This window comes from Buteo buteo, chromosome Z (assembly GCF_964188355.1).
Source record: "Buteo buteo chromosome Z, bButBut1.hap1.1, whole genome shotgun sequence".
Lineage (NCBI taxonomy): Eukaryota > Metazoa > Chordata > Aves > Accipitriformes > Accipitridae > Buteo > Buteo buteo.
The window spans coordinates 28,909,539-28,966,170 of record NC_134204.1 but is presented as its reverse complement, the minus strand read 5'-3'; the positions used below and the strand labels follow the sequence as shown (position 1 = coordinate 28,966,170).

General features: G+C 39.4%; 1 protein-coding gene across 2 annotated transcripts; it reads right to left on the bottom strand.

Moving 5' to 3' along the window:
* Nucleotides 1–2,165: 2,165 nt before the first annotated feature.
* On the bottom strand, nucleotides 2,166–40,090 carry ZNF366 (zinc finger protein 366). 2 transcript variants are annotated; one of them, XM_075020067.1, is made up of 6 exons: nucleotides 39,957–40,090; nucleotides 23,528–23,597; nucleotides 18,024–19,351; nucleotides 15,670–15,861; nucleotides 9,805–9,979; nucleotides 2,166–7,313 (listed from the first exon to the last, which is right to left on the bottom strand). In XM_075020067.1, exons 3-6 carry the CDS (start codon nucleotides 19,320–19,322, stop codon nucleotides 6,778–6,780), a joined length of 2,202 nt encoding a protein of 733 aa, XP_074876168.1. In that variant the 5' UTR covers nucleotides 19,323–19,351; nucleotides 23,528–23,597; nucleotides 39,957–40,090; the 3' UTR covers nucleotides 2,166–6,777. The 2 variants fall into 2 exon arrangements, with proteins under 2 accessions (XP_074876168.1, XP_074876167.1); XM_075020066.1 differs by lacking the exon at nucleotides 39,957–40,090 and adding an exon at nucleotides 38,685–38,963.
* Between the last annotated feature and the right edge of the window lie 16,542 nt (nucleotides 40,091–56,632).

Here is a 56,632-nt window from a genome sequence, read left to right as displayed (position 1 = left end):
GGCAAGATATCACTCTGTATTGATAGATATTTTTCTGGGTTTATATCTGCCACTTATCTTGCTAAACTGTAATTCTTTTAGAGACATTTCTGTGACATCTTGTCTGTCATCTTTATACTGTTCCCATCTCCGTTAATTTTATAATAGCTCTTGATAGGGTAGAAATAAATTTCTTGTTTTCACACAGCTCCATCATTCTCGTTTTACTGCACCCCATCTTTTAGTCGGCAAATTAGTGTCTTAGTCATAATTTACTCTTTAACAATTTTCCATTCAGAACTGTAAGGGTACTTAAGTACTGAAAAATGTACAGTACAAATAGATAATCCCAGCTCCAAAAGCATAAACCAGGATTCTCCGCTGACATAAATTGACAGAGATCTGTTGAACAAAAATGCTCACACTGCAAGGGATTTTTCAATTCAGGAAGTAATTCACTGAAAGGGAATGGTGTCTGGCTCCATCCAAATTAAATCATTTATACAACTGGACTGGATATACAGTATTTTTTCAGACAGGGTAAACAGAATGATAGGACACCAGAAGGCTTATTCACAAAGTGGCTGTTCTCTGTTCAGCTGTACTTTCACTGCAGGCTGATCACTAGGGAAATTTATGCTGCATGATCTAACACACCATCATATCATATCTGGGAAAAGCATTAGTAGTGATCCCTATTTAGTGTTTCATCATTTACAAGTGCTGTAATGACTGACACCCTGCATGTGTTTTTAGATCAGATTTTTTGCATCATGAACCAGTGGGCAAACACAGTTAGCTGTATCACACTACACAAGCCATAGAGTGTACTATTGGGACAAATTTGGCAAGAGGTTGTGTATTCCACCTTGTTACTTGAAGTAAGATTTTAATTTGTTGAAAGTCTAACACACTGCAACTTGAGACTAACTTGCTTTTCTCAGAGATATCCCATATCATTTGTATCTAACTAGGGTTGGTTTTCCTTTTAATGATTCACCACTTTTTGTTATATCATCGATACTAATTTGGCTCTCTCCATGAAAATACTTTAGATATACTGGGCCTTTCACCATTTCACTACAGGCACAGAAAAGGCCCCCCAGAACATCTGAGAGGCCCTCTTTCTCTTCTACTTCATTTCTGCTTGTTTGAAGACATTAGTGAGCATAGCTCAGTTTTCAACAAAAATGAAAAGGAAATTTGTGAAAGGACTAAACATGTTTTTCTAAATTATATTTTTGTGACTGGCAAAGGGGAAACTTTGAGATTCACTGATACTGAATCACATGGGAATAAACTAAAAGTCACTGCCCAACATATCCTCCTCCTCCTCCTGTAGAAGTAGCTTATAATCTTGATAGTGGTTGTTACCTGCAATCAAAACAGAAGGGAAAAGAAAGACAATAAGAAAACAGGAAAGCAAAAAAGGCTTAGTTCTGTTTCATTTAGCCTCTTACATATATTTCTAGTGTTTGTATAAGCCTTCTTGCACTTTTTAAGGTATACACCTCTGAGAATTAGAAACTGAATCTCTATTTTCTTTATCACCTGAGTTATTTTATAGCTAGCATTCCAGTAGCTTTCTCTCTGTGCTCAAAAACAGCTTAAAATGTTCTCTGTGAAGTCTGGTGATATCAATTCCATCAGGATCTCATTAAAACAAACAAATCCAAGAGTTTACTCATGACTTAAAAGTTATGTTTTTCATTAGAAAAAGAAACTCTGAGCCTCTGCGTTCAGAGTCTTCTGCTTATTCCTTAAGTTATAAAGGTATTCCTACTTTCTTAATTTCAATCTTATAACATGTCTGGTTGGGTTTTCCTCTCTTTTTACATGATGCAGATCTTTGAAACTTCTTTAAGATAAGGATTACATCTTTCTTTTTAACTTGTCTGAGGCCAAGTTAACAAATACCATAATCATTCCAGGGCATTCTTTATGTCGTCCTTGCAGTCTGTGATAATAAAGTGATCTCTCTACCTCAGAGGACCTGGAAACTCTTCTGCCCTTGCCTTCTAACTAGTCCTTCATCACTGATTTAGCCTTCCCTTTACAAGGACCACTCTTCAGTGCTGCTGAGTGAAGTATGACCTTGTCAGACCAGCCCCATGCATTTACTATATAAAATAGCTAGCATGCCAAGAACTCCAGATCCATTTCAATACAAAGTACAGCAGCTTCTGCAGTACATATTTATTTGCTTAAATTAATACAATACATCATACATGCTTTTACTATTGAGATAGAAAGCCAGAAATTAAACATTCACAGATAGTTGGTCCATTTTTTGAATTGGGGTTTTAAATAGGAACCCAGTGTTCTATGTGAAATAAATATACACCACATTATTTGCAAAATCTGTTAGGAGTACAAAATGTTAGCTCTGTTACATCTTGTTCAGCTAAGCAGACATGACTTGTTTTCAAAACTGTTAATAATTATTAAAAACTTCTTGGAATAGTAAGTATAGCACTTATATTCTTTAACTGCACACTCGTAACAGCAGAGTCCAGCAGCAGCATATGAAGAGAGAAATCAGAGAATAGCCAGTAGACCAACACAGAGTTGTAAAAAGGTAGGTGCAGTAGCATTACTTGGTCTTTCCGCTAACTTGTTTTATAGGACACAGCACAGGATAAACTCCTATTATAATATTATCATACAGTGTTTTACCCTTTGATCTACTGAACACAGAGCACTTGTCTTTGCCTTCATAGACTGGAGGCTGCCCAGCAGCCAGGAGAACTCAGGTTCACAAGGAGATGGCTGAGTCCTCGTGCCCAGAGTCAAAACCGCTTGTTCCAGGGTTACTTACAACTTCACTTTCTCAGTAAATATGTTGTATTTCTTTACCCTCAAATTTTACTAACCCAACTTTTGACTTTTCATCCACCCACTCTGTTCTGTACAGTCTTGCAGAATTCTCCCTGCTGCCCTTAATAGCAGAAAAGCCTCTAATTTAACAAACCACATGCCTTCACTTGCCCAGGCTCATAATGTTGTGGCCAATTTACCTTTCCTCAGCATGGCTTCTTCAAGCATCTCGATTTGTATGAATTTGGAAAGCATGTCAGTTATATGAGTTTGTGGCCACTCTTATTGCTCTGATGCTCTCCAAGAGGATGAAGTTTGGCTTCATATAATAATGCAGGGAAATGGTATGGATGTAATTTAATATAGAGGTGGTGGAGACTGGGCTTTAACTTCATGTGTTACCACAAGCTGAAAACCCAAATAGCAGAGAAGTGTCAGATAAATACTTTTTTTCCCACACCATAGCAAGAAGAAGGTAGATAGACTCAGATTAGGAAGGAGGAAAAAAAGAAAATGTGTCCACCAAGGTCCAGGACACAGGCAATGTCTCTACAGGACTTCTGAACCTCTATTCAAAGCAAAACAAGGAAGCTAATCCCTTGAAAATTAGAAATGGGAAATAACTTTATTATGAGACCAAATTTCTATAAAGCATTTTCAAAGCTATTAAAAAGCAAAGGCAGTTACTGTCTGTTCCCAAAACGGTGCCAATGTAAATAGCATGAAAATAACTTATGTTTGAAAAGCAAGGTGCTTCACAATGAAGGTTGTTATTTCACTTTTTATTTGTCCCTTGGGGCCTCTTTGTAACAAGTATCTCAGACCCAGCTGCATTATGTTCTGCAGTAGGGAGGACTATCATCTCCTAATCTCTCTGCTTGGGTCACTTGGCACTGTCTCCTTATCTCAGTCATAGTTCTGTTTGCAATTCCTCTGACTGGTGACTTACAGTTTTAGATGAGTTCTTTACTATTCTAACATGAATTAGCCTTGGGTATTTGTGAATTAGCTTGGTGTCACTATGTGACTGGGCACCGTCTCAAGGCCTCATTGTAATGGAATATTCTCCGCTTTCTAGGAAGAATGCAAGAAAAGGGATTCACATTATGAATTATTCCCAAATAGCATTGCTATTCTGGGGACTTCTACTCCCTTCCACCTGGCTGTATGTGGTTGGCAGTTGCCTTTGCTCCAATGAGAAGGGGGACTGTAGAAGTGGATAAATTACAGTGACAGTGTGCTTGAAAGTGTTTGGGTTAATGATCCAGAACTGTTTGCAGTGATTTCTTTTCCCAAGGACATGTCTGTCACTTTCCCTTATAAGGCCTGTAAGGGAACTCTGGACTGCATTCTTCCAGTAGACATCTTTTTTGTGGTTATGATTTTATCTACTGGGAGATGAGCTCTGCTGAAAATGTCTCCTTTGCTCCATTTGCCTGGAGTGCTGTTGATATGTAATCATTTGTCTCTTTCTTGATAAGTGTTGTCTAGCTGTTCCATAACAGTCTCCAATGCACAGACAACAGGGCTGTGCAATGGAAAGGCTGCATGCCTTCTGCTTTACCCACCACAGAAGTGAAGGGACTTGCTAAGTTCAACTCATCTGCATGATCACCATTTTAGGAATTGCAACCAGGTTCCTGATTCGTTGCTCATTCCTCTTACCATAGGAACTAATATGGCTGCGAAGGTGGAGTGGACAGATCATGAATCATGCACAGCTGGAAAATATACCACCTTGAGGGAGACATTTCTAAGAGTCAGTAGCTTGCAGCTGTTGGCTGTATATGTTCTTTCAGAAACATTTTGCCTGGCAGAGACAAGATATTGCCAAGACAGTAACCAAAGGACTTGTTCCCCAAGAGACTATATCCTAGCCCATGCTGAATTTCTACCTGATCATTTCCCCTCTCATCTAAGAAAGAATGCAGTTACACACATTACTCTGAAAATTTTCTGATTCTTCTTCTTGGCCACAATGTCTTCCTTGAAAGAAAGATGGCTCCTTTTTCAACAGGATTTATCTTGCAGTAGAAGCAAGGAAGTTGAGTATATGATAAAACAGTTCACCACTGAAAAAACATGGCTATGTACCTCTGAAATATACCTCATTTTGAAAGACATCATTAATTCTAGGCCTAAAATGACCTACATTCCACTTCAATTTGGTATACTCTTTTTATTTTAAAAAAATTATGTACATCAGCTATAGAGTTAAGTACATTTAGAAGAGTCACCCGTATGTTACAGCTTCTTTTATCAACAGCTATTTCTGATCTTCATTAAGAATCTTTATTATGCTGTGTTTGAGCCCTGAAAAATGAAACCACCATCTGCAACCTTGGACTACACAAACCCAGTTTTATATGATGAATAAGGGCTGCTGCCCTGTGAATGCTGATTAACTAGTAGGTGTGAGAATCATCAGTTCTGTAAGGTGAGTGGTTTCTTATTATGGCAGAGAGCTGAAGCTGCATGACTCTAGCCTTAGCAAGCCACAAGTATATGACTATATTTAATTATAACTTGCTATATATTGAGCATGATAGCAAGGTATTTCAAATCAAGAACTTGGCAGGTAAGTGAAGAAGGTAGTAATATTTGGAAAAGATGTACCATGTATATGGATTTTAACCTTTTGAGCTGGGATGTCAGAATGACATAGGACTAATTAAATGACTTATTAAATCTTTATTTCCTTATAAGCAATAGGATGGTGTGGGGCTGTTTGTCATCTATCTATCTTGAAGATGTAGGAAACAAGCACTGGTCAAAATATTCATGCAATTAATGGAATGTGCTTAATGGAATGTGCTTTTAGCATCTTTGTTATGAACATACAATTGTATGGGAATCAGAGGATGAAACGTTGGGAATGACTCACTAAAAACAGTGTGAGTGGAATTGTTCTGAAAGGCCTGGAGCTTACTGTTCAAGCCAAGTTGATAAGGGAAAATTTCTGATTCCGATAAGAGGAAATCCAAAACCAGTTTTCCTCTGTGAGTTACTGCTCACTCTGCAAGGGCTCTTTTTTGGTATACTTTCTCAAATAAAATCTGATGAGAGCTGTGCATTTCAAAATCATCCTTGCTAGATAAACTGAAGAGATAAACAGCAAAATTGCATCATTTTCTTAATTAAATTACTCATATTGCTTCATGTGTAATTACAGCAAGACTTGCAAATACTACACGATGCTGCTGCTTATTAGATGTATTGGTCTGAGCAGACAGTAGAACAAAATGTCAACATAGTCCATGCTATTTCACTTGAAGAATTGCCAAATACTCCCATACTGACTGAAACATAGCAAAGCATGAACATCCCTTATGCCAGAGGAAAAGCTTCTGTGACTGTAATAAATTCCAGTCCTTCCAAAGCCTTACAGAGCTGCCCTTCACTATCTCACAAGACATTAGTATTTCTTCTTAACTTCTTTCCCATTTCTCATTGTAAATGGTTGAACTAACAGTCAATTCAGTAAATGAAAGTATTTGGACTGTGTTAGTTCTGAGAGTGACAACACTTTCATGCACACCATATCTAATAGCACTCTTGCTTATACTCTGAAATACTTAGTATTTTCAGATTCTTTTATGAGATGTATAGTTAGAAGTGTTCATATATATTTATTCAGATAATAAATCAAACACTAAAGTATGTTGCTTTTTGATAACTAGAAAATTGCATATAAGACTCTACCACCCCAGATAAAGGAAAATAAACGCCTGTACCCACCCGATTGCCTGCTTATACATCAAATGAATAAGTATAAAATTGTTATTGTTCAACATCTATGGCGTTTCTTGGTGACCTTCAACTGCTTTATTCTTTCAATGTACATGTTTTACCTTAAATTATTTTTATTAATTTGGCTTGTTTATTTCTAAAGGCTACTACAAACTCCCAGGCTTTAGTAAATTACGGTTCATGTTAAAAGCTATCTGGTTCCCATTTTTCAGCTGTTTTAAAATGTCCATTTTAAATGCCTATAAGCATTGTTTGTTTTTCCATTTTTCTTTCCAGCAATTCTTTCAAACTCTTGTTCCTGTGCTTGAAATACAGGTAATCAGAGAGAGTGTGGCCAAGTCTGGCTTTTTCAAAAGATCTAAAGCCGAGGTGTTCTTTGTTGTTTGCAAGGTCTCTCTCTCCTTGGCTCTCCTGTTTGTCTGAATTTCCTATCCTCTTCTCCAGTCCTGCCTCACTTAGCACTTCTTCCTTCTCATTGCAGTAGGACTCTCTGAAGTCCTTTATCATGCACTCAGGTTTGCCAGACAGATCTTGAGCCACGTACAGCTTGTTGTCATCATAGTGGTACATGGCAGGGCTGTACCGCTCTGCCTCATAGCAATTGTCTTCCTCTTCTTCCTGGCATGAGCTTCCCTTGGCACTCTCACCATCCGAATGAAATGAGATTCCCTTCCCTTGGCTTTTCTGGGAAAGATCAAAGGGCTCTTCCTGTTCCAGGCTTCTCAAGACATTTGTTTGGGACAGAGCAATTCTTCCTCTTCCAAAACCTTGTAGTGGTTTGAGGGGAGGAGAAAAGGAACAATTTATATATAGGAAATTTTACTACATGATACATGGTTTAAAAACAAAATATGAGGTGGCCTTCTATTTCATACTTTACCTTTGTCTTCCACCCAGCTATCTCGAAGTACTTTACTGTTTATATCACATGGCATCTCCTTTGAGATGCTGTTAAAAGAAGTGCTATTGTATACACTTCACAGCCAGGTCAGGACACACAAAACATTGTGATGTTTTGATGAGGGAGCTAGGAATAAAAGTGAAGTGGCCTGGTGTCTTGTAAACTATTTTTGCTAGTGAATCTACCCACTTCCTCCTTCCTTTTTTTTTTTTTTTAATGAAAACTTTGATCTAAACTGTTACAGGCCATAATCAATGTCCCAGGTTTTGTACTTTTTTTTTCCAGAGGAGTGGAAGAGATTAAAAACATGTTAATGTGTTTGTCCTATGGATACTCTGGTTCAAAGTTACTACTTTAAAAATGAAAAGACAATCAAGTCTCAGCGGTCTACAACCTCCACTCTCCTTAATTTTTCCACTTTCACCCACTGAGAAGTCACTCATGCCACTGAAAAGTTCTATGCACTGGATAGTGCTTCAGCTTGATGAAATCATTATAAACAAATTATGGTTTTGAGTGATGCAATATAAGTTTGAGTTTAGTCCTGGATCTGGTTTGTCTTAACATATGTCAGAGTGTCTCCTCTGTTGCTGGAAATCCAGACGTTACCCGGGAGGCATCTGTGGACTCAAATATGCTCTAAGCATTTGGATGCACAGAAGATTCAGACGCTGCAGGCATAGTCCATCTTAAATAAAAGAATAGTGACAGTACTGCAGTGAGGATTTCACCCAATAGCAAATATCTACAAAAGCCACTATTTTACTTGCTTTGTTTTGTTTTTTTCCCCTCAGTAACTGAATCCAGTTTCTACAGGATCTAGACTGCCTCACTAGATAGAGCTGCTACTTTGTAACAGGTTACATTTGTTAAAATGGTTCATGACCAGGTGGCAGCCCTTATGAATTGTGGTGTGTTTGATAAGCCTCAAGGGCTGAAGAATCTCTGTACACTGAAAAGCTTTTAGGCTGTCTTCAATTACAGGTAATTGTGTAACTAGCATGGAGATTTACAGGAAAAAAGAGCCATTTATTTCATTACCTTTTAGGATATTTGTAAATTTTATGCTAAATATCATTAGCGCATGTGTCTTACATAAGTGCTAAGCTGTCCTAAAGCTTGAATTTGAGGAACACTAAGAAATCTTACCCATGAAATAATTATTTATCCAGAAAGTCTTAACAAACAAAATATCTTGGATACCCAAACTCTCAAAACAATCCTCCCTAATTTCTCCACTTCTTTAGACAGCATTGGGATGTGTGCACACATAAGTCTGCCTTTAGGAAGTGTATGTGCTAGGTGGGTGATAGGAAATGCTTTACAGGACACCCTGGGTAGTAAAAAATCCATATACTTTGAGATGGAGGAGGAATGTCTCCTCCTTTTCACATGCTTCGTTGTAAACCGTGTCCTGAGCCTATGGCCTTCACGTAACATGTCAATGTGGTACAGAATAACCAAGGCTCCTGGACATGGAGCCATTCAGGCTTCCATTCCCATTCCAGATATGAATCCAATAAGCAGTGAGCAAGACCCATGAAATCCTCTAGATTTTTTGCTTCTGTCAGCTTTGAATGAATTTATGATTCATGATGTACCTCAAACATGAGACAAAAACTATGGACTCCTAACCAAATGCGTCCAGGGAAAAATCCCTGCTTGCCCATGGTGGCTAGGCTGTGGTCTGTCAGCCTCTGCAAATCAAGCCCCTTGAAACTGTAACATTTATTCAAAAATAATGGAACTACACCTTCAGTCGGGGAGATCATGTCATGCAATCATTCCCCTGGCCAGCTACATGTGCAACAGCCTCACTACAGCTTAGCCTCCACCAGCTCACTCCCATCTGTGTCTTGTGGTACCCACTTACTGGGAGAAGCTCTGTGGTGCTGTGGATATTGCATCTTCTTACAGTGATGGATGGGGAGCCCTGGGCTTAAGTACTAGAATGTTTGGTACGGCTTGATAAATCCCCTGCTCTCACGCTACTGTCCATATTCTCCCTAACACTTGATGACAGCAACTTCGTGTGCTAAAATTATTTCCTTCATGCTCATAAATACTGTCTCATTTTGTCTCTATCTACTCCTCCATCTCAGTCTGTACCTCTGTGTCATCAGATACTAATCTGACAGGTCTCTGAGACAAGGGTGACTACCTTGGGGATCACTGATCTGTAGTGCTGGAGTGATACAGATAGTTACAAACAACCTCCCAGGCTTATGGGATTCAATCTCTTCCAATAGTATTGAATCTATGGTACAAGATCATGGATCTGTGGTATAAAGCACATTTGGGTTTACTGATATGCATCTTCAAATCTCTCAGAGAATAACCTTGCTGAAAAATATTACCTTGAGAATGAAATCCTCTTTCCATGACCCCATGTTTGACTTTCATGTGCCTGGTTAGGTTCCCCTTCAAGGTGAATTTGCTGGGACAGTAGAGGCACTTGAAAGGCTTACTGTCCGAGTGCAAGTGCATGTGTCCCATTAAATTGTGCATTCTGTTAAATTCCTTTCCACACAGCTGTAAAAACAGTAAAAATGAAAATTATTAGTTCAAAGAGGTAATTCCAAGGAGAACATCTTAAAAGGAGATAGAGCCTACTCTTCTCAACTTGAACCCTGGTAGCTTCTGGCTGCAATTTGTTTTTCAAATATACAGGCAAAAATCCTACAGACAAGACTACGTGGTTGAGTCTGATCTCTCTAGAGCCTTCTGCACTGCTGCAATTTTTTAAATTTGGTGACTAGGACACACAGTCAAGGATCCCCCAAAAGCAGGGAAAGTTGTTGTAAGGAGGGGAGAGGCTTAAGCGTGTAACCTGGAAGGCTCTTAACTTGAATGAAATTAAAAGTATAACTTTCTGCCCTAGTGAACCATTTCACCTGTAGTTTATAAATCTAGGCTTTAATCAAGAACAACACCAGGCAGAGATGGAGATACAAAATAAAACCATTGAAGGGTTTCTGTGAAACCGTCAAGCAGAATATCACTTCTCCTTAAGTGGAAATGAAATGGCTGCATATTTTGCTTAAAGCTAGAAAAAGCAATTCCTTTATTTCTTTGTTTCTTCCTCCCCCATTTTTCTCTGATCCTCTTATCTTCTGTTTACCAACTTCTGTGTTTCAGTGTTTCTGGTGAGTAAGCTGGAATTTAAACAGTCATGGGGCTGTAAGAATGACTCAGCTTTCCCTGAAGCCTGTTCCTGCCAGCTGAAGCCATTGATCGTGCAAGTTTCCCTTTGATGAAACAATAAGGGTTTTTTTCGTTGTTGTTTGTCTAGATGGGTCCTTTTGTAGTCTGGTCCTTATAAATCAAATGTATTCTCAACACATGAGAGTTTGACATTACTATTACAAGCTTCTTGTTTTATTGTCTTCTGATCTTTCATTATCACATTTATAATTTTATTCACATTCAAGTGGCTGTTTCCATCCTCTGCAAACTTCTGTGTTTGCTTTCTACCTCAGCTATTTTTTAATGGTTTTAGACAAATTTTTTTTTATGATCTTTATTACTATATGAGCTAGAATCACGATTACTGAGTAACTGAAAATTCCATCAAGCAGTGTACTGATCTGGGAGAAAATTACTAAAAAGCAGTTACTGAGTTTTCACCAAATTTTTGGTCTAATCTGACTTCTGATTTAATTTACCTTTTTTACAGAAAGTCTGCTACAGTACTTTTTGATTCGAATTCACAAAGCCATGACCTGGAATATCTGGATGAAATGTAGATAATGGAATGATCCTTGGTGAAATAGTACTGTATCCTTTGCATTTTAAACCATCTCTTGAGGGAAAATTGAAGTAGTTCATTAACATAAAAATTTGCAGGGATATTGTTTTTAAACAAAAACTAGAGCTGAGTCAATGCTGCAAAAAGAAAGAGTCTGGAAATATTCACTCACTTTTAAAAAATTACTTGTTTCAGCTGCATAAGTTCTATTCTGTGATTTGCTCTCTGTGGTTTTGCTAAAATGAACATTCTAGCAAATACATTTATCAGCAAAACATTCACCAAGACTGTGTGTGTGTGAGGGGGAGCAACTGAAAATGAGCTATTAATTTGTAAGAGTAAGATATCTGATTCCAAGGGTCATCCATCCACTTAGGAAAGAGGACTGTCTTTTCTTTGTATTCAAAGAAAGCTAATATGCTGGATGACTTATATTCAGGGAAATGAATGCACCAGAAAACCACTCTGAAAGTGTTGAGAAGAAGCAAGGAGGAGAAGAAGCACCGATGAGCACAGAAAATTTGCAAGGAAGAACAGAAGCTGATTTTATCTTGACAGCTGCTGGAACAACCTATGACATGTCAATATTTCTCTGGCTACAAGAATGCCAATAATAATACCTCTCGAATACCTCTTAGCAGAAGGCTTCTGGTTATCTGCTTGTATTGTGACTGACCTGTGTTCTCACCAGCTTTTTGTGACCTGTGTTCTCACCAGCTTTTGCTTTCTGATAACTAGGTCTTTAATTCCCTATCTAACCTGGTAATCAAGGAAAATCAGGTTGAACAGGTGAATGGCTAGAGTACTTCATACAAATCTATATCTTTATAGGATCTTGAGTATTAAAATGGGTCTAGTAGGAACATTTATTTTGTTTCTGTCAAGGCAATATTTATTTCTCTTTCTTCATAATGAAAAGACAGGGGACTTCATAAAGAATAGTTCCTTACAGCATAAAAGTTTTGTGTCTCTGAATAAAAGGGGTAGGTTTTCCATTTCCCAAAGTCATGCACAGTCTTAAAGATGTGTAATGTGTTCCTCTCCTGAAATCTCCTCTGGGGATGTGAGGAAATGGTACTAGAGTAGAGAGGTGCGGCAGGAAAATGAAAGAAATTCAGATATGAAAATTGTTTTTTCGGAGCGATGGCATTGTTTGGCATAGTCTCTGGGTAACCTATCCTTTTCAAAAGGCACAAGTCAACTTTCAGATTAATGTCCATGATCCAGAGGGTGAAGGGAGGAGGTTTGGGTCTCAAGTGCTGGAAGACAGCAACTCAGAGCTCGCTGGAGTTCTCAGCTACTGCTTAAAGAACAGCTTGAGTCTGCAGACCAAACTAGGAAGGTGTACAAGATTTTCTTTCTCTGTGAGAGGGCAAGTGTGTAAGCACTGATGAACTGAGTGTGAAAGATGACCTGGAGCCAGTTGCTTGGGATGGAGCTCCATCAGAACTCACCACAGAGGACCTTAGCATATGAGGAGATGTAAAGCTCATGCAAGAGATCTTGGGATAGCAGAAACAACATGGTTTATTTGTGGACCTTTGTTAGGTTCAAGCCCTGAAGAGAAAACCTCAGCTGCAAGTCTGCTGAACACACTTTGTTGCACTGGCTGGTGAAATGGACTTCAGTGCAGTTTGCTAGAAAAGTTGAATTAGTTCAACACTAGATTTTGTCTTCCTAAGCCACCACATGAAGTATCACCTTTCTAGATTGTCAAGTCTGTTTTGTTTCTTCCCAAAGGACTTTCCTCTCACATTTTCTTTGGTTTTGACTCCTGATCTAAACCCATGATTTTAGATGGGAAAAAAGTGGAGTTCAGAACGTCTGCTGCAAAGTGTATTTGGCTGGGCTGGAGAAAACTTCATTGCATTCTTTATTGGAGGTCTGAAACATTGCTTACTTCAGCACTAAAAGCAACTGTAAGTTTCATAGAAGCTTCCTCTACAAATCAGAATTAGCAATATTGCACTATTTGGCGCAACTACTTCAGAACTCTTCAGTAGTGGGTTTTTTTTAAACAGAAATAAACAAGGCAGCACGTGCTCAGGCCTTTAAACACTACAGAGAAGTTCACTCTTCAGAGAAAAATCAAACACAGATCCAGACTGCAGCTGGATGAGGAAGCAGAAGGGACAACTATTTGCTACTCAGTCACTTCAGATAGTCTATGCTTAGCTGTGATTAGACATATAGGAAAGCCTCATGTTTTCTTTTGCTGTGAGAAAAAGGTAAAGAAAACCATTGCATGTGGTGAAGTAGAAAGGCTACTGCTGTGCTCTCTTTCCCTTGCATTCTTCTTCTTCTTTTTTTTTTTTCTTCATAAGAAGGGTGTTCCTTTCCTCAAAGAGAGAGGGAGAGGGAGAAAGACTGTAAACTGTCCAAAAGGACCGTGAGAAAACAGGAAGCTTTGAAAAGTACAAGAGAAAGCAAGATGAAATCTATTTGCAGGCGGTTCCCTGGGGACATGTGAGCCATTGTTAAGCAGGCTGTTCATACAGCTATATCCTTCCTTCTGCTGAGGAGGAGCTTGGTGCCAAAAGGCTGCTATCTGGTCATTGCCTTAACCCTCTGAATACCAGCCAGAAATACTTGCTCAAGTCTTTCAAGGGCTCTGCCAGAGAGGCAAGGGATATTCCTAACACCAAAGAGCAATTCCTGATTCTCCCTTTGCATATTGTTACAATCTCTGCTCCTTTTAGGGGCACTGATGTTGATTCATGCCCCGTCAGACATAGGAGAAACTGGTTCACTGTGCTTACTTGTTTCTCTCCTCCTAGGAACATTGGGTGGGGACAGAGAAGTAAAAAAAAATAAGAAAAACAGGTGTTCCTGTAGAGCTTTTGTTACTGACTGGAAAACGTACTGGTGGTACTCCAGTTCCCAGTTCGAACTATTGCCACCTCCAAGTTTTAATAGGCTGTCATCATCAAACCCTAACCTGAACACAAACTTCCAGCTAATCTGCACATACCTAAAAAATATTGTGGGTCCAGATACTGCATCCAGAGCAGCTGATTAAACAATTGAGTTTCTTTTCTGAAATTTGAGCAGTCAGGGGAGGACTTTAGCCAAATGGGAACAAAAAGACCTGTTTGCAGATGTTCTCAAAGAATTAAAGTCTCCAGCAGACTTGACATGGAACTACCCAAGCATTTCAGTCACAGAAATTATTTTATCAATATAGAATAACATAAATCCTAGTATACAAAATAACATTTTAATAGGACATAAATTAAAATGAAACAAAACACTACAGTTGAAAGACTTTGCTGTTATTTTTTCAAAGTGAAATGCTTCAAAGTTATCAAAGCAAAATGAGGATGTAAAAAAGATTAATTTTGACATTTTCAAATTAAAATTTTCACTGAATGCCATATTTTCCTATGACATTTTGAAGTTCTACTTTTTTCAAGAGAAAATAATTCCATTTAAAATTTTTCATCTAGTTCTGCTTCTCAATGAAATGTTCCTTTTAAGAAAATATTTAATTCCATAAAGATGTTGGATGAAAGAGTTCTAGAAATTGCTTCCAGATCAATCTGCAGTTACTTAGGCATAAACTTGGTAATATGCTCCACTTTGTATTTATAGCCCTTTTAGAGGATATCAAAGTGGGAATAAAACCTACAGCCTTTGACTTCACAAGGTATGACTACAGTAATGAACCAGATAGGCAGCAAAAGAAACAGATGTAGTGTCCAATACTGAGTAAGAACATAAACATGAATAATTCATAAGGAAGATATGAGATGAGCATGGTCAAGAAAGCCAAAGCCTCAAAGGTTTACAGAGAGGGAGGAGAAGAGAGGGTGGAAATGGAATGTCATCCTCCAACGTGCTGGATGGAGGCAGCAAACTGGAATTCGCACAGGATCCTAAAAAGGCCAGATGGTCTCAGAGGCTGTTTTGTTAGGATACTGATGTCCTGCCCTGAATTTCAATCTGGTAATTGTACTTGGCCTATTCAAATCCCTTCTGCAGTTGTATTTTGCTGTGACTTTCTTTGAGTCTTTCCCTGAACTGTCACATAGCATCACTGTGTGAAGTCATGGCTGCTGCTTTTCCATGGTCCTCTGCGGGGTGCACAACTTGATCTATGGTTTTAGTCAGTGTTTTAAGCTATTAAACACTTAGACTTCTGTTTGGATGGCTGTACTAAGCAATTGTCAGGTATGTTTATTGTCCTCAAGCTGCCATGGCACTTAAATGCTCATGAAGAAGAAAAAAATATCTGAGGATGAAAGTTACTGATATTGAAGGGGAAGGGAGTAAACCACAGATATTTACCTCCATTATTTTGTGCTATGTAAGCAGAACCTGGACAAAGAAAGAAAACCAGGCTGGTTTATGCTAATTTAAATGCAACTGCAGTACGTGTTAACAAATCTTCTTTTCCTAATTCTACCATATCACAAGATGATGATATTACAGAAATATCCAGCAGGTTAATGCCTCTGTCACCAAATGCACTTACCTTGCATTTAAAGGGTTTGACATCAGAGTGAACAATCATGTGGGCCTTGAGAGTCTGCTTTTGCACAAAGCTCTTGAAGCACAAATGGCATTGATAGGCTCTGATGTTGGTGTGGATCAGGACATGTCGCTTCATGTTGGCCAGCAGAGTAAATTCCCGGCCACAAATTCCACATTTGTGCTCTTTCACACCCTGTAAGAAAAGAAAAAAAATCAGAAAATTCTGTAGATGGAAAATTTTCTAGATCATTTGATCTTCAGTACAGCAATATATGAATTATTCATTCTTCATTAGCAAAGCAGGTAATACATTATTTCACTTTTAACATCATTTGCTCAAGTAATAGATACATATGTATTTTTTTCCTGACAAATTCTTACAAGAATCTGAGAAGCAGGGAAGGAAAACGAAATAAAAGCTTAATGAAATAATGAGTTTTGTTTCCAGCAGTAGGTTTACAAATCAATAAGACATAGTCAGCAGCAGAGCTTCTCTGTCCTACTCTGCTGTTTAAGTAAAGTATTGGTCAAATGTGTAGACTTATCAAACCAAGAATAAAAGCTAACCAGGTAAGACAGTAAAGTAGTGCTTGCTTTTGATAAATTAATTTCATTGGTTTCTAAAAAAGGCATAGCCCTGTTTTGGAGAAAGCTATATAAAATAATCTGAAGTAACTGAGATCTAGTCAAGCAATGTCACCAAATAAGGATATACATGTTACATTCAATGTAGAGAAAAAACCGTTCACTCTTAGTGGGACTTGCACTAACCCTAATGGATTGATCTCATTTTATCTGGTGTTTACAGAGCATTTCTAGCACCTTTTATGCCATCCAGTGAATTTACTAATGCATAATTCAATATGCTTGCTCACACCCATGTGGTCTATCTGCCAGCTCCTCAAAAAGTCATTTAGATGCTGTGAACATCAATGAATTTACCACTAAACCCTTTAAGAGTTTGAGTATAACTTGCTGAAGGTAATGAGGATTTACTAGTGAAGTGCCGAGAGCAATTACTCCTCCTGCAGGCCCCCATTACAAAGAAGACTTGAAACAATCTCTACTTTCGTGCCAGCCAGTGGTTTTCACAGTTAATTGCAAAACTAGAACTGTGAACACCAACAGCGGCTTTAAGTGTCTGCCTATCTGATGTGAGACTGCATTTGGTCAGCTAACTACTGTTAATTATGTTCACAGCTGAATCCACCTGCAGCTGTGGACAAAGAAGCAGAAGCTCTTTAAAGGCTTGGGGGCATTGCGTTTCCGGTGACAAAAAACTTCCAAGCCTTAAGTTAGTAGAATTTCGCATGGTAAATCCAAAGACCAGGGAATCTCCAAAAAGAGCAGAAATTACAATCATGTAGTAGGGAAGAAAAAGCAAATGTGGAAGTAGAGGTTGTTGGTTTTTAAAAGACAATGTGTCTGTAAGACTGAAAGGCTGCAGCTATCTGTATTTTTAATGTTTTTCATAGAAAAGCCAAAATTGAGGTGTTAGAGCAAAAATATGCAAAGCTGGAAGCAAATTTTTATAAAATATGTGGGGTTTTGACATGTCTTAACAACATTTTTGTAAAGGTGGATAAGCCAATTTTAGACATTCTTGAAAGGAACAGTTACATTTTTCCTATTTTTGAAAGCGATCTTTCTGAATGTGTTCCAAAGCCCGCACCTAGCCTAAACTGACCCTGCTGTCATTGCTGTCAGCAGTGGCAAGACTGCTACTTCGTAAGAATTGGCTGGGATTATGGTCCTGCTTGTCCACTTTTATTAGCTGGCATTCTGGATAACTTAAATGCAAAGGGGAATTTTTCTTACGTTGTTTTTTTCCCTAAATGTCTCATTATAATGATTCTTCAAAATCTGATGAGTAATAATACACTTTCTTTTGCTGCATACATAGTCTACTGCAAATCCACCTACTTCCTAATTAAGGGAGCAAAGCAATAAAACTGGTTTTCAGTAGCAAATTTCTATTAAAATTTCAGGGAGATTATACAGGTCTACAAATTTGTTATGTTACAGAAGGTCATTCTGAAGATAAAACACAGAAACAGAGAGATGTGAATACAGTTTTGGGAAGTAATACCAGTGTCTTAATTGAACTGCTGTTTATAGTGAAGCGGGTTTTGTGTGTGCTTTCCTAAGACTAACAGACATGTCTAGCTTCTATTATTGCCAGTGCTGCTGGGGCTTTTGCTCTGCATAAAACTCTCCAGTTGGCAAAGGACCAGCGTGACACACTACAGACCGATTACCTTCTCTCTGAGGAGGTGCATACGTGTACCTTTAGTAGCCTGTAATTCCTGTGCTACCTTCCGATGCAAGGTGAAAGCGCAACCCGTTCTGGCTTACCTTGTGAGTTAGGGAGTGTTGTTTGAGATGGTGGGGCTGCACAAACTCCATGCCGCATTCAGTGCAGATGTACGGGCGGATGTCTTTGTGCTTCATCATGTGGTTTTGCAGCTGACTCGGGTACTGGAAGGTCTTATCACATTCAGTGCAATTGTACTGTATAGGGCCACGGTGGGTTGTTAAGTGTCTCTTCAGCTGGGCCAAGGTTGGGAAGTCCAGACCACACTCCACACAAATGTTCTCTCGGCCACTCTCATGCTTTGACTCGTGTGCTTTCAGCTCGCTGGGGTAGGCAAAACCTCTGCCACAGATCCTGCAGTTGTAAGGCTTGATGTCACTGTGTTGCATCATGTGTCTCTTAAGGTGACTAGTTTGAGTGAAAGCCTTGTGGCACACCTGGCACTTATGTGGCCGAGTGCCCTGGTGTGTCAACATATGTGTGTGCAAGTGGCTCAGCTGCTTGAAAAGCTTGCCACATCGGGTGCAAGCATGTGGCTTAATGCCGCTGTGCCCCAAGATATGGGTGACCAAATTGTACTTGGATGTATAGGACTTCTCACACATGGGACATTGCCAGCGTTTCTGTTCACCCCCCACGTCAACATAGTAACTGTCATCTATCTGAAGGTTGACATCTACTCTTTCCACTTTCTGTTTATTTTCACCACTTTCTCTTACTTCAGCTCTCCTGAAGGGTGGCTCTGGAGGTCTTTTCATTTGAAAGGTGTTCCTGAAATGAAAGTTGGGTGGCACAATAAAAGGAAACATTAAGCCAGAGTGGACTTTAGGATAATAAGGGTAAGGAGCCTGCATGAATGCTGGGCTGCTGGGCCATGCCATGTTAGTCTTTGCTGGTTCTTGCTTAATGGGCTTGGCTCCAAAGTGCTCCAGAGTTCTGTAGAACTGAAAACCAAAGTTGCAGAGGTCAATCATCTGGGAACTGTACTTGGTCTGTGCTGGCTGTTGGAACACCAAGGGGAGACTGGAAGAGCCTATGCCATTGTGATCTTCAGGTCTGTCTGGTGGTGATGAGGAGCCCTCGAGGGTGATAGAAGGAGGCATTTTTGTTGGCATGCTCTTGCGTTTCCGAGAGCCTCCTTCCAAGGACCCCTGGAATGTTTCCATGTCTCCCAGGGAAGGAGGGCCATAGCGGAAATGTGAGAGGTGAGATCTGAATTCTTCACCAAATGGAGTTGTTCTGTGTGGCTTTGTAACAGGGCTCAGTGGCTGCAGGCAGCGGGAGAAGGGAGAGGCTTGGGTACTGTCCACATTAAAACTTGTTTCTTCGTTCTTCATCATATTTGATTTTTTCTGTGTTGCCCAAATTCCTTAAAACAAACAAAAATTCAAATCTCTTTATTTCTTCCTGTTCTCCTGGGTTTAACAGTTTCTTGTCTATTTTATTGCTTTGGAGGTTGTTGGGTTTTTTAACTAAATGCAAATAAGGATGTCTTAGGCCCACATAAGACAAAAGCTTTTTAAAGCAGAATTAAATTGGTTAGTGAAGAACAAAGAAGCTTTGGTCTTCCTGTGGTAGAATTGATGGTTTAAATCAAGTTTGACCCGTACAACATCTTTGCAACATAAACATGCTGTACCATGACACACTGCTTTGCAGCTGACAGTATAGCAATGTTTCTGCTTAATGTAATTCAGCCAGGCTATTTGTGGGCAAAATCCTGTCCTTGGCTGTGCATGCACAGGCTCTAGAAATTGGCGGTGCATCTAAAGGATATGGCAATACAAACAATAATGTGCACATTTATTATGGTTGTGACATGAAAAGCCAAAGCCAAAAAATGTTAAACTTCTTTGTATCATTAACATGTGCTGCTGTGAGAGAAAACAATGGCCAAGTGATCTAAGGACACTGTGTACCATCAGGTTTTGCGCCGTGTTTCCTGGCTTCTCTCACTTTGTATTGTAATAAGAAGGAGGAGATTAATTTATTTTCTTTGTTTTAATCACAGAGATATTTACCTGGCAGATTTGGGGGAAGAAAGACCTTTGACGATTCTCCAAACTACATTCAGTTTTATAGACTTAATCTAGGGGGGGGGTTGTTTCTAAATAGGAGGGCAAAATCTCCACTATAAAACTAAATATAGAATTAATGTCAGCAAACCCCCAGGTCTCCAGAGTAATTGACACCTAAGAATGCTCTGAGCATTTCTAGTGGTACAGTGTGACAAGGCAGATTAATAATTTTCTTCTGGCAAAATTTTATGTTCCACTATCATACAGGGAGGTTCCTCTGAATTTGGGGCTCAAGTAAAATATCGATTATGAATTTTGGTTCATCTTAAATAAGGCTGCTACCTTGTGCCTTGGCTCTGTAAAATTATAGAATATTAGAATAATAGAACCATTTAGGCTGGAAAAGACCTTTAAGATCCTCAAGTCCAACCGCTAACCTAGCACTGCCAAGTTCACCACTAAACCGTGTCCCTAAGCACCACATCTACATGTCTTTTAAATACCTCCAGGGATGGTGACACAACCACTTCCCCGAGCAGCCTGTTCCAATGCTTGACAACCCATTCCATGGAGAAATTTTTCCTAATACTCAAACTAAACCTCCCCTGGTGCAACTTCAGGCCATTTCCTCTTGTCCTATCACTTGTTACTTGGGAGAAGAGACCAACACCCACCTTGCTACAACCTCCTTTCAGGCAGTTGTAGAGAGCGATGAGGCCTCCCCGCAGCCTCCTTTTCTCCAGGCTAAACAACCCCAGTTCCCTCAGCCACTCCTCCTAAGACTTGTTCTCTAAACCCTTCACCAGCTTTGTTGCCCTTCTCTGGACACGCTCCAGCACCTCAGCGTATTTCTTGTAGCGAGGGGCCCAAAACTGGACACAGTACTTAAGGTGCAGCCTCACCAGGGCTGATTACAGGGGGACAATCACTTCCCTAGTCCTGTGTGCTGGCCACCCTATTTCTGATACAGGCCAGGATGCTGTTGGCCTTCTTGGCCACCTGGACACACTGCTGGCTCCTATTCAGCTGGCTGTCGACCAACATCCCCAGGTCCTTTTCCACCAGGCAGCTTTCCAGCCACTCTTCCCCAAGCTTTGCACAGGGTTGCTGTGACCCAAGTGCAGGACCTAGCACTTAGCCTTTTTGAACCTCATACAATTGGCCTTGGCTCATCGATCCAGCCTGTCCAGATCCCTCTGTAGAGTCTTTCTACCCCCAAGCAGATCAACTGCTCCTACCCAGCTTCTTGTTGTCTGCCAATTTACTGAGGGTGCACTCAATCTCCTTGTCCAGATCACTGATAAAGATATTAAACAGAACTGGCCCCAGTACCGAGCCCTGGGGAACACCACTTGTAACCAACCAGCTGCTAGCTGGATCCATCCAGTTTTTTACTCAGCAAAGAGTACACCCATCCAATCCATCAGCAGCCGTTTTCTCCAGGAGACTGCTGTGGTTAACTGTGTCAAAGGCTTTACTATAGTCTAGGTAGACAACATCCACAGCCTTTCCCTCATCTTCTAAACTGGTCACCTTGTCATAGAAGGAGATCAGGTTAGTCAAGCAGGAGTTGCTGTTTAGAAACCCACGCTGACTGGGCCTGATCACCTGTTGTCTTGTACGTGCTGTATGATGATCTGCTCCATAACCTTCCCCAGCACCGAAGTCACACTGACAGGCCTCTAGTTCCCCAAACCCTCATTCCAGCCCTTATTCTAGATGGGTGTCACATTTGCTGACCTCCAGTCAACTGGCACCCCCCTTGTTAGTGAGGACTGCTCATGAATGATGGAGAGTGGCTTGGTGAGCACTTCCACCAGCTCCCTCAGTACCCTTGGGTGGGTTCCACCCGGCCCCATAGACTTGTGTGTGTCTAAGTGGTGTAGCAGGTCACTAACTATTTTCTCTTGGATTATGGGGGCTTCATTCCACTCCCTGTCCCTGTCTTTCAGGGGTCTGATTACCCAGAGAACAACTGGTCTTACGATTAAAGACAGAGGCAAAGAAGGCATTAAGTACCTCAGCCTTTTCATCATCTTTTGTCACTATGTTTCCCCCCACATCCAATAAGGGATAGAGATTCTCCTTAGCTCTCTTTTTATTGCTAATGTATTTATAGAAACATTTTTAATTGTCTTTTAAGGCAGTAGCCAGATTAAGTTCTAGCTGGGCTTTGGCCCTTCTGATTTTCTCCCTGCATAACCTCACAACATCCTTGTAGTCCTCCTGAGGGATGCACTTATCTGAATGTGTGCGTGTGTTTGTGTACATGCATCTATCCAGCCAGGCAGAGGATAGGTTGGAACACGAAATATATTTTCCCTCTGTCACCTGTGACATGTTGATGCTATTTATAACACCGTTCTTGGAAATGCTGGGTGGAGAGCATGAAAGTGGTTGAAGTACTAAAGACAGTCCTGTTTCTTTTTCAGGAACCTCTGTGCTGGATAAACCTGCTTCTAAAGATAGATAAAAGCACATCTCTGTGACCTAGTTAGGCTTGGACAAGAGAAGACATCTTAAAAACCTGAGTGCAAACAGATTACCTCCTTCTAACAGGGTAGACTGTGGAATTATCTTTGAGATACTCTGTGAAGCGAAAGGATCAGTGACAAAAATTTAAGATGGAAAATCTAGACAAAGGGATCAATCAATGCACAAAGGATGAGGAGTAATTGAAGCAAAAATTGTAGGATATCTAAACCGATGATTCAAAACCCACCTGTGATAGTGGAAAAGGCTAAAAAAAAATTGCTTACAACTGGGACAAGTATCTAATAATTATACCAGGATATGACTTTCAGTCCCTAGCTCACTCACTGGAAATGGTGTCTATATATATACACTATACATATATGCTATATTTGTGTGTGTGTGTATGTATATATATATCTGTAGTATGTGTAAGTGTGTATGTTCCATCACAGAGTACTATTAGGGAGTATGCATTCTGCTGTGTTTCCTTGTCACCCTAACTCCCTGGGCAAAATAAGGAAGTTAGACCTTGAAGACTCTTTGGGTACAAAGGCTTGACTTATTAAAAGGGAAAAGGGGAAGGGAATCCTCTGAATACCAAAAAAGACTCTACTTCTTTCCAAAAGGGAAAAAGTTGGGGTTTTTTTCAAAACTCAGTTTAAGCAAAGTTAACTCACACAATTTGGACATAAAATATGCCTGTAGACCAAAATCTTCCCTTCAAAGTACAAGCCTGTCCCTCAAATGTCTTTCATCTTGTGTATCTGATTCTTTCCCAGCAGTATGGGTATAAAATGCTTCAGAAAACCCATTGCAACTGAGAACTCATCTATGTTATTTACTGCTTTTGTTAGATTATTGAAATGCTGCCAAAAATACACAGAAGTGACAGTGAGTTGTGCCTAATTGCTCTCTTGTCTGTTGGCTACCAGTTACTCCCTTCTTCCACAGCCCATTTTATGCAAAATTCCAAACTTTCTGGAAAACAGCGTTATGGCAGAGGCTGTATAACTACTTGAAATTACTAGAAAGAATTTCTTTGCACTACTAACCTTTGGCCGCTTTCACTGAGCGTATGGGTTTATTCCACTGTTCACAGCTACACACATCATGGGACCAAGCCTACAAGGGAAAGTGTTTAAACAGTCAGTGACCAGCACAATCAGAGAGGTGCTACATAATCCAAAAAAGAGCACCTAAAAGGGGAGGGAAAGCAGATTTACAGTCTAAATATGGATCACCTTGCTGCTTTTTTTTCCCCCTTCAATCTGCCAAACCCCATGATGTAAGAATTAATTGAGGAAAGATTAAATGTAGCCACTCTTCTCATCTCCTTTCATGTTGGTAGCAAATCCTTGTTAATTTGAATGGAGGCATGATCTTCACCTAGACCAGAACTTAATTCCATAAAAATGTGAGTCCTGAGGAAACTGTAGAAGAGACTACAGATGTGACCACCATGCAAGAAATAGTTAAGGAGCAGTCCATTCTTCTTTAAATAACTTCAGTAGAGAACTTTAAAGCTTTTAATAACACAGTTGCCCCATAATTTTGTTCTGTCTGATCCTGGAGTAGCTGATGTCATTTTAATACTCAACAATAAAAAAAGGGGTATGAGTTGAAAAATTTCTGTTTTATATTATCTCCTAGGGACTTTTTGTGTTTCCTATATAAGCACTTTAAAACTTCTTTCTTTCTTTCTTCAGCACTTAATACTTAAAATATAATGATATGCAGCACAGTGGTGTGTGATGCTAAACATTGAGGTTCGTTTAAACCTGGAGAGACATTAAAAATTCTAGCTTTTATCACTAGCATTTTAGCTCCTCACTTTTGAAAAATTGGTCAGGAAACCTCACTGAGACAGAGGTTTCCATGCTGTATTGGCACTTAAACATACTCCCCCCCCCCCCCCCCCCCCAGCACTCCAGAGCTTATTAAAAAGTTAATTTCTTTAGAACAGACAAGCATCCTCACAGTTTCTTTCTTTATGTAAATAAGTATATTTGGAAATACACTGTTTTGAAAAATAGAACTCTCCCTGCCCTTTCAAAAAAAGAAAAGAAAGGCTACAGTGAGTTCAGGTAGTTGTTGAGGTATTTCCAAAATAACATATCTATGCAGCAGCTAATAATGTTAACTTCCATGAAGGAGGAAGAGAGTTTAATACAGAATATGAATCACCATTTACTTTCTCATTTCCACTCATCATATTTCTACAAAGGATTAAAAAAGTATTTAAATCATGCAATTCACTCTACAGGCGTACACATTGTTACAGTGTCTAGTTAATATTCTGTACTGAAGTCAACAGCAAATTTTCTTTAGAATTCAGTAGAACCAAGATTCTGCTTCCTATATGAAAGTAAGTGCCTTCTGCCTACAGACTAATAATAAGCCCAACCATAAAAAAGTGAGGTTATGAGGTTTCTCACACTTAAACACTGACTACTACTGTTCTGATTTTGCTCTTGGGCAACACAACGGTAAAAAAGAAATGAGGCCAAGACGAGTTAAAGTGATATGTACCCTCTGACAAAGGGAAATGGGCTACTTTATTAGGATGTTTGCACTTGTGCTTGCTATTTTGAAGAAGATGAAACAAAGGGAAGTTTAAGAAGTCTAAAGGTAGTTGAATAGGCCGAACAGCTTCTCTTAGCTGGAAGAGAAATTTCACATTTAATTGAACATGTATGACTGTAGAAACTGTGCCCTGTAAGACTGCACTTCTGCTTTTGTCTCAGGGCCAAAAATACTGTCATCTATAAGGAAAGAATAAACCCAAACAGCTGTTTCCATGTTCAGTGTGGTGAGGATCAGTGACAAATGACACACTATTACATTTCTTGAACTAAAGTTGAGCAGCTGGACAGCTTCAGCCTTATTGAACAACCAGCAGGGTTTTTTTCAATCACTGACTTTTGTAAATTTATTATAGAGTTGGTTATGGTCATCTTAATAGGCTTAATGGGATCTCCTTCCTTCAGTTAACACTTCCAAATAGGGTTTGGTTTTAAATGTATTCAATTTTACAGCTGTTGAATTAAGCATCAAATTCTTTACTTAGTTTTCACTCATTTGCTATTTATGCAAAACTTGCGTCTGTCTCAGGATCTGATGAAAGGGGCATTAATATGGTGAATTCATCTCATTTCAGCAGTGAAGCAGTTTTCCCTACTGAATCTACACTGCTTTGAGTTATTTGTCAGACTTTGAAAATGCCAGGAATACCTGTACAAACGTGAAGGTATCCATTACTGGTAACCAAGTATTTTCAGTTAGTACACATCTGATCCCTCCTTACAATTTTCCCTGCTAGTTTCCTTCAAGGGCAGCATGAAGCCTCCATAAACCCCTTTTTTCTTTCTCTTCCACTTCTTTTCTGCTGCCTCCAGTGTGTGAGTGAAGTCATGCAGTAATATTGCCATTCCTCATTTCCTTTTTCATTGCAAATATCATAATTTCATAGAATTGGGAAACAACAATGTGGATGTTTTTAACCTGTAATTTTCAAGTGTCTCTTGTCTGTTTTGAGTATGAAGTTGAACTAGATGTTAATAACATTCCATATCTGTAAAATCCATGCACCTGCCTGTCATTTATACAGTCAAATTTTTGTCTGTAAGTGCTGCCTTGGTGAATGATGCAGAAATTCTAAACATGCTCAAAAGATTTAGAGTTATTTCAATACTAGGTTCACTAGATATTGGCTCAAATTGCCATTGTTATTCAATAATGGATTATTTGTATATTTTTTTTTCAAATTAAGGTATACTATTTACTCTAGGCTTGAGTGACTATAGTCATTAGAGGAGGGCAGAAGGTAAAAACCCATACCAGAACTTCTCTAAAATCACTGTCAACCCTACCCTCTTATTCTCTAGAGAAGTCCATGTGAGTTGTGTTTTCCATTCATGTTCTCCAGGCATAAATATCCACATTTCAAGCACACAAATTTGAAAAATTGACTCCATTAACATACACTTAGTTTATGATAATATACTCAATCTGAGTATATAAACTAAGTACATGTTATATATAAACTGAGTATATATTAATAGACCCAAATCAGCCTTAAAGTCCTTATGCTACATTATTTGAAGCTAACCTAAAAGGTGATTTTCATTTTAAATGATACCTTGCAAAAATAAACATGGATTTAGGGAAAGTATCCAAAATCAATCAATACAGATACTGATTAGGGAGACACAAATGTTGGGAAGCCTTAAAAAAAACAGGCCTGAGCTGGGAATAATAGCCATTATGGAGTTTAATCAAATCTTTTCCAATACTACTTCTACAAACACTTGTTTTCTCTCTCTCTCTCTCTCTCATATGCATGTAGACCTGTCCATGATTTAACCATCAGCTTAATTGTCTTCTGAGATAAACCTTCTTGTTCCATGTCTTTAATGAGACAGATATGTCTGCTTAACTGGAGAACGCTATCAAGATAAAGATATTGTCATAAATATTTCTCTTCTCCTTTTGGATTACCATCATTAATATAATCGGAATTGGAAACAAGTAAACAATTGTTCATCAAAATGATCTGGAATGACTGAAAATGAGAAGTGGACCAGATCAGGTTTTTTCTTCCTACATTAATATGATAGTACTGAGAGCTCAGTGTCTTTTCACTTCTCCCTCGGAAACTACCTTCTTCTGTTGGTATCAACCTTCAGGATAAAACTTCTTCTTTCCATCAACAAATGTGGGTTTTTTTCTCAGCAAATGCTTGGTAAAGGAAAACTGATAACCTTGGTAGCTCTTCTTAGAGCATAATCAGAACTCACTAAGGCTTATGGAAAGACTTCCAATGAACTCTGAAACTAATCCTTCACAATTTTCCTTGTTATTTGTTATGGGTTCTGTGGTCCAATGAGATATGAACCCATCTATGCCATGAGCAAAATTTGATACTTTTGACAAATCTATTATATACATATGGAAAAAAACCCCTTTTATATCCTGAGACAATATATTGACAGATAGTAATCTTTGCAGGCAGACTTAATGGTAATCATACAATCACAAACCTAAGAAACTTAATTGATTAAAAAATCTGACACATTTAAACAACTTAACATGACACAGTAAATAGATGCAACAAGCAATGAACTTTCAAAGGTATCTTATATATTAAATAATATTTTTTTTCCTTCATTGACTCTGTTTTGGCATGTCTTCCTTGCTTCATGTGTGAAGTTTGATCATTTTAGACATTCCTTCTGCTCTAAGGGCTTTTTATGAAGTGTAGCTGCATTAATATTGTCTGGGAGATGACACCATTACAAAGAAACGGGTCTTCTCTCAGAAAAATGTGCAACAGAAATACCCTCCCTGCATCGTCTTTATTATTCCTAAATTTTAACATTTTAACTTACATCATTTTTGTTTTATTTTGGCTGGAAAATACAGAAGTTTAGGAAACATATCCATTTGCCTGCGCTGCCTATACAGAGGCTTTTAGAATCATCTCAGATATATCTGCAACTTGGTTTTGTACTCAATTTTCAGGGACCAAGACACTATGAGCACTTTTACAGAAGTATAGTTACTTTAGTATTTCTTGTAATAGAAAAAATGCTTAAAATAGTATAAAAATGAATGCATATTCACTTTTCCATAACTTATAGATAAGTTTTGTTTTCATAATTATTGAAAGTGTTAAACTATATTCTGAGATTTCCTCTGCTGAAAGTCTGGATCAGTCCCACCACCAATCCTGCCAAAACTGGGGCACTGTTTGTGGCATCAGGTGTGCTTATAGAGTGGTTTATGGCATAACTTGCTTTCGATGGTGGCATTGATTAGATAAAAATTGCCTGGTGCTGTAGTGAGGTGGCTGTAGATATTTTTCTCCTCTCCAGTATGAGTGCTGTGTTCGCAGTTTAGCAAAATGGTTTGCTATCCTTCTTGTTGCTTTTATGTGTGCTCTGTCCTTAGTTTAGCAAAACATTTGCTATTATTCTCACTACTGTTCTGTTGCCTAAGAAGATGGTGGGTGGAGGTCACAGAGCAGTATGGCTGGGTTAACCACTGAACATCTGCAATAGGGCCTTACTGGTAATGTACCTAGCAGTACTTAAGACTCATGGATTGTCTCTAGGCATTTCAATGTACATACAAAGTGTGCTTTGAGTACAGTTTCGGCTTGCTGCTATTTTGGCTCTTTATTTCTCTTTTTCTTATCCTCCTTTCTCCTTTTTTTCTCTTTTTTTCTTCCTCTTTGTGAGTTTTCTTAGTTCTTCTCTTACGTTTCCTTCCCTCTTCACTTCTCTATTCCATCTGTGGTTCAATCCCTCTCTGCTTCTCTATTCTGTCTGCTAAAATGGTCAGCAACACATAGATAACCTGGATAACGAAGTAGATGTTAAGTCCGCTGGCTCTGAAGTGTTAGCTGTTTACACAAAGTCACCCCAAACCACAGCTACACATGGTGGGACCCTGCAAGGCACAGCAAATTATCCAGTCTGAAAGTGTGTAAGGGGACAAAGATTATATGTCCTCAGCTAAGCACATCCACCTGCCTGATTCTTTGGTACCAACAGGGAATTCAAGGCTAATTTGGGGTGGGAAGGAAGGGGAGAGGGAACAATCATTTGCTGGCAGATATCTACCTCTGGGTCCAGCCGTATCAGCTCAGGCTAGTAGTGTAGCTAACCCAAGATACTGGTCTTCTGAAGAATATAGGAAACAGGAGAGAGTATCATGACAATTTTCCAGCATTGTCTTCAGGCCTCCAGTTGTTTGTAGCTCAGATCTTTCCTGACCCAAAGATGTTGCATTCTGATTTTTTTTCTTATTCCATGAAGGATGGATGTGGATAAAAGTTATTTAATATAAAAATCCAGAGACAACTGTTTCTTGTGGGCTGAGGGGCATACAGAGATAGGTACTGTGTCCTGGGGAAGTGAGGTATCTCTGAGTGCTTTGATGGAGGGTCTTGTACCTCTGGAGATTTAGAAAGGAGCCAGGGCAGTGAGACCTGCATGGTGCCGGAGGATAGATGCCCACCTCCACTCTTCTCAGTCTACCTCTCCCTGAAACACCTCTATTTCTTCTCCTTAGTCCCCTGAAACCCACAAGTACTGTAGGTTATTTCACTCATGCCCCACTTTCCATCTCCCCACCATCTCCCTGAACAGCTGACCCTGTCCTGTTTCAATTTCTTCCGACTTCTCCCTGCTACCTGCTCCTTGGCTCTTGCATCTTTGTCTGTGTAATGGTCCTGCTCCAGCCAAAGGAGACCCTCACAAGCTCTAGTTAGGGGACTCACTTAAGAGGCTAGAGATGTGGGTCCAAGCTCCTCAGAGGGGAAGAGGGAAATAAATCAAAGTCTCCCACCTTGTGGCTGTTATATTTTGCACTGAATTTGATGTTGTTGGTGTATATTCAATTTCATATAAATAGTCTTACAGTACTGGGTCTCCAAGAGCATTTGGGCATACGTATACTGAGTTTCCAGACCCTGCCCAGAGTTCAGGGCTGACAAGACCAGATTGGCCATGATGGTGACATAGAGAGCACATACAGTAGCAGAGCTTCAAATGTGCAAAGCTTAACTGGTGCCAGCAGACCGGATGGAAATGCAATTTGATCCTGCCCTCACTAGTTATTGGAATTAACGATGGGTTGGCCAGCTCAGTTAATTACTCAATTAAACAATGGCAATAATTCATCCTAAGTAACTGTCCTATTTCCCTCCCTGGCATCATCCATGCTGTACTGAAATCATTATGGAAAATCTGGGGTGTAGCTGAGAGCAAGATTTGGGATTTGGCTGTTATGAGGTGATGCCAATAAGACAAATGTCTTCCTTTTCTTAAGGGGATAAGGAGCTCTCATGTCAAAGGCTGGAACCATGGATCTGCCCCTGCCTTTAGAAAGTATGTGGAGTCACTTTAATCACTGTTTATAGAAGTCCTATCACTCCATCCCTGTTTCCTGTCTACTTCCATATCTGCCACTGCAAATAAAAATAGTACATTTTTGGCAGCATAGGAATCCTATGTATTAAACAGTTTTTCCTCTGGAAAATTATCCAATAACAGTAATGCAATTTTAGGATTTTTTTTCTCACCATACAGATATTATAACAGACAAAGTCAATGAAGAACAAATAAATAGTATAAGGAAGGATCTGGTAGTAAAATAGTAATACTGAATAGTGTGGAGTCCTTGAAAGAACACTTTGGACATAATCTTTCCACCTACAAAGCACAATCATTAAACTCTATACAGTGAAGTGGAGATAGAGGGGATTTGAGCTGTACAGTAGTATTATTTTAAAACAAGTAACAGAGCTATGCAGAACACCCAAAATTAGAATGATCAAAAAAGCATGCCCTTCCATAACCCTCATGCTGTCCTGCTTGGGCTGTTGTTTTGAAAGTAAACCTTCCACTGGCATTCATGACCTTTAAAAAGGAAATAGATTGGGCTTTCCTTCCTACTGTAGTCCCAGTGTCGTTATCACCTCTATGGAGGCCAGAGAGATGGTCTGGTCTCCTCCCACCTCTTTGTTATCTCAGAGGGTAGCTAGGGGCCACCCTCAGCCTTGGTTCTTCAAGTCAGCCCACTGGCACCCTCCTACACCATCAGCAGTTAATTGCACCTTCGGGCCGTTGCATGTGTAAAGCAACAGGTACCTCAAAAAAGAAAGCACCAGGTAAAATGTGTGCCTAAGCTTGGAGAAGGGCCAAGGGAGAAGAGGATTGTATGAGAGAGTTTTCATATAAAGTCTCCAAAGCAGGTTAGTTTTTTAAAGAAAGGTTAGTTTTACTTTAACATGGGGGAGTGTTATTAGACTTCAGCAGGACCATTGCTTTTTTTATTTATTTTGCATTCAATTCTTTGTTTCACACAATTCAAAACTCACAGTGAAACTGAAGGTTGCTAAAGTGGTAGGTATCATGTGTTCCAGTAAGACATGCTATATCCTACAGGAACTGAAAGAAGAGGATTTCATCCAGAAACTGTCAGAATTAGGAAAAATGTACCTGCTACTGAACACTTCTCTTGGTGTCCAGTTCATTAAAAATATTTACTAGATGATGCTTTCCTAATCATTTAGGAAAGATGAATAAATTTAATTTCTTGCTGGCAAAGCTGCTTGACTGAAGAGACTGATTAATCCCTGTTAACCTCTATTACTAACTTGCAATTAATCTGGCTCATTAGTGACTTAGACATTTCCCCTCCGCATATAAGTTCAGTAGGAAACACTGCAAAGGAATTAGAGATGTCAGTGACACTCCTAGGATGCCACTGTGTTTATTCTGTTGATACCCAAATAGAAAAATAGAAAAAAAAAATAATTGCGAGCAATGAGATAGAGTTAAAAATTACTCTTAAGGCAAATTACTGGGGCATTGGAGGAAATTACTTTTGATATATCTGCACTGTGATTAGGGAGCTCTGCTTTCCAAACTAGCAGAGCATAAAATCTGTGTTAAAGCATTGAAACTGTGCTGAATATGTATTTATCGTTCAGAAAAATTATCACCTTCACATACATCTCACAATAGCATTCAAATGAGGGTTCATTTTTTTATAATCAGTTTATTTTGTTTAAAGAGAAATGTTCTTAGCTCTTCATTTCCAGCATAAAATGGTATTTTTGCCTGATCACATGAAGTGCTTGCAAGGAAGTAATTTAAGATAACTTCCTCTCTGGCTTTGCCCTTCACCTGTGATGCCAAACTTGAATCTTCTCCTTGACTAAACAGCAAAAAGCAAATGCTTTCCCTCTCTGTTCCCCAAAATGCATCCTGCATACTGCTCTTAACTATTTCGTTAACTTCTAGAAAGTTTTGAAAATAAGCATTAGTTTGTTGCCCCAACTAAAAAATGTCTGTAATTTAAAACAAATCTTATATTGCTTCTGTGATTTTGATCAATTAGAAAACAGATCTCTATGTAAAACAACTAACAGGGAAAAATTCTTGAGGTTAATTATTTTAAACTGAAACAGTGTGCCTGTTTTGGCTGGGATAACATTAATTTTCTTCATAATAGCTAGTATGGGCCTATGTTTTGGATTTGTGCTGAAAATAACGTTGATAATTCAGGAATGCTTTAGCTATTGCTGAGCAGTGCTTACCCAGTCAAGGCCTTTTCTGCTTCTCACCCCACCCCACCAGCGAGCAGGCTGGGGGGGCACAAGAAGTTGGGAGGGGACACAGCCGGGACAGCTGACCCCAACTGACCACAGGGATATCCCAGACCATATGACGTCATGCTCAGCATATACAGCTAGGCTGGAAGAAGAAGGAAGGGGAGACATTTGGAGTAATGGTGTTTATCTTCCCAACTAACTGTTGCAGGTGATGGAGCCCTGCTTTCCTGGAGATGGCCGAACACCTGCCTGCCAATGGGAAGTGGTGAACGAATTCCTTGTTTTGCTTTGCTTGTATGTGCAGCTTTTGCTTTACATATTAAACTGCCTTTATCTCAGCCCACGAGTTCTCTCACCTTTACCCTTCCAATTCTCTCCCCCATCCCTCCGGGGGGGGGGGGAGCGAGCGAGCGGCTGTGTGGTACTCAGTTGCCAGCTGGGGTTAAACCACAACGGTCCTTTTCGGCATACAAATCCAAAATATAGCCCCATACTAGCTACTATGAAGAAAGTGAACTCTATCCCAGCCAAAACCAGCGCAAACAGATTTAAAATGACAGTTTTACTGAATTCAGGAAACTAGCATACGGAGTGGGAATGGCAGCTCAGACTCAGCCAAATGTCATCTGCAGACACTAGAACAGAGACTAGAGCTGCAAACAAATAAATTACTTTTTGCCAAAGAAAAAAAAAATCCTGAACATTTCCCAAACCACTTTAGTACTAATCCTTCACCGTTAGTGATGCCAAAGGCTCATTCTGCATACTAACTCAGTTCGGATTTTCATCACAAGAAAAAGGAAACCAAAAAAACCATCAAATCACTGTGACTCTACTCCATGACTAAGACTGGACAACTAGCAATATAAAATGAAGTTTTGTAAGAAACCACCTTATATATTAACACAACTCTTTCTCTCAGTCCCTCCCTTGCCCTTCCCCAATCATTCTATTCAGGGCTTTTTCCCTGGAAAAACGCCGAATGCCTCATACAAAAACCTAGAAGATTTGGTAGAAATTATTGCCGTGTTTTGGGAAGAATAGCAGGCAAGGCTGTGGTATGGGCAGGGGGACATTACCCAGAGGATAAATAGTTCTATGAATTCTGTTCTGACTTACTACATTCAGTGCCTTCCACTGGATACCTCTTCACACATTTTTTTCTGTCTAGTAGTGAACGAGCTAGTGAAAATCCTCTCTGCAGTCATTAGAGGGGATCCCGAGTCCTGATCATTTGCCTACAGAATCCAGTGACATCTGTTCAGTTGCATTTCTTTACCTGTGGCTTAAGCTTCAGGGAGGTTCCCTTTTTGTGTGACATGAAAGAAGAAATTAATATATTTGGGATCAAAAGGCTTTAGTTAGTATTTTGATTTTTCTGCAGAGGGCAGAGGAGATACGGAGGAGGAGTTGGTCAGCGCCATTTCTCTGATGCATGTGTCTGCTTCTGTAGCAACCTGACAAAATGCTACCTACAGACATAAAAAATTATTCTGGAAACCTTGGTGACTTCATATTGTGGGTATAGCTTTATGCAGAAAAACTGTTTGATATAACATTCCTGCTGGTGTGATTCCTTGCTACAGTGCTGCAGAAAAAATGTTCTTTTCCTGCACCTTTATAAACGGATGGATTTTGTTTCTGGTAAACCTATGAGCGCATTGTTGTCAGCTTGTTCTTCTAGGAGGTCCTTTACTGTTTTCTGGAATTTCTATCTCAGACAATGGTTTTGGACAAATACAGGACACTTCATAGCTTCAGAAACCTGCAGTAAGGAACCAACCCAGCATGGGCTAGTGCCTGCCAGATGGTTCAAACAAGTTCTGCTGTTCCTTAGAAGCTGACAGATGCTCTAAAAAAACAGGTCATCCCTTTCCTTTTCACCTGTTGATATTGTTTTCATTATACATGTATTCTAAATACTTTTAAGAAAAAGTAAACAGGTAGAAAAATACCATGCTACGTGGCAGTACCGTATGAAAGACACTCCCTTTTCAAATAAAGTTCTCAAATAATTCTTATCTGGAGCTGAAACACCTAGCTGAAACACTACTGGCTTTAGAAAGCACCTCAGAGAGAGGACTAAACCTGAAATAGTTAACTCTATTCTAACATGTTCTTCCTGGATATCTTTAGAGTAGGCATATTTAAGTTTGGTTTATATCTAGTGTATTGGGTGTTGGTGAGAGCACATACCCTTTCCAATTTACTAAGTCTTCAGTAGCAGGTCCAGCACAGAGCCCTCCACAAAACAAAATGTCTTTCATCACTGCAAAAAGAGCCTAACAGTTACATTGCAGCCCTAAACAGAGAAGACTAAAGCATAAGTGGCTTTTGCACAGTCAGGAACAGCAACAAACCAGTGAAGAGGGACACTGGAAGTCATCTTGTCCCTTCCAGCCAACACACTTGTGGCTTATCAGAGGGCCTGGTGTCAGAATAAGCTGCTCCCTGAGGAGGGGCAAAGCCATGTGCTCCCATCCCAGAGCCACCACACCTGCTCCTCTGCCCTGGGAACACCACCCTGCAAAATTCTTTCCATACAGAGAAATTAGGTGGTTTCTATTCTTCATCAGGGCTCCAGACAGAGGACTGTGTGGATGATTCCTGCTTGCTGTGCATTAGTATTCCTCGTAGTACAACTGTCTACAGTTGTCTAAGAACAACAAATAAAAACGTATGACCCTTCTCATAGCCTTGATTTCAATTTCAAAGCAGTTGTACCTTTCCCTAATTCATTAGTGAAAAGTGATGTTAGCAATGTACGAGATTCAGTTTACCCTATAGCATTTTGTAATTAAATGAACCTTCAGATTCAATGAATTTTGTATTTTTCAGTGTTGTCTGAATTCTAGTGCTGCTAATGAGTATAAGCAGCTGGAAAGTTGAATGTTTCAGGTTTACTTTTTATGAATATTGGCAAGGGGAAAATAGGTTTTCAAGAAATACACTTCTCATCCTAAGTTTTTTTCTTTTAAATTGCATGAATTCACGCACACCCACAAAGTAGAATGTAAATGTGTCAGTGTTTTAGCACTCATAGTAAAAGAGGGAGGGGAGAGAAAGTAAGAATAATTTTTTTTTTCATCCTTCATTTAAATAATTAATAATGTGCCTTTCTAACATACAAAGCAGGAAATAAGGAGTGAAAGTTAAAAAAAAAAAAAGCAAATATTCACATAATTTCTTCCTGTAACCTTCAGAGCATGAAAATAATTTCTTTTAATATATGATTACTTAGCTTAATTACTTCCAATGACATTAGGAGTCTTTACAATGCATTGAACATTGTTGGTTTAGAAGGAAAATGCTGTATTTTGCTTTTCAAGATCAGGGTGACACCAGTATAAAACCAGTTGTTTTAAAAAAGCAAGTCACAAAGGTATTAAGTTTGGAAGGAACTAAAACAAAGATTAAACAATATTTTTCATTGGATCATTAGTATTTTAGAAGCCAGGCAAGAAGGACCAGTCTCTGCCAGATAGATATAAAGAAAAATCAGACAGCCACCATGAAGTTCAATATGTGTTCTAAATAACCAGTGAGTATTAAATTAGGCCTCTTCATTGGATGAAAATCTGAATATCAACCATAAAATTCCACTGCATTTTAACAGCAATGGAGAGCTGTGGTCGCAGTTTCAGAATATCAGCTTTTCAGCAAAAAAAGGATAATCCCAAATCATCTTTTTCCAGATTTGCTTCTTTCTTTTTAAAGGCTTCACGTGATTTGTCTCTCTGTAATTCTTTTTTCTCCAAGCTGACATTCCTTCCTTTTCAGTGATCTTCTGGGACAGTAAACTAGAATGGGGAAACTACTGCATTTAAGAAGAAAATGCTCATTTGATTTTAACAGGTGGTCTATTTTTAAAAATCAGTTGGGTTATATAATTAATCCATCATACAAATGAATAATTTTACAACTATCTGTAGCAGTCTACACAGCACTCATAAGGTCTGTTTGAAGGAGCAGTTTGTTTCATTGAATCAATTACTACTGGGGAACATGCATTAGTGCTCAAAAGCTATGGATCATTTCTTATCAACTAATAAGAAGCTACTTTTCCTTATATATCTTTGCCTGACTGGTGTCCCTAAACCACGGCCACAGAAAAACCCTATTACCTTATGCAGCCTTTACTTTTTTTGTTTCTCATGGTGGTATTCCATTGACATGTCTGGCTGAGTGGAATGGTTCATTCAGATAGACGTCTTTCTGCCTCATTGAGGCTTTGCAGTATCAAAGATTGGAAACAATATAAGTGCTGTCTGGGGTAATCCATACTCTTCTGCCTCTATATGAGGCTTGTCTTGGGTTGCTACCATGATTCATCACCCTGTGCTTCTCCCATTCTAAATCCTGCATATCTATCTGGTCCTACTAGACACGACACCTAAAAGACAAGCCAATAAGTTCATGTGAGATGCACACCGTGCCTCTCGGTCCACCAGTATCTGCTCTACATCCAGACAGTCCTAGGGCAAGGCTCTTATCAATGTTCTTGTTTGAAAGAATTCAAAAACAATAAAAAACTTAAAATTCAAAGATTCAAATTATCTCCTGGTCTAAAATCTGTATTAGAAATGCCAAAATGTTACTAGGAATGTAACTCAGTGCTACTATCTGCTTCCAAAAGTCACATTCTGAACAGTTTTCAACATTAAAGAAGCTGGTCCTAAATATAAAAAGGCAATGACATTTACAAAAAGACTTCTATCAGTTTCTATGCTTTTTGAATCAGACTTGTGAACTTGGGCTTTCCATGGGTGACAACTGGTTTCTGTAACATCTTTGCCACCATTGGTGTAGTTTTGTTTTTATTTTTCAGAACAAATGGAAATAATAGCTTTAAATAATTCTCTGGGAAAATACATACACTGACTGACTGTTTACTTATATATGCTATATACATAAATATGACTCTAACAGCCTCTTTTTATTCTTGGTTTATTGCTTCAATATTATCTTTTTTTTAATATATATATATAACTTTGAGGTAACTGAAAATTCATTTCATAAACATTTAATTTGTGCCATAAGCTAGTACCAGATCTGTACCCAATCCAGCCTCAGAACATAACCTTCTCTGCTTGTAAATATCTCAGAGATGTGGGACAAGGATAACACATCAGCCAAAAATCTCCACTTCCTGACGCTTCGAGAAAGATATTAGTTGTGTTACAATTACCATTATGCTAAATCATGTTACAGTTATCCCAGCAATAAATTATACAATATCAAAAAAATAAACTCCAAATGATTGCAAAGATGTATTATTTGAAGGAAAAGTAAACCCGATAGGTGAAATCTAAGAATGAAGTTCAAAATTCAAAGTCTATTTTTTACTGTCAAATTATTAAGCATTCATTTAAAAATGCTCTTTCTGTGTGCTTATTATTGGGGAGTGCGTTTAAAAATAGCATGTACTGCTTTTGGCCACCTGCTATGAATATGAACACACATATTCTTATTTATGTATTTCAGACAATGTCTCAGAGAAAGAATTTATCATATACATGGTCCAAATCAAGAATACATTTATGTTTAGTATCATCAGAAACAAAATCTATACCTAAAGACTGCAACTGGCTCTTACCTACATGGTAAACTGAACTTCTGAACTAACCAGATCAAAACTTGCATGTGATTGCAATCCAGACTAACACTCTGCATTTTGAGCAAATACCACTACAAATGCAGAGCTTGTGTATTTTTTTAATGTTTCAGAGACTCCTCTGCTTCTCACTTGAAGTAAAAAGTGGTTTTCCAGATGTTTGATATGTACCTGTCAAAATAGCTGTCCAAATCATCTACTTAATTTAAATCAGTATTTAGTCACACAAAACATAAATCCAGGTATCCCGAGCGAAAGATGTGGCAAGTGGTTTTCATGGCAACATCTGGCATTTACTTGCAATTACCAGAGAATTCTTTGTGGGTTAAGTATAACCAAATAAACCTAATAATTGGTACCAGACTAGACCGAGCTGCAACATTAAGCTACAGATTTCAAGAAACAAGTTATTTCCACCTACTTTGGCAGAATCCATGTGCTGCTCCTAAAGCAAAGGGTATCCACAACTTACCCAGAAATCGTACTGAATTTGGAGCTGATCACTCCTTCCTAAGGAAAAACTTGCAGAAAGACACCAGATAGAGGGGAAGAAAATCCTTTCCTCTAGTTGGTTCAGCGAGGAGTGGGAGCAGAGGGCTGTCCCAGGGTGGAAGCACAGCCCAGGTGCCCTGGAGGGAGCGGGAGTGGGAGTGGGATTGGGAGCGGGAGTGGGATTGGGAGCGGGAGCAGGGCAGATCAAGCTGCCTGCTGGCCTTCCGTGATGCTTGCCCGCCATTTGGAGCCACTCTCTTCAGGCTCCGGGCATCCTGCAGAGGACCCTGCGCTTCAGAGAGCTGCAGCTTGAAGAAATACTGGATCAGAAGATGACCGAGCTCTCCTGCTGCAGAGAAATTGACACTTGTCCTAACTCTTTCCTCTACCTCTGTATTCTGCTTTTATAAAGGCATGCAGGGCGATTTTTCTCTTCCAATATTTGAAACATACTCTTGCATTCAATTACTCATTTTACATGCCACTTCTGTTTGTTCTGATACATTTGTGCCCAACATGAAAAATATTACTGGTATCTCCAACAATGCAAACAACAAATAAACATTTGAGTCCATCCTATTACTGATGCTGGTGATCAGCCCTGGTGTTGTTATATACTACACAACATGAACTCTTGCTTTTTTTCAAGTGGCAACCTGGAACTGTCTTACCATGTCTTAAATGTCACTGTTCCTAGACTAATCATATACATAGATGAGTAGAGATAAACATGTGTAATCATAAACACAATACAGTTTGAAGAAAAAAAAAAAAAGCCCTAGTAATTCTTCTCCCACTATAGCACAGGTTGGTGGGTTGGAGCAGACTTCAGTAGTGGCAGATGATACATGAAATACATCAATTTGCATATGACAGAGCTTCTCTCTTTATTTCAGCAACGGCCCACTGAATCTTGCTGAAATATTCAGGATAAAGTTAGTGAAGCCTGTAACAAGATTCATGTAGCAGAAGCCATATATGCAAAATTCACAGTAGATTATGTTATGAATATTATCAGCCTCACTGGAAAACACTTTCTTGTCTGCATTGGTTAACCTGTATGCTATTATCACCAGTATCTAAAAACCAGACTATAGGTATCTATAGCATAAATATAATGCTTGTCAATGCATATGGTTATTATCTTTTTTAACAGTTAAATGTGTATCTGATTAATGCCTTTTCATAATACAAAATCATATATATTGCACTTCTAAAGAGTTAACCATAAAAGCATTTTTACTTAACTTACCAGTTGCTGAAGCTGGAAGGAGTCTTGCCCTAAACTCTCTACCTGCTCTCATGTTGGTAATCTCTGACTCTCTCTCCCTCTCTCTCCTTCCCCCTGTGCAGAGATTGCAGTAAACTTAGAAAACTAGCAGGGACAGTGTTTCAAATGACTTAAGAAAGAGAACAGGAACAATCACTTCGTTCTCTTTTTTTCAGATGAGTACAGTACCTTCAGAAAGAAGGAAGGAAGGGAGGGGAGAGGAAGTCAACAACCCTTTGCTTTCCTGCAAAAAAATAAGGAAACAGCAGATAGCAATCTCATTTTCTCTCAAACAAAATCTTTGGAAAAATAAATATATCCAAACCAAAAGGAATTCCTCAAGTATTATATCTGCATTATTGGCTTCATAAAACCTACTTTACAGTTTGCTATGTGCAACTACATGAAATGAATTTCCGAAGTAGTGGGTAGTAATAAGAAACCCATATTTTATGCAGAACAATTAGCTATGACTTGCACAGATAATGCAGGCTTTTACTCTAGAGAAGGAGCAGTCATAAATGTTTTCACATATCTAGTTGCCACAGTGATATAGGTACAAAAATTCCTAAACCCCCTCTTTACTGTGATCACAAGAAAACAGCACATTGGATATTTATAGAATGCTGTGAAGTAAAAAGGGGGACAAAAGGGCTCACAAAAATGGTAAGGATCATAGCTTGATATTCGAGTTGCAGTAACAAGTAATTTATCTCAAAGTATTGCATTATAGAAGGCATCCTTATTTATTCAAACAAAACCAATGTGCTATGTTCTAGAACAGATTTTATACTTTATTTAGTTTCTTTCTTTCCCCATAAAACATATTTTGACAACCAGATACTGGCCAGTTGGCTGGAGTTATACTTGGGATAAGTTTAGTCCATTGTGCTCCACTGTGTTTTTGTTTGCTTGTATGTTTTCCTCTAACTTTATCCGTTATCTGAAGTCCACTTATAATGATTATATGCTCCCTTTTTTTTTCACACAAATTTTTTTCATTCTAATATTCCTGCCAGTAAACACATTCACACTGTCAGTGGGATTGTGTTTTCAGTTAGCTTTGTAATGTGGTCCCAAAGACGGGGCTGCTCATTGACAAGCAATTCAGGGTTGAATTCTGTGAAAGACACAAAACACAAAGCCATTTCAAATGGCCCTCTCCTGTAAACTGTGTATCCAAACTTTGCTCTGGGAACACTAGCTACATGAATGCTGTTGAAGTAAATTGAGTTATTCTGGTAAATCCAGTGTTAATGTGAGGATGAGTTTTGGTACGCTATCCCGTAAAGATTATTATTTCTTTTATTGTACAAGAATGAGAATTGATAAGCTGCAAACCAACATAGGAAGTAGGTCTTTGGCACCTGTGTTCCTTCATACAGTTCCTGGTGCTATTTCCAGAAGACCTCTAGCAATGATTTGGCTGGAGAGGCTTTTATTTTAATATTCAGAAACTGAAAGCTTTGATAATGGACATAAGAAGTTGACAGAGCAGTGCAGGTGCTACAAGTGATCTCTGGCCTTACAACAGCACCAGTGTTTCCTGGAAGGGGCGAAAGCTTAACAGGAGGGTGAATTTTAAAAGCAAAAGAATGCACTGCACTTAGGGTATATACTGCAGATGAAGTCCTTGATACTCCCTTGGTAATGGAGGGCCTAATCAAACAGATCTCTAGCATATACCAAGCATAAGGAAAGTAAAGAGGCATGGGAAGCCATTGTCCTGTGGGGTCAGTCTCATAGCGAAAAACAATTGATTTTGTTTTGAAATTGTTTTTCAAGATCGTAAAGATGGTAGCAGCTTCCAGGCTTTTTAAGTTTGTTTCAGTTATTTATTTGCCATACTTGCCAGGTTAATGAGACCCCGAAGACTGCCATTACCTGTCATTTTGTTTCTCTCAATTGGGAACACATTGCAGAAATTTAGTTGAAAACCTGTACTGACCAAGTTAGGATCATTCTTACCTAAGTTGCTGATGAAATGTGATAGTCTGTGTACTCCTCCTCTGTGAAGGACTTGACTTGACTGTCACAGATGTCCTATACTTCTTCAGATAGCAGGTTTCCCTTTCTTGAGGATTGCAAAGCTAAGAAGCTGGTCACAAACATCCATGTGACATCTTCAACAGGTTGTAAGACTTCGCTATTCTTATTGAAGGAGACTGTGAGACACTGGCCCGCCCGCACCCCCACCCACCCACACACACACCTTCAGCAAGGAGAGCAAGAGTTTTAAGGGCTTTGTTCATCCTACCTCACATCCCATTGTCAGCAGCCTTTCTGCCACCCAAGTGGTCAGGACTTACTTAGCTGCCCCATCCAATGCCAGGTAGAGTAATCTTACTACCCAGCATGCAGCCACTGTAGTACTTGACTTGCTCTTACTTCTGCCAATTTCTCCCAACTACTGCCAGAAAATCACAACCTGAGGAGGAAGAAGCACTGAAACTCTGATTTTCATGCCAGAAAAATAGCTCGTGAGGTCATTGCCTGTGCAATTACTGACTGTGGAGGAATAAAAACTTGGCCATAATCATTGGTATCTACTACAGTCATGAAAACCATGTCACAGTAGCTGACACCATTTATGATATTTACCCAAGTTTTAAGGGACAAGTTCATCTGTTTTTCAGAACATATTTCTGGAAGAAATGTTAGCCGCCTTTTTTTTTTACCTTTTCTCACTGTATTGTTGTCAAAGTGAAGCCACTGATACAAATTCAGAAAGGTACAGTGCCAGCCTCAAGGCAGATAAGTGAACAACTTCAGGTCTAAGTGTTTCCTGGGTCCAGTGTAAGGAGTGGCCAGGAAAAAAACATTCTTGTGGTCATGGTCAGGGTAAGTACTGTGACCAGGAAGATTCCTCTAGTACCCATCTGTATGATCAGACTAGATCTTCAACCAGACTGACATCTATGATGTTAAGGCCTTGATTTCTATTTTTTTCTTCTTCTTCTTTTTTCTTATTTTTTTAACTCCAGTAGGGAATAAATTGTGTTTCACATGCTCTTTCCAATGACAGCAAGGATGCTTTCCTATATGTTCAAAACAAGAATGAAATAAACAAGTTCAGCTTGCTAAAAATAATTTGAGCCTTTATCCAGCATAAATAGGAGACAACACAGAGGTAACTGCAGCAGCAATAGTATTCCACTTCATCCTCAGAAAATGAGACCAGAGGCAAGAACCAGAGACATTTACTGGCTTGTTTGATTGCTTTAGGACAATAACCATATATATCTGAACTGGCTGTGAAAAATAAGATTAATATCTTCCTTCCAGTCTATAGTATACCTGTGGCATTTTAACTGAGTAAAAATAATACACTTCTCACTTAGAGACAAAAAAAAAAGAAGGACACCTAATTGTTTTCCCTAAGTCACTCTGCTGTGCTTTCCTGATTTCTTTTCTGCATTGCATGTTTACTGTAGACTATTCATGAACAAGCTTGCAGAATGATAATGGGACTGGAGACAAGTGGAACTGAGTCTGAAGGACTCCCCTTCTGTGCTGCAGCATGTGGAGAACATGGCTTGGGTTACCAATATTCTGTTAAGTACTGCAATTTGTTGTATTTCTACACATCAAGCCTGCGTACATTGTTACAAAGTAATATGTCTCCATTTTTTTTTAATTATTGCAGTCATACTATATGTATTTCATTTAGCTTCTCAGATTAGAGAATATTAGAAAATATTCCAAAGGTTTTACACTACTACCTGCCTTTCATGATCGTAGTATGTTCAGAGTAGTCTCAGTATATGCTTGTACAGCTACATTTACTATGTCATCGACATGTTTTTTACTTTTGAATCAAGTAATATCCAATGACCACATTAATGAACTATTAGCATTTGCACACTATAACCTTTGGACCAACTACATTTGTCAGTTGTTTTGGGGAGAGAAAAGTGGGAATTTGTATTAAAGAGAGGAGTTTCCTGGCAATAAACACCTTATTATAATTTAAAGTGGCCTTTATAACTCATCCTGGGATAAACTCGTTTCTGGTAAATGACATTGGCTGCAGTGATTTAAAGACAGGCTTTTCCTGTACCCTGTATGTAATCATCACAACTACCTTTATTAAAACAATACCATCAAAAGCTATTTTAAAATAAGATGGTATGATTAAGAGGATGTGTTTTCATCTTTTAACATACATAAAGTTATGTGAACAGGTTTGTGAGCCCTATTCATGTCAGAGGTGGACAAGAACTTGGCTTTGGTCAGTATGTTTGAATTTGGTGTCACGTTTGAAGATCTGTAACATGTGGAAGGTTGCCAAAGTATCCACCAAGTTTTTTGGTGGTTTCTCAAAGCTGACCATTTGACAGCAGTAAAGCCTGCAGTTTTACCTCCACTTAGACTGGGAAATTAATCCAGCATTTGTTCTGGTCTTTCTTGGTGATCTTACTTTATCAAGTATCAAGAATGTCCATGTAGTCTGATATCCACTATAGGTACTGTAACTGCTGAAATTACTTAACATATTTACAGGCTTAAGCTAGGCATCTAATGTTGTAGAATGTATCACTCTTCAGAAAATACCAGGAAAAGGCATATTTGCATATTCTTCCCTGTGCAGTGATGTTTCTTACCTTGCTAGCTCTGATAATATGACAGTGTTTCCTCTGAAAGCCTGACAGTATATTTCAACACGAATTCAAAATAAATATGAATTAGTCTAATTTTTGTAATCAGGCTGCAATTGCAGTCATTTTCATTTTAATTATTTTAGTCACTTAGTTGATGTAGTCTCTGTCTTATATGAAGTAAATAGCAGTAACAATTTTTGAGATATGTCTTTGTCCTTTAGTTTGTGATATTTTTCCAAAGTATTCAGTGATAGTGCTACAGCTGAAGTGCTGTGGGCATTGAAAAAAGTCCCTTTCTGGGACCAAAGTAAAGATAGTGAAAACCCACCACGGCTGCTACCAAGTAGTGCACCTCTGATTTATAGCTGCTGGGCTGTTGAGCCAAGAAAACTCTTGGGAAATCAGTACTCCACACCTGTGTGAATGGTAAAGTGTGTCTCTAAGGCTTTTTTTAACTCTCTGTGCTTTAGGGAAAGAAAGAAAGAAAAAGAAAGAAAGAAAGAAAGAAAGAAAGAAAGAAAGAAAGAAAGAAAGAAAGAAAGAAAGAAAGAAAGAGAGAGAGAAAGAGGATTCTTCTATTTGTGTTAGGTTAGGATTTGGGGGTATTTTTTTCTTTATTGTGGGTTCGGGTTTGGATTTGCTTGTATTTTGGGGTTTGTTTTGTACCTTGATGCTTGGGAAACACAAGGCAGAGCAAATGCTGTACTCCTGCAGTCCTCATTCATTTGATGGCCTTACTGATCGCTGTAAGACTTCCCCATACCTGGAGATACTGTGTGAGGTCCAACTCACATTAAAGGCTACAGCCAGTAATCACACAACGTAAATTGACTGACTGCATGTGACAGAGCATATGGATTGACACATGAGCTCACAGGAGTTCAAAGCAGTTATCAATAAATAAAAAGTAGGTGTTAAGACATCTAGCCAAGAGTAATTATGGGAAAAGAAAAGCAGAGGTCTTAGGTCTGTTAGATTTCCTCTGTTCTTCAAAAAGTTTAGATGGGTTTTGGTTTTTGTCCTTGGTTTTTTTTTTTATTTTAACAAAACACTTTTGCTGAGCCTCTATTGTTTTGTAGAAAAGCATTTGGTTATAACTTAAAGCACAGGAAAATACCCTGTTTACAGGAAAAACCTCAGACTACACTAGAAGTCTTGCCATTGGGATTTCTTCAGCTGTACATTTCCCTTTTGCTCATCAAGGCTGCTCACTTTGGTTCATACACCAAAAGCATAGCCTGACACGACACTGCTGGTGGTCATTCTGTATATGCATAATGACAGAATATCCCTTCTAAGAAGTTATTACTCAGTAAACAGTGTTGCATGGTTCCTGAATATTTCTGGAGAAGCTCTGTTTGTGTAGTGACTGACGACGGTGCTATTTTGTAAGGCAGTTTTAACTATTTTTTTTAAGTCAAGTCCTTTGAGGTTTTTGACTGGCAACACTTGGTCCTAGGCAACGGTCATTAAAAAGGAGGATGGAAGAACAACGTGGAGCAGAACTGAAGACTGCAGTTACAGAACATGTATTATCTCTGGGCTGTTAGACTTGCATGATTGTGTGTTGAATTTTCTGCAGTTTTTTTGTCTCTGCCAACCACAGACTTGAAATTCTGGACATTTTCTCTTGCTGCTTGAGGTAAAGCATTGGAAATGGACAGCAGCTAGAAGGACTGTTGTGATGGGTGCACTCGACCCACTAACCAAACTAGTGGTAGTTTGGTACAGACTCCAAAGGAGGTAAAGCCCTAAGCTGTTAACAGGCCAAGAACTCCTCTGGTTTCAATCTCTTCTCTGAAAACCCACAGAGGAGCAGAGTGACACAGTGAGCATTGATGCATATGAGCTTGGAACACCAATCATGCGATTAACACATGAATAGCAGGTGGCTTTTCCAAGACTCATTTATCAAGGAACAAAGAAAGTTGTGGGTACAAGGAGTCTCATGCATACCTTTCCCATCGCATATTATTTGACTATGAGCCAACCACTTTATTCCATAAATATGACAGCCTAAGTGAGCCTTCTTTGAGCTCTCCCCACTAGGCAGCATGACTGCATGGTGGTGATCCCCTCTTGAGCTAGGACACCTCTCAAGGTTGCTCCTCAAGGCAGAGAGACCTTTTACCAACAACAGATCTTTGGTAAGCAACCGATATCGCGCATAACCTTGTAGTATGGTAACTTTGATTTGTGCCTTGGTAACTTTGATTTGTGTCTTGGTAGTTTTGAATCATTGTTCAAATGATTGTGCCGTATAGTAACAGAGTGAACCTTGCCATCAAACTTTGTTAAGTTGCACTTTCACAACATCATATTAAAACCACTTTTGCTAATACTTTTGGCAGTGATTCTTTAAGCAATCTAAATCACCCATTCATGACAATGGTTCACAGTGACCATCTGCATACTGTTTGCTGCCTTCTTCCAAGAAGAAATCCTTCATAAAAGTTGCTGTTAGATCCAATTACTTTGTGCTGTTCCAAGTCTCCTAACTTCATTGGACTGGTTCTTCCTTTCTCACTAATGTATATCACAACTGGTCCCTTTTCCCAAGGTTGGATTAGACCACTAAAGCATCATTAGCACTGCTGTATGGTTTCCTCCTCACTAGACTGTCCCTTTGAGAGACTTTCTCAGTCTAAAACACTATCAGACCTAGACATCAATGTCTGATCATAATTCCCTTTCTTGTGGTTGGTGGGTTTTTTTCAGTAATACTGAAGTCTCAGAACAAGAGAAAATCAAATTCTTTGGCTGCAGATGTTCTCTCGCCTCCACCCTCAGCTGCAGAGGGTGTTCCCCAGGCCCTGGCACACTCTGCCTGTATTGCTTTTCTGCTTAGGATTGAGACCCAACACAGCAGTAAAGTGAACACAGACACATGCCCTGGACAGAAACTGCAGCAAGCTCCAGTAGGTGCCAGCTTGGGGAAAGCTACCTAGAAGCTGAACAATCAGTCTACATACAGTGCTGTCCTTTTCAGTTTATCATAAGGCGTCTGACAGTGTGTAGGTTAATAAGCTGGGGAAAGAGAAAAGAAACCCAAATCAGCTCCTGAATCATCCCTCAGCGTGAGGACGCCATCAGACAAGCCTGTTGTTCCTTTCTCAGACATGCTGTTTGCCTTTCTTCTATTTGTCTGAAACCACCTACGTTGCAAAGGTTTTTAGCTCGCATAATGCGGCAACCTACATTCACCAGGCAGGGAGCATGAAAAGAGGAGAAGGAGAGATTTTATGTTCTCTGCTTGGCAGCAGTCCCATCCACAGGGCTTATATCTGAACAGTATGTGCCCAAGTGGCTCCAAATCAGATAGTTAACAAATAGCAATAACATAAGGAGTTAGTTTCTTCTCTGTTCTTTTTCTTCATAACTTTAACACCACAGTTCAGCCTGTGGGAGTGAATCAGCACTCTTAAGACAATCCTGTAAATAGCTGTCAATGGGGTGCAACTGGTAGTGACATAATGGCTCAGCTGCAATATTGTGTTTACTAATTTTCCACATGTAAGGTTACAAAGTGGATTAAGATTTTTATAATACATGGCAAGATTGGTTCCAGTCTGCCCTACACAACTGTGAAGATGATCTTAATCTCTTACACCAGCATGAATCCTGTGAAGTCCACCAAAGTATTTGGATTTACTGAGTATTTTTGGATTTACTGTGCTGCTAGAGCATTGCAAAAACCACCACCAATTGTTTTTCTTGTAATCATTGTTTTTCTCCACATTTTAAGAACATAAAATTATGGATATTAGAAACCTATTCTATACTGCAGAAAAAAACATAACAATAAATGCACGTTTTCTTTGGCTTCTGAATTAATTGCTTTCTAATGGAAAATTGTTAGATCACTTAAGAAATTGTTTCTGTTCATTATTTTTGTCTTTAAGTCTAAGATGAGCAAAAGTTTAAACTTAAATTGCTAAAACATATAGTTCTAAAATTTCAGAGTTGTTATATAGGCTTCATCTCCTATATCATGTATATTTCCAACCAACAGCCTGAATTTTGATTTTGTGTGCAGGAGGAATGTATATGCAGGCTTATGACACATCTCTGCTTGACCAGTCTAGATGTCTGCTTTTCATGGTGATCGAGCTCACTGAAAAGCTCTGTGTTAATCTGAGTATCTTCCAGTTCGTATGTGCATTAGGAACTACTCAGAGCAATACACCTGGCTTTTCCAACTGCTAGCCTAGGCAGAGAGTATGTTGAAAAAGCTAGCTGGCTTTACTGAAATGGCTGATTTTCATGCAAAGTCTGCTTTCAGGATGAAACCAAATCCGAAACTGAATGCCAGATTTTGGTTGTCTTGATTTTCTTCTCTCTAAGTGAATAGTGCAATGCTGGAGTCGTGCTGGAAAAAACCTGGAGCCTTAAATGGCCCACATGTGGGAGAGGGAAGGTCCCAGGACAGGAATGGGACATTTCTGCTAGGAACAGAAATAAAAGGTAAAATTGTTTAGAGTGGGTCTGATTCTGGTTCAGAACCTAGGAAACAGATTCTACATGAGTGAAAATTGTCACATAGCAACTTAGCACAGCACGGAATATACCCTAAATCTGAGTGAAGTAGAACAAGATCAAATTTTAGTTTCCACAATACCATCTGAATATCTGCAGGATCAAGGTAGCTAAAGAAAAATATCAGAGTTGGATCTTTAAATCAGATACAAATCAAGACATTTTGCAAGGGTGGGGGGAGCGAAGATGAGGCAAGTTTTTCAGGGGAAAGAGAGACGGTCCTTGTAAGAACACATGATCTGAATCTCTTTCCACAGGATGACATTTTCAGGAATGTACACTGAATGTGATTCAGCACAGGATTAAGAAAAAAGCACTCAAAGAAGGTGATTATTTTTTCCAGTGGCTAGAATCACTGATGAGCTCTGTGCCATGCTGAACAGGGTGGGTGGGGGATGAAGGGTCATAGTGTCTGACAGACAGCTGCCCACACCACACTAGTTCCTTGCATCCACGTTGCACAATGGCTGCACCACTCCCTTAGCATGCGTGGCCAGGGGTGGAAAGTAGCACGTGCTCAGGTGTCACAGGAATGCCACCGTGTGTCTGTGCAAATGAGGATCCCTGCTCCCTAGCAAGGGGCAGTCAGACATTTTCATAGCAAGTTCAGTTAACCATTTTTGCATTGGCATATCTAGAATTTGATTCTTGAATTTCAGTAATATTTTTTCAAGTCCATATATTTTTTCATGATTTTTCATTTTTGCTCAGTGTTTGCCTTCATTCAGTTCAGAAAAATAAGATTAATCAGATATAACATTCTTATAAATCAGGTTTGGTATCATTTATTGGTGTTTTACAAAATCCAAAAAACATGGTGACACAATCATCTGAAAGTTGAATCTTTAGGTTTTGTAAACCTTTATTTTATCAGTTTTGGGAGCAGTAAAATTTGGACTTGAACTACATATTGGTTACTTTTAACGTTTAATTGTGACTAGCAAATACCACTCTCCTAAAACTTCTCTAATGCACTAATAAAAAGCCAACTCACAGACTATGAAGACATTTTTCTTTTCTTTTCATTCCCCCATCGCTGCCTATAACATAGATTCCCTTTTCATCTTCTTTGTCAACAGCTGTCACTAAACCAGGTACATGGAGAGATCATCCACACAAAGATCCTCTGTGTGTTAGCACTAATAATTTGCTCCTGTAATCCACTAAGCAAACAATCCTCAGTCTCTGGTGTGTCTCATCATTTTCACAGGCTTCATAAAACATAATGTCAGTAAAGGATAAGATTTGAAGAACTTTGCAGTTGCAAGACAGATCACATCCTGTTAGAGAGCAAAGTGGGAGCTAAGCACTTCATAAAAATATCACCCATTCTTGCAAAAGACTAAAAATGCTGGTTTCCTAGGCTTTTTATTGTGTTCTGTGTGCCTTCGTTAGAACAGTCCTAGCCTCATTAGTCCCTGTGCCATTCCCCTGGAAGACAGAGGAAGCTCAAGCATGGCTGTTCATGGGGAAGGAGTCTGTCCAGGTGAGCACCATGGAGGACATGTGGGTGTGTTGCTCGCTGATGGGGAGACCTCCTCACCCCCAGTCCCTCCCTGTGCACAGCAGGGACTGGTCCATCACGAGAAGAAATGCTGGGGGCGTTCTTCTTCATGCACCAGCTAGCAGCTCCTGGTGCTTGAGCTCAGGAAAGAGGAGCTTTGGCTTGTGCAGCTGTGTGGTCTCAATATTTTGGGCCACTTTGGGCTTATAGAGTGGGAGGCAATGCAGAAGAGAGGAGACTGGATGCCTGAGCTCCTAAAAGAGTTAAGGGAGAGAGAGACAGAGCTGTTCAGAAGACTATTCAGAGCACATACACTAGACATCTGAAATTAGACAGTGTGAATACATCTCTTGGGGGTTAATGTTGCCTCAGATAACCTCTAATTGTCTTATGAAGCATCCCAGGGGTTGATCACAGTTCAAAGGAAAAGCTGGGCACAGAAAGCCCCCCACTTTTCTCATGGCTGTCTCACTTCTTTCTTCAACTGGCCCTAAAATGCCTCCATGCCCTGGGACCCCTTGGAATATGAGGAAGAGCATGAGAGAACCTGCTGTACACACACATGTGACCTTCCTAGCAGGCTCCCTGGTGCTGGCAGTCGTTCTTCCAGCTGGGCTGCAGAGGGGCAGGAATGAGCTACTGGTGGCAGAGGGAATGAAAAACCAGGACAGAGCTGCAGCGCTTAGGGCAGGGAGGGTCCCATAGGCAGTGCTGAGGTGTAGAGACCCTGTGAGCAAGCAGTCCCATCTGGCACAATGATCCATCCGTCCCAAAGTAAAGGAATAGTCTCTGTTTGCCAGGTCACTTAGAAACCGCAGCATTGTCATGCGCGATGTATGCAGGGTGGGGGAACAGGGACAGCAGCACCTTGAACAGGTTCTGTCACCAGAACGTCATGCATGCACAGACTCGTGCAGCAACCACCTTCTGAAAGGTGGGTGGAGAAGCAAGGGGAAAGGTGACACTTTAGCCCCTCATCCAAAGGCCACCTTGCCGTCCTGCAGAGCTCTTGCATCGACAGCTCCTCTGCCTCTTCAGTGAAGAGAGCTGTCCTAGGACAGCTAGAGACCCCGACCCTCTTCCTCCCTTAGGCAAGGCTAGAGTGAACTGGTCTTTGTTTACCCCTGTCCTGAGATTTCTTCCTGGTTTGCTGCTATGTGTCTTGGCACAGCCCATAGAAATGTAGGGACTTCCCCTCCCTTCCTGCTCATATTTTCAAACCTCATTTTTTTCAGGGTCTTCATTTTCAGATGCTGAAAATAAAGGAAGGTTTCCTTATCTATTTTTTTATATATTTATATATATTATGTATTCCTTATTTTGGATTCCAGCTACCTTAATGGGCTTTCTTGCAAGCCAAACCAGATTTAAATTCCACACCATATTTTGTATGATGTGTATTTAAGAAAAGGGGCGGGGGGGAAATAAATGGATATTCACCTTTCGCCTGTAGTTTTGTCTAGACAAAAAACCTAGAAATTATATCTATCTAGAAACGATAAAAGAAAACAACCTGAGGATGGTGGGGTTCAGCCTTTGCAACATCTCTCTCACAGTTTTAGGAAAGCTAAGTATTATTTCAAGAAGTTATATGGCATTCTGAGAGGGTAGATTTCAGGTAAAGTATTCTAAAATACAGTGCCCACTACATGGCACGACCATTGCCTGAACCATATGACAGGAACAGCATAGTCTGGCAACTGTACTTTGAATCCTCCTGATTTCATCTCACCAAAGTTAGAGTTCTCCACTCAATCCATTTTGACAACTCATTTCTTTTACAATAGTCATAAAATTGGAAATTAACAGCAATAACTCAAAGTAGTTATTTTAGTATCTTCATTCCTTTCTGTCATGTATGTTCTTTGTTATGTTGGCTCAAAGATATTAAAATATGATTTCATTTGCTGTTGCAGAGCAGCAAGCATACTGTCAACATTAAACAAATAGTTATGACGCCTACATTTTGAAAAGCATGCTCTTAAGTGAATACGGTCATATTCATATATTACAGTCTTTTCCTTTTATATCCTTGTTTACTAAAGCAAAAAAATTACATTTTGTCAAGATGTACTTGTGGGGCATTGTGCATTGTGGTGCATTCCCTAATGAATCAGTAAATTTTGTTAACATGTTTTGGGTAAAACCCTAGATAAGTAGGTTGCAGAAAGTAGACCTAGTACTTAAAACATCAAAAAATTGGCTTGTAAGATGCTTAAATAATTGTCCAACTACAATTTACCAAAGGAATGTTTTCTCAACTTTACAGGAAATTACAGCAAAACATGATACTGTATTTCCCTAAACATTACCAGGTTCTTACAAGGTGCTGAATTCCCCAATCCTCATTGGAAAGAAAAAGTGAAGATGTTCAGCCCAATGCTTGGTAGGGGCATCTGCTACTCCAAAGAAGGGAAACTGCTACTTGAAGAGTCAACTCCTGAAGTTAGTACCCCAAAGACAAGCCACTGTCTTCATCTCCACAGCAAATGACCATGCTTGAGTGTTTTGCATAACCTGTGGTTCCCAAGCTAATTCCTTCTCACCAGCTTTTAAAAGGTGTCCAGTTTGCAATTTGAAATGCGAAATCCAACATTTAAGCACACAGATGATGTTTATATGATTACCTATTGCAACACAAAAATTTATGTGATTAACTATTGGAATACAAAAACCTATTAAGCAGAAGTGATCTGTATAAGACTCCTGTGCTAATTCTTCCAGCCTCTGACCTGCCTCTAATGAGTTGCCTCATCTGCTTTACTTTAATACATCAGGTGCTTCTTTTGTCTGAAAGTGACATATTTGATAAAGATAGTCCTCTATGGCTATTGGATAGAAACTCTGTAACTTAATATTTACTTTTCTCCTATAGTCCATCTGATTTTATGAACAGATTACGCTAAAATAAACATAATTACACATTCAAAATCATTTTCTATATAGCATGAGAGAGGGGGTAAAAAATCCTCCTCTAAAAATTCTGGTTCTGAGGCTGGAAAGTAACAAAACATAGAACTTCTGACAGTCTGTATAACTTTCCCCATTTCAGGATGACATTTTATGGAATTAACAGGGCACCCCTTATGATTTGAAATGGGTCATAATGATAGACTGTAACAACTTCTTTAAAACCTACCAGCATGAAAACGCTACCAGTAAAGCTTTGTGAAGACTCACATCAGAAGCCAGTTTGTGCCAGCAACTACCCTCTGCCTTTACACACTTCCCTTGTTGCGCTGCACCCAAGGAAGAAAAAAATGTTGCTATTACTATACCTGTTTTGTACCCAATCTGTCTATAGGACCTCAAAGAAACCAGATTATTTTTTTTTATTTCTGTTACCCTGCCTGCTTTGCTTTTCTCCAGACTAGGCCCTTTCCAAAACACAGCAGAGCAGGAGCCGGCTTTCCACCCACAATCCACAGAAGTGCCCCAACCCATCCCCAGGAACCATGAGCTGGACCTGTGCTCTACTCGTCCACCCTGAAATCAGGGTCAGCGTCACGTTACTGCCCGTCCTCAGATCAAATCCACCCTGTTGAGACAAGCTGGGAGAGTTAGATTCCCAACACACCATGGCATGCCCAAGTGCTAAAAACAAACCCAAAAATCCAGCCATGCAGAGTAGGAAAAGCCATGTTTGCTTGGGCTCTCAGTTGTGCGGTGCTTCCCTGTCCCGAGCAAGAAAAAGCATGAAAGTAACATAATTTTTCGGTATCCTGGTCAACAGACCTAAGTCTCAATAGTTGGTATTTGGTGTGCTTTGGTGTGCTTTTTTAAAGCTAAGCCATTTCTTAAGACAAGCTGATCTCTTCCCAGGGATCTAAAATAAAACAAGAATACTTTAAATGTAGGTTGTTTTATTTGAATTGGAGCATTTTTTTAAAACTCCTTTTTATTTCTGTAGGGTTTTGACTGCTAAAAGTTGGTTTAATCCTTTTGGGTCTCCACTGATACTGTTCTGACTTTTCTGATATCAAACCAGAGGTAAACTTGATATATGCAAGGAAAAACATGGGTTTCTGAAGAGCAAACTTTGTGAACAGCTATGCATTTTTAACAAAAAATGTCTATACTGCTAAATTTCTATATGGATAGAACTTTTCGTTTTCCTGCAGAAAATTTAGGGGTTGAAGTATCTCACCAGTTATTCCACTCAGTGTGAGGCTCAGTGCCTGAGACAGATGTAACCAAAGGAGCTGCTGTGTACTAACAATGTTGTGCAACCATTTTTGAGAAGGGAAATTAAAAACAGCACACTCAGTTTGAAACTACAGGAGAACTAAATGTCAGCACAGGAGAGGTAAATCAGAATTTTGTCACGACAGCATGGACTTAATCTCTTATTATTGCCCAAAGTGCTGATGAGTTTTAGTCAAACCTGTGAATCCAGAGTTTCTTACCACCATGCGTGATCATGAAACCCTGCATTGAGGGATAACCTGCTACTACTAAGTTACAAGCAGTAAGGCTTTGGAGTAACTTGTTAACCACTTAAGAAAGAGTTGTTGTAGTGGTCAGGGAGTTTCACACGAAGCTCCACAAAACACCAGGGATATTTAAGTGTGACAGTACATTTTCAAAGAAAGATTGAAAGAAATATATGTGACACTGTATCTTTAGTATGGAATAGCAGTAAATGTTCTTAAAAAAGCTTTAGGTCAGTGAAAATCCACTACATCTTTTATTTGTCTTGAACTGCTTATTTATTTTCAGTTCTGATTCACATTTTCTACAGCTTCTGAGTTCAAACTAACTGTATATATTAAAATGTTCATCACTTCAATTTGAAAGAATATTTTTTAGAGAGTCACTTGGTGCTGGTTCTGCATTCACCTCGCAGGGCAGGGGTAAATTCAGGTTCCTTTTTTCTTCTTCAGCTTGCATGTGCATGAAAGAACAGCCGCAATCTGGCTCTAGTTGTGGGAAGGAATTCTTTACATGGGTGTTTAATTAGGAATAATGAGATGAAATTAAGAGAAGGAAATTTTAGGATGAATGTCAGGAAAACCTCCCTGACAGCAAGACATTTCAAATTGTGAAATAGTCTCCTAAAGGAAATAGTGGAAACTCCAGTGCTTAGGACTTTTAAAGGAGACTGGACAACACAGTGGAAACTATAACGTAGGAAACAGGCAAACCATGGGGACAGAAAGGCATTAGGCACGAGCTAATGCTTATTTTCTATGTCTGCATTTAATCATATGGAGCTGCAGCAGCACAATGCTGCAAGTTGACATCAACCCAGAATTACGACAATCCATAACAGCATAAGCACGAGAGCCCTCCACAGCCACCAGGGACGCATGGCACAGCTGGGGATAGTGGGAATGCAAAGACATCTTCCAGGCCACTTCTAGCATTTCTGGTTCGGTGTGAGGGAACATGTCTGTCTCTCAGCACCAGTAGAGCTGCATTTCCACAAAAGCATGTATCTCCTTGCAGTCTCTTTCTACTACTGTAAGAATGGTGGAAAAATAATGTTATGCTATGGTTGTTCCTCACAAGGGCATTTTCTTGACTTCCAGGAATCTATGTAATGTCAAGGTACTTTGCTTAGAGCCAGTTGTCTTCTGTGTAGGGATTACAGCTGGTGAAAGTTAACATCAAGAAGTGCATAAATATGCAAAACTTAGTAAAACTGATGAACAACTGGAGGTGTTGCCTCTGAATCTGGGTCCTAAATGAATTTTCTGGGTTTCCCAAGAGCACTTTGGCTCAGCAACAAAAACGTTGTGCCTCACTTTTCCTGAACTGGAATTGTTGTGACACTGAAAGTACAAAAGGGAGAGAGCACAGACCGTCAGACATCTGTGCAGATGCATTCCCCTTTAGGGGAAAAGATAGAGCTCATCTGATGTTATGAGCATGTTGTGAGCCTTCCCACTTTGTTTCCAAACTCCTGCTGAAAGCACAGAAATACAGGAGTCAGCCCAGCACTTCACAGGAAATCAGCATTTGTGCTGTACACTATGAAAATCACTGCTGTTCCTCTGCAAATTGTTAAACATTCA

Bases quoted from the DNA above. Each gene is read 5' to 3' on its own strand.
- ZNF366 (XM_075020066.1), bottom strand. From the start codon at position 38,948: ATGGCGGGCAAGCATCACGGAAGGCCAGCAGGCAGCTTGATCTGCCCT. The intron at 23,598-38,684 runs GTAAGTTGTGGA...TTTCCCTTGTAG, and splicing joins AAATTCAGTACGATTTCTGG to GCTTGGTCCCATGATGTGTG. The intron at 15,862-18,023 runs GTAAGCCAGAAC...CTTTTCTTACAG, and splicing joins AACACTCCCTAACTCACAAG to GGTGTGAAAGAGCACAAATG.